Source organism: Corvus moneduloides, chromosome Z, assembly GCF_009650955.1.
Source record: "Corvus moneduloides isolate bCorMon1 chromosome Z, bCorMon1.pri, whole genome shotgun sequence".
NCBI classification, from domain to species: Eukaryota; Metazoa; Chordata; class Aves; order Passeriformes; family Corvidae; genus Corvus; species Corvus moneduloides.
Window position 1 is genome coordinate 45,306,521 of NC_045511.1, and position 60,948 is coordinate 45,367,468.

The 60,948-nt window shown below is 40.8% G+C and overlaps 1 protein-coding gene across 1 annotated transcript; it reads left to right on the forward strand.

Annotated features, from left to right (window-relative positions):
* The first annotated feature begins 21,862 nt into the window (after positions 1-21,862).
* UGCG (UDP-glucose ceramide glucosyltransferase) lies at positions 21,863-58,122 on the forward strand. Its single transcript, XM_032096105.1, has 9 exons — positions 21,863-22,046; positions 46,548-46,689; positions 50,179-50,281; positions 51,181-51,282; positions 51,674-51,786; positions 53,667-53,845; positions 54,275-54,361; positions 54,788-54,977; positions 55,675-58,122. Exons 1-9 carry the CDS (start codon positions 21,949-21,951, stop codon positions 55,843-55,845), a joined length of 1,185 nt encoding a protein of 394 aa, XP_031951996.1. The 5' UTR covers positions 21,863-21,948; the 3' UTR covers positions 55,846-58,122.
* The last annotated feature ends 2,826 nt before the right edge of the window (positions 58,123-60,948 follow it).

Sequence of the window (60,948 nt, forward strand, 5' to 3'; positions counted from 1 at the left end):
CACTTTCCTTAAGTGGTTCCATGATACTAGACAAAATTGTGTGGGCCTGTTTATAATTCTTATCCCCAGAGTCAGTCTGCTGTCATTTACTTGTTCTGTAACAGTTTACATGGTCACTTTAAGCAAAGACCCTTGAACAATCAATATTCAAGTGTGAAGCTCCACTTAAAGCTTGGGCTCAGGCAGCTCTTCAATAAGTTTTGCATTATTTACCCCATTGTTTCCATGGGAACCTCTGACTCTGCTGCTAGTAATTGAGAAAAGAAAGATTCGGAAAGTTCAGCTAAGCCAGTTCAAAAGAGTGGCTGCAAGCTGTTTATGTGGCCTAGATGAGACAGAACAAAGGGAGCTTTAGTAGGAGACAGGATGGGAGAAGACGTAGTCTTTAAAAAATAAATCTGTATACCACAAGAGACAAGTTATATATTTTTAGCATATTGGTCCCATCAGTCCATATAGGGCAAAATTCAGCTGAAAGTACATACCACTCTTACAAAATCTCCAGACAATATTGAAACTCCCATACTAAGGACAAAATTTACTTGACTGGGTTAATTGCAAGCAACACACAAACCACATGTGAAATCAAGAAGCAGCAATGCTTCTTTAGCTTCAGCCAGAGCACAAAGAAACTGAACCTGGCCACACTCATGGTTTTCCCTTGCAATATACTGTATTTCTTGGGCTCCAGAGTGCCAGGGGTGCCACCTATGTGCATTACACTTGTTTCTGCTCCTTTATTGCCACATTAGGAGTGTATCTTTTGCCCAATAGAAATGAAGGTTGGGGCAAAGCTTCCTGAGGCTCTGTTTGCCAGCAGGGCATTCAATCCTACTAAAATTGTTACTGAATAAGATAATGTTGCCTCTGAAGTACCAAAACCAATATATCACGACTTGTCAATAGACAAGGACAAATGTCACTTTAAAGGTATTTTAGTAATAGAAATACATATATAAATGAACAAAGAGATCCACTATTAAACTAAAAAAAGGAAATTTACTTTTTCTCAAAGGCAACTTGCTAGATTTGTACAGTTTATTTATTAAGACCACACAATTATAACCTATAATTTTATGAAGCATTAATTATAATATGAAAATTTGAAACCACTGTTCTTGATGCTGAGTTTGTTTGTGTAACATTCCTGAATTAATCCTACCAGGATTAAAGGAAACAATGCTAATTTTTGAGCAGAATCATGACAATTTTTTAGCAGACACTAGTTGCTTAGTTTTGGGGAATGATTTAATGGAAGTTCTCAACTTTGACAAGCTCAAAAAATATCCCATCTACTGTCTCTTTTAAAGCAGCACCTCAGTGAACTTCCGAAAGGAATATATTTGGCAAATGCAGCTTGATATTCTTGCTAGCACATGGAGTGATGACCATGCTGGTGTTCGTTGGTGATGGCTTGGCATGTTAGTGTTGTTTTGCCATGAAACCAAGGCAAGACATTGCAGTTCTACCCTACTCTATTGCTGATAAGATGGGAAGACAAAAACAGGAATGCAGAAGCTCAAGGATTTGGGGATTTATTCCTGTGTTGGATGGCTGGGTCATGTTACTACACTTGTGAGAAGAGTGAAGTTACTATCTTTAACTGCAAGATGAATCACTGTGCAAGTGCTCCTACTGCTCAGAGCCAGGGAGCTTTAGAAGTCCATTAGCAGGGCAAAAGGAGTGATAGAAGACAGGTTTAGACTGAGTGAAAGATTACTGATGGAAGACTTTTCACTTATACTACAAACCTGCTTTCAAAGTGATTTACAGTAAAGCTTGTGCAGAATGCTGCTGTTTAGTGTGGCTGTCACAGAGAAGGATGATGGTATTGGTTCTGGAGAGGGATAGATGAAAAGTTTCTTAAGTGAAATTTAACCAACTGCTGATCTCTCTGGCTGACATGAAGAAAAGTAATTTAGTCTGTAGCAATGAATCTCATTTACATCTGGGTGAAGTGGATTAATGCTTATGATATTCCTTTCTCTGAATTGTTCAAAAAAACTGTAAACAGAAATAAAACCTTAGTTTTTGTATCACCTTAAGGAGTCCATTGAACTTTGCATTCCAATTATCCTTTCAGCAAAATCGTGATAATTGTATCTACTTGCCTCTCTGAACAGTTGTGAGAATAAATTATTGTTCCTAAACAGCTTGCAGGCTGAAAAGGAATGAAAAGGGAACAGTTAATGTTAACATTTAGGAAAAGAAGAGCAGAGGGAAGAAAAGGTCACAGGTAAAATCCAGGTGTACTTTTTACTGTTTCCTTGCCCAGTATAGCAGTCACTTCAGGACAAAAGAGGCCAGGCACATGAAAACAATACTGAGACACTTCTGGCAGGATTTCCAGTGCAGGCCAGTACTGCAGCAGTATCTGCTCATGGCTCATCAGGATCATTTCTCAGCATATGGAAAAAGCACATGAGAGTGGGGGTTGTTGTACAAGCAAAGGAAGAGAAGGCTATTCATTCATTTGCTGTTGCTTAACATGGGCTCAGGCAGTATTCTTCCCAGGCCTTCTTGAACACACCCTGGTACCTGGGAACACTTTCATACGGAACAGTTATGAAATACTGTGGCTGATGTAGTTCTGATAAGAAGCTGTAGCAATAGTTATAAACTGCTGAGCTCTATAGATAGCAATACACTTGGTAACAGGAAATGGGACATGGTTGCTTCACCTGTGCAATTAGTGAAGCAAGTTTTTACATGTTCATATACCCTTATACAAGCAAGAAGTGGATAGAAAGATCCTACTGGCACTTAGGCTCATCAAAATGCCATGGAGACAGCAAAGTATCAGAATGCACTGGGCAAAATAAAAGGGCTTAGAATGCACTACCTTCTTACAGTGAAATTCTCTAATACCTGTACTGCTGTGTATATAACCACAGCGCTGACAATGCTTCACTGTTGGAATGAACGGTATTACAGATTATTCTCAAGTTGGGATTGCTTTCTGCATCCATGCAGAAAGGTTTTTGTTTTCTAAAATGTCTTTCAAACTAAGGAGCTCTATGCATGCTGGGCCTCTGCCTACAATCAAAACCAAATAAAGGCCAAATAATGTAAAATAATAGAGAGAAATTAAAATCTTAGTCACAGCATCTTGTGTCAACATTTTGCTCATGTCTCTCAGCAAAGAGTTGTCATTTAATTTTTCCCAAGCACTGAGTTAATCTGCTTATGAATAGCATTTTCCCAGCTCACTCTCCCCTCTGCCACATCCATTTGATTGGAATCAAAATCCATGGTCTCACTGGCCATAAACTTCAGGTCAATGTGGTCAGGTTTTGTTTAATCACTACCAAATTTCACACCATTTGAATTCATGTGATCTGACAGTAATTCAAATTAGCTTTTTTTCTAAGAGCTAATATTTCAAAATTTTTTGCATAAATACGATCATCTTACTTTTACGAAGGTTTGTGAGAAACCTATTGTGCATATAGAAGGGGAAGGTGGAGGGCTAGCACTAGAATATCCCTGACCATCTGCTGGGGGGGCTTAGCACACAGTAGAAAAGCAAGACTGGGCAAAAATTTGAAAAGTTTCTCAAATATTTAAAAGTGTGACTCTAAAGACACAGAGACCACATAATTCCAGGGCTTGTGGTTAATATTTGTAATGGGGAGAAGCTTCTGTGAGGTGGTAGCAAGTATGATCTTGATGATGGAAAACCACTGCCCTGACAACATGAATAGAAACAAAACCCTACTCCTCTCTGAACTGGCTGCAAATAAGTACAGCATTTTAGTCCTGTCTGTTGTGCAAAAAGGAGATTTTTCTAGATCTCAAATACCTAAAAAGTTTAGAATAAAAAATTAAAAAGCCATGTAAGTGGACATAAGCTGGAAGAAAAAGTTGGAAAAATATGTTGACCCTTGGTAAAGGAGGAAAAGGTTTGTTTTCTATCTTGTGTATTTGCTGGCATGGTTGGCACTGCGTGCATTGTAATCAAAGCCATTAGAGATACACAAGTGTTGCTGCAGATACTCTCAGTAAAGTTCTTAGCTAGTAATGACTTCTAGTGCTGCACTTCCTTACGTATCAGCAGAAATACATTGTTCTGTGGACCAAACATTCCTGCACATTGCTGTGCAAGCAGGCCACTAATTCATTTCAGTGACAAATACAACTTGTAAAACATGATCAGGGTGTCTGTGTTTGGTAAGTTGCACACACAGTGCTTATTGCAAGCCAGACACACACATGGGCTTTGATAGTGTGCTACAGAACCACATGGCACATGCGTATGTTTCCAAACACTCCTGACAGCTATTTTTCTGAACTACATCCTTAGAACATATTCTGGTGACTGTCAAGATTTTTGAAGGCCTGCACCTCTCTGACTTGATTCCCCTTCACTGTTGCCGACACAGGCTGAACAAAAAATGTTGGTATTTTTTGTATTTGTTTATTTGTTTAATAATAACCTCTGCTTTTTGTTTTGCTTTACCACAATATAATTTCATCCTCTTTTTTGTTATGGGATCTGTCTTCTCTTCTCAGCTATGTGAGATCTTTTCTCCTTTACAGCGGATTTTAAAGCAAAAATGATAATAAAAGGAAAACTCCTGTATCTATCCAGGAGAGATTTTTTTTCCATGCAGGCACTTCAGAAGACAGATCTCTGAGCCACAGACCTCCTTAGAAAGCCTGCCTTGCAGGAGATTAAGGCTGGGATGGAGAAGAAGCTGGAACAAGCAACATGTGCTGAGAAGGGTCTAAGGAGACTTGTAGCATGCAGAAGCATGCCAGAAGGCTTTCTGGACTTCAGCTAGTCCTCCAGGACTGAATACCTGGGGAGTTTACAGCTACCATAATCTTCTTTTTGCCTCGCCTACATCTATGGTAGACAATCTCAAACATGTATTTTAAGTATTACTTACCATGTACTTTATTTTACTGTCATTTGTATCACTAAGGCTGGAGTGCCTTAATTAGCTGTCTTTAGAAGTCAAGGGCCTGCAAAAGCATCTCAAATAGGAAGTAACAGAGATGAAGTTGGACTGAAATGAAGAAATTACTCATAAAACAAATTTTAGGCAGTGTAGGCTCTTGACTATTGAACACATACACAGCACAAAGCAACTGGAATGCTGGAAATTTTAGAATCAAGCTATAGCGAGTAGTGAGAGCACAAGAGTCTATGTGCTGTGTCAGTAAATGCACACATAAAGTTCTGAAAGTGAGCACTGGTGACAAGAGAAGTGCTTGGACAGCAGGGTCACTGAGAAGAGGTAGGTCTTGAGGTTCTTCAGCCTTTGAAGATCAAGATAACTCTTTGAACACCTGGCTCCTCATATCACTGTTCAAGGCATTTACAACAAACACAGCAAACAAATTATGCCAAGTCTCTTTTGGAGTACTCAGTGTCATGTTTTAAAGCAGACATCACCCTCCCTCTTACTTCAATCTCATTTCAGCCCATTTACCCAGGAATAGATCTCCATCAGCTGTAGAATGGGAGTGATATTCTGAAGGGAGAGAAAGAGGGGCAAATTCAGAGGAGGGTGTCCACTACAGCCTGTGTGGGGCAGCACAGGCAGTGTGCAGGGCAGAGGAAGGCCCTTTGAAGTCAGACAGGCTTTCCTTTTACACCCACATGTGAAAGGATGAGGTTCATGAAAAAGAGAAATACAGATTCGCTGATTCAATTAGGAGAAGTGCATAGCACACAAAAACGAGCAAAATATTCAGGGAGCATTTACTTTGCTCAGGGACATCTAGATGTTGAGTGTATGGAAGCCAAAAGCTGAATCCATAGATAGTAATCGATACATGGCACAGCAAAAAATGTGTGGCATTTGTGATATTAATGTCACGGGTCATATTACCTCTCTGCTTTGAAGATGTTCTTATGGTGCTCCGTTGCCACTGAATACGAGCCTCGTTTTTGGCTAGAAAGGGTTTTTAACATGTTGTTTCCTTTGTGGCTCCGAAGAGGATATGATGTGTCTCTGAATCTCTGTACAATAGATAGGTCTGGCGCTTTACAACAGTGGGAGAACTGGCTGCTAGAAAAGATTCCCATTCAGAGAAATGAGTGGATTAGAAAAATAAGAGAAAAGAAGAAAAGCTTTGGGACTAAAGGGGGAAAGTGTCTGAGATATGGGTATCAGAAAATAACTGTAGTATTTAGATACTAAACAAAGAAACAATATAATAGAAGAAAATTATTCTTCATGTTAGTGTCTTGAAAAAGAAGCCTCAGTTCTTTGGAGCCAGCAGATAGGAACCACTCTAATGTTATCAACTTTCTTAGAAAGTATAAAAAAGAGTCTCTTTCAATGAAAACATGTTGTAAAACACTTCAGTAACCTTCAGAATCACAAAACAGCTTAAGACTGTTGTAACAAATATTCAGTACTCCCCATGTCCTGAAACCATTTTTTGCTGTTTACAAAGCTCTGTAAAGTTGCTGGGGATCATTTCACTGTTCTACCAATGCATCCACTGAAACTGCCTTTACTTATAAGTTGGTAACAAACAGAATAACTCAGTAATGTGCCCAATGAAAATGGGCACAGAGGTTACTTTCTTAAGGAAAGCATGGTTTAAAATTAAGCCCTAATTTAGAGGCATCTTAGAAAATTACTCTGTACCTTAAATACAGAAATAATTTTGTGATTTTTGAATCATTTATATTTCTGGGTACATGGGAACTACTTTCATTCTTATTTGCCAAAATTACCATAGCAAAATTAATTCAGCTACTGTGCTTAAGTATGTGGTTTTTGCTCTAGTATTTTATATTTGTTACATTACTCTAGAAGGCCTATGAAATGGATTTCTAAACATGAAATGGACATATCTATACCCCACAATATTAAAACTAAATGTTTTAGCTGTAACCTTAATTTCCCTTATTTATTGCCCCATCTTTGTTTACTGCTTTTGTAGTATCATGGCTAAAATCTGACAGGAAGCTGCTTGAGGAACAGTCTGGTCTCTTCGTAGTACCACAGAGAATGCAACACAGAGTAGAAGTAAAATGAAATTATAATAAAAAATCTAGAACATTTTGCATGTAAGTAGCTATGTGAATGATGATGATTTTATCATAGTACACATTTTAAAATTGCATTAATTGGAAATTGTAGTGTTGGGAAAGATTTTCCTGGCCCTCAGAAATGTGGGTAAAAATTACAAACTATGTATAAGAATGTTTGTATTCACTGTATCAAAGGAAATACTCTGTTAGCAAACATTCAATTTTGTAAGTATAGGTAAAGTAGGAAAAGGTAAATATAAATTAATTCGGCATGATCAGATATGAAACACCATATATTTCAGATACTACAGTGAGATTCAGGAGAGCAGAATATGGTTTTGTTTTGTTTTCAGTCTTTGCAAAAGCAGGTACACTGAGGTTTCTTTAAAACCTCGGAACATTTCTGGGATAAATAATGAAAATTTCAATAATTTCTTGGACATGTAGTATGTACTTACTTTAATATCAGGAAGTGGGTCTTTTTAATGTTGGGCCAGGCTTTGGGCTGGTATAGTTGAATATAGTTCCACTGCAGTCAGGGTTAAATACTAGGATACCAACAAAAGCATCCTGGGCTCCATTCAGAAGAGCATTGCCAGCAAGTCACGGAAGGTGATCTTGTCCCTCTATCCAGTCCTGATGAGGCTTCACCTGGAATGCTGTGTCCAGTTCTGGGCTCCTCAGCAAAAGAGAGACATGGAGCTCCTGGAGCAGTTCCAGCAGAGGACTATGAGGATTAAGGGACTGGAGCATCTCTCTTAAGAGGAAAGATTGAGAGAGCTGGGCCTGTTCAGCCTCAAGAAGAGATGATGGAGAGGGGACCTCATCAAGTGACCTCAGCAAGTATCTGAAAGGAGGGTGTCAAGAAGCTGGATCCAGGTCCTTCTTGGTGGTGCCAAGCAATAAGACAAGGGGCAGTAGGAATGAATGAGGAATATGAGGAAGGACTTCTTTTCTGTGTGGGTGACTGAGCACTGGAACAGGTTGCCCAGAAATGTGGAGTCTCCCTCACTGGAGATACTCAAGAACCATCTGGACACAGTCCTGTGCCCTGTGCTTTAGGATGACCCTGCTTGAGCTGGAAGCTTAGAACAAATGACACACTGTGGTCCCTTCCAACCTGATGCATTTGGTGATTCTGTGAACTGTTGGTGCGTTGCATCAGTATGGAGTCACCTTTGGAGCACCAATTATGACAGTTGCTGACACGCTGCTTACTCTTTTGCTTTAGCAATACTTTGTCATGGACTACATATTTAATGTATAATAGCACGTATGAACATATAATAGTATCCTATCCACCCCTTAACCCAAGACATAGCTAACTGTGGTGATATCTATCCTTTAAATCAGAGGGGATTTACAAATGTGGTAAAACATAGCAAAGTAATTTATTTAGCATTTCCCAGAATTAGATAAATACTGTGGAAGTATTCATAACCATAATTTAACATTACTTAATTAATTTGCTTCATCTGCCACACCTTTTTCACACTTCCTTGATATTTAACTGTCTCCATACAAGGCAGAATACCTGTAGGCAACAGGTACAGAAGAATATTTGGGGGTACTTTTGCTGGAGCCTTAATGCTAACACAGCTAAAACCTTTAAGTATCTAAGTGTAGACTTGTACCAGTGTGCCAAACTCTGCTCTCACCCCTTTAAGTTTCCCCAAAGATTCTCAAAGAGGTTGCATTCAGACCTGGCTGACATGCCTGCTCCCCATGAAAGGTCTTAGACCTGCTCCTTATTCCCTAGAGACGGAGAGAAGCACTGCAGCCAATACATCCCAATATCTTTGGCCACATAGCCCTCTAATCAAAGAGTAATTTGCTATGTAAATGTCTGAATCAGCCAGAGGAGTTTTTCTTTTACGCTTTGGAAAAGCTGATTATTTCATGCCATGCATAGCTGCATTGCCCAATGAGAGTTTATCACAAGTAGGTAACTCTGAAAAGACTCAGTGGTGAATAAATTCCTGCTGGAAACAGTCTAGGGTTTCTTTCAGAGCCACACCTGTTCATGTGATACAAGCCTCTTAGGTGAGCTGCCTGCTCTCTCATGGCATTGAGAAACACAATGTCACAGCCCAATGAAAAGCAAGATAAGAGCACACAAACACATATGCAAGCAAAGAAATGGCTTTAGACTGCTAAGAAACATTGCCCATTTAACCATATCTAATGTTTGTACTCTCTCACACACACAAAACATTTGGTGCCTGAGTAATAATTCTATTTGCTTGAGAGGGAAAAAGAATGAAAGGGCAAAGGCAAGGTTACTAGAAGGGCATGCATAAAATGTTTCTTATTCAACTGTGATGAAGACAGCTGAAGACAAAATGCCTACTGATTTCTGCAAGTGCCCAGGACCCTACAGTAGTGATACACAGAAACAGAGAATAGCCTTTCCATATTCAAACTTACAACAATTACATGCCTGAAAAGAACCTTTAACTGTAATAAAAACCAGAACAAGTCACTAAGAAAAGGATGAGAAGATACAATCTTCTAATAGCCCCTTTTGGAGGATGCAGTAATTTGTATACTCTTGCTTCCTACTTGTCAAAATCAACTGTCACACCTTACACTGACACCATGGGCTTGGAATATGTGATGCAATGCAACGATGGCTCATGATGACAAGCATGCAGAATTAACCTGTCCCCTGTATTACAGCTGATCCACCCAGTTATGACTCACTGGTGAAGGACTGAACTTTTTGTCCTGAGGCAAAGGGCACAGCAGCTGTGTCTCCCAGACACAGTGCCAATGCTTTCATGACATCTCCAAGTGCACTCAAGATAATACTGATTGAAGAGAAGTTTTCTTCTAGCACAGGGATTTTTAGGACAGACAGACAAGTAGAAGGCTTGCAGACAAGCGAAACAGACAAACAAAAACCCTGTAGCTTTCACGCTCTGGGCTGAGGTCTCAAACTTAAATGAAATTGGGGGAAATTACTCAATCATTTGTTTGTTCACTTTTTTCAATATCTGAAACAGATCATGGTCCCGAACAAGGTGAAATTTTGATGGATCCTGCAGCTGTTCCCATTGTTTCATCCCTGATGTCCAGCTTGATATCACTAACATTAACACAACAGCAAACAGCTGCTTATACTTCTGTTCCTGGCAATACTCTGGTCTCACAAATGTAAGCAGGGCTGATGACAGATACTGGAGGTTGCTGAGAGCAGTTGATTCCAGAAGCAGGTGAGTTGATATTTAATTTCAGGGGCATCCTTTTGGAAAGCATTCTACTATTCATCCATACCAAATCACATTCATTCCTATCTGTAAGTCTTTATGTAACAGTCACTCTCTGGGACAACATGAAAATCGAACTGCATAGAGAGCTCCTGAGTAAAGCAGAAGTCACTACCAGAAAAGACCATGATGCTAAGAGCTCTATCCCCCCCATCTCTTCTACTGCTGAGCAGTGCCCAGCATGAAAACCAGTTCACATAACACCTAACAACTTAGTATTTACAACAAATTAAAACAGGTTCTGCTTAGAGAAAGGAAATTGTACATAGAATTTTGCTAATTCACTATTTAAAAAATCGAGTTCTTATTTCAGAGCTGGCTCCACTGTAAATAAATCAAAGTTCATCGTTCTCTCTCACCTGTTGTGCACCCAATTGTAAGAATATTCCTTTGCAAAGAAATTTAGAAGAACATTAAACTGTGGTGCTTTTGTAATGGGGTTAAATGGTAACTGAAACTTGATAATTTCCTCAGCAGTTTTCCCCACATTTTTAAGGAATAACTCCTGTCAAGGACAATGTAACAACACAACAAAGGATGATCTTTCATTTGCGAAGAACAGGAAAATGCTATGGAAATACTGAATGTTTTTAGAAACAGAAACTCAGATAGCATCATTTATATCGGTTAGCTAGAGAGAAACTGAAAACTCAGGTTTCAAACTGTGCCTGTCTAGACTCAATGTCTTCTGAGCCACTTAACAGCTGCTTCACTGTGAAAGTGGTAATTAAATAACCACAGCAGAAATACAAATGACCCACAATACAGGAAGTTTGGCAGCTCAGACATCTCAGGTCACCCTCACTGCTTCTAACTGGATGCACACCGCCGTGCAAAGCCCGAGTCTGCAACTGCTGCGGAAAATGTGCGTAGGTCAGAGTAGATGATCCCTATGAGCTGGGTAAGGAACCGGAGGCACCAATGGGAAACACCCTCCCTGCAGGACCCCCCACTGTTTCAGCTAGTTTCAGCTCACGACACCCTGTGCACCTCCCAGTCGTGCAGGAGTAGCTACCGAAGTTGTGACCTGTTAGCCCAGTTCAGCACACAACTGTGAAATGGCTCTGCTCGTGCAAGTCCTGCGCAAAACAGTTCTTTTGTTCTGGAAAAAAACATTTCTCTGTTTGAAATAGCAGGTCTGGACTATGCTATAAGCACATCACACAATTTGGAACAGCAGAGCTTCTCAGATACAGGGGCCTGTTACTTGCAACTCCTTTAAAGAAATGCAGGTACAGCCTTTGCAGGACATGCACCTGTACTAGACATGGTAAATAAGAGGTGTTCCCAAAAAGAGAGTTGGGAAAACTTGCTCAAGTGGTTGTGAAATATAGCTGCACAGCAGCTTTTATCATGTTCCTGTGACCTATATTATTGAGCTTAGTTTCACAAAATAAAGGAACTGGAATATCAGAAAGCATTGTGGTAAGATGGAGAAGCAGCAATAACAGCTAAACAAACAACTCTGGAATCATTCATATCTGATTGAAATACTTTGTTAACAACTATTTAGAAACAACTGTTTCTAAACCACTTCAGGAATAGCCACGAAAATAGCTTTTAAAACCAGTATTCTTAAAATGGCAGACAAATTTTCCTCTTAACAATTTTAGCTGTGTATTTTTGTCTTTAGGTTACACTGTCCTCAGGTTCTTTTAGCAGCACGCAGGTAGAATTTGAGCAAGTCAAGATGTCCCTTTCAATCAGTGCTATGAATCTGTGACTCTTTGTGACGAGAACCAAGCACATGGCTAGAATAGATGTCTCAGTGCATTCTGGCTACTTACACATAACCCTTCCGTCCATCCTCAGCCTGTACCTCCACTCATATTGTGGGAAACTGCATGCAAATACTCACAGATATCATAAAGGAGATCCCAGCACTCTATACAGGAGTGCAGAGTGATTCCTGGATGCTTGACAATTCTGTAGCGGTTGGGAAAGGTTCAAATAAAACTCGTATCTGCGCGGCCATGTGGGAAAGAGGCATTCCTTAGGGATGCCTCTGACGAAGCTAATGGCTCATGCTCTAATTCCAGCCCTTGAGACATGAGCAGGAAACCCTCTGAGATACTCTGGACTATAATAATCATGAGTTATCTTGTCGTCAGTGTGTTAACGTGGACTTCAGAAATTGCTGGGCCACTCTGCTTCAAGGCAGGGCTGAGCCTGATTTCTAAGACAGGTATCTTTCTAAAGCACTTATTCCCTCCACCCTCTAAGCTTTGATAAGTAATGACCAAAACATCTTTACAATTTTGCTCACCTATCTGGCCAAGGCGGTGTTGCTTCCAGGTTGTCATGGCTGTAGTAGAGAGAAAGGACTGTGAGCTTTCCAGCTGGTCCTGGATCTGCTTCTACAGAGCTAAGGAACCACTTCCTACCCTAGCCACCATTTTTGTACCATGGTGTCCAATGTTGGGGCCTAGGAGTTCCTTAAGGACTAATCTCAGTGTCAGTATCCATAGAGCCATTTAAATTTATTGTTTGTATCTGTATGTATTCTTGGAGCATCAAATACTTGTTCTTGGAAGCAACAAACATTACCTTTAGATCTAGCGTCCCATTCAGTCATGAAACGTGACTACTTAGTTCACTTCTGTTCCCTTGATTTCACCCTTTTCGGCTCTGACTTTTGGCTTACAAAAACATTCATGTTTTTGATCCTGTAGCCTAAGGGGCCTCTCTTGACCACAGTTTCTGTTTTGTTGCTCCCCAACCAAATTCTCTCCCCCAATTCAAGCCCTTGGTGTATGCCTTTGGTTCCTAAGTCCCCAAACAACTTGTCCTTCATTGAATCCACTAAGACTTTGGAACGTGCTCTTGGCTATCCTTGCTTGCATTAACAAGAATGTAACAGTTGTGCAGTAAAAAGGGTTAGAGAGATGCAAAGAACCCTGAGGGTTGGCTTGGGTCTAGCAGGTGGGAAAAGAAACTTGATTACATGTTTCTAATAGTAGTATAACTTGCACTTTGCAATTTTCAAGAAGGTTTGCACTGATGAAAACTCAGAAACCCTACTGTAGCATGAAGTTTACTCTTCTGAAAATCATGAAATATGTAGCTATCTAATCAATTTGCAATTTTCCCTGATTTTTTTCCTTATCTTTACAAAACTGAAATATCCATAGAAGACATTGGCCATTACGAGGTGATGTCAATGGCCAATTGAGTTCCATGAATAAAACAATGAATTATAGTCCAAGTGAAAAGTCCATGCATAGTGTGTATCCAACTGCACAATTAACAATTAGTATTTTTTAAAGATACTTGTGAAAAAAATCCAAGTTTATTTTCCAAACTATTAATGAAAAACGTAAATTTTAAACATTATCTAAACAGATAAAAATGTAAATGTAAAGGACCTTCTTCTTCCCTCTCTATGCTTCTACTCAATATTTCTCTAATGTGTTTCTTGGTTAAAAAGAGCAATTATATTTTGATATATATTCTGCTCAGCATGTGAAATTCTATGTACATGCTGTTGTCAGATGAAGAACTATTTGCTCAGCTGGTGGGAAAATACAGTGTTTATGCTCAAAACTAGTAGCCAATGGAACCACACAATGCTTACTGTACAGGATTGTGTTAAGCACTAACCAAGAAGAGGCGCAAAATAATGAAGTTACTTCCATATTTGGGAAGTAACACCAGTTTATCCAGCAGTCAGCTACAACTTTGGGGTTTACGACCACCAGAGGGAACCCCGGGATATAAGAACACATGTGCAAAGGGGATGGAACATTTAATAATAATAATTTCAGGGAAATAATTATGTGTGTTTATTCCAGGAAAATCAATTAATATTATGTAAAATACAGTATAAAAGTGGGAGCTTTTCTACGCTTAACTCCACTGATGGAGATATCCCCTGTGAATCCAGTGCCATAATAAAGAATGCCTGCTTCTTAATGCTACATTCATGTTAAGGAGCTTTATTTTACTGAGTTTTGGTAATAATACCTGCTACAGATTTAGTTTTTAAAAGGAAGCTGTTTGCTTAAGGTTCCTTAGAGATGTGACTTTTAAAACAGAGAGATTATTTTTGAAGCAAAGCTAGCCCCCAAAAAACCACCCAAACAACTTGGAGCCTATATATATATATATATATATATATGTATATGTATATATGTATATGAAAACAAGGCTGGTGAAGGGTCTGAAACACAAGTCCTGAGGGACTCGGGATATTTAGCCTGGAAAAACAGAGGCTCAGGGAAGACTTTATCACTCTCTACAACCTCTACAACAGCCAGGTGGGGGTCGGTCTCCTCTCCCAGGCAGCCAGTGACAGGATGAGAGGACAACAGTCTCTTAAACTGTGCCAGGGGAGGTTTAGGCTGGACAGTAGGAACAAGTTCTTCCCAGAAACAGTGGTTGGGCATTGGAATGAACTGCCCAGGGAGGTGGTGGAGTCACTTTACCAGAGGCGTCTAAGAAAAGACTGGATGTGGCACTCAGTGCCATGGTGTAGTTGACAGGGCGGTGTTAGATCAGAGGTTGGAGCTGATGATCTCAAAGGTTTTTTACAACCTAGTTGATTCTGTGATTCTGTGAAATATATATAGATATAGATTATATAGATATAGATACACTGTTTCCTTTTGTACTTCAGACGTGAAAAATATCATAACTATCATACTGTTTCAATCAGATGCTCTCACCCCTGATCACCACACTCTTTTTCTCATACCACCACACAGGGAGAGATTCCTGGCCATCTTCCTTGGCCTGTGGCTCTGCAATAATCAAAATACCGCGGCCAGATGGCTTTATTTTCCAGGAGGTGAGGATAGCATGATATGCCTCACAGGGAGCATGTAATTTTTTATAGGACATTTTTTAAAAATTAAAATGCTGATGTATAGATATGACAGTTTTGTGACAGTCTGTATATTGAAAAAGAATGTCTTTTCATCTCAGAAGATGAAACAAGGATAATCCTTGTTCTGAAAATTTCAAAATAAAAATGGATACAAGAGGAGGTGAAGGAATAAAAAGGGAGCAGATGAAAATTGAAAAAATGACCTGTTGACACGTACTTATAACAAAGCCCCATTGTTCTTGCTCATTGATAATTGGAAATTAAAAGGAGAAATTCTGGAGTAGGTAACAGAGGACAAGACAGAGCAAACATTTGGAGGTGGGACTTGGAGAACAAACCCTTATGAAATGTGGCTGCCGAAGTGAAAAGTAAGAACTTTGCAGGAGAGTCAGGAAAAAGCAGTAAAGAAATGGAAGGTATTCAGAGCATATAAACGAAAAAGGTTGAAAAGGCCTGCATGAATAAGCAAGGTCTCCTTATCAAAATCAAATATAAAATGGAACCTTACAAGAGGTGGGAGCAGGACAGGCAGCTCAGAAGGAATACAGACACACTTTCTGAGCACATAGGGAAAGCCACAGTCCATCTGGAGTTGAATCTGATGAAGGATGTGAAGGATGCTGAAATACCCTATAGCAAAAGGAAGATCATAGAAAGTGTAGGAGACTGCTCAAGCAGGGAGGATACCTGGTGCTAAAGGACATGGATAAGACTGAATTACTCAGTGCCTACCTTCAGTGCAGGAGGATCAGGTTAGGGAACATCGAATGGTACTGGACACACAGGGGATCATTCCATCCGATGGATGCACATGAGTGCTGAGGCAGTGAGCCTCTTCTGATTGTCTTTGACACATCAGCAGAACATGGGAGGTTCCTGAGGACCAGGGGAAAGAAAATTTCCCTCCTGTTTTCCAGAAGGGCCACAAGTTACAGCCAGAAAACTACAGGCTGATTAGCCTCACCTCAATCCCTGGGAAGGTGATGGATCAACTATCCTGGAAACCACTTCTAAACAAACCAAGAACAAGAAAGTGACTGGGAATAGTTGGCATGGACCTATGCAGTGCAAACCAACCTTCTATGTAGCCTTCTATGTCCAGATGACTAGTTTGGTGAATAAGGGGTGGCAACTGGAAATTGTGAATCTGAGCTTCAGAAGGGCTTTTACCACTGTCTCCCACAATATCTTCATAGACAAAATGACAAGGATAAACCAGATAAGGGTATGGTGAAGTAAACTGAAAGCTGGCTTGGGCAGCCAGGCTCCAAGCCTTGTGATCAGTGGCAAGAAGTCCAGCTGGAGGCCAGTCACTATTGGAATGCATCAAGAGTCAGTAGTGGGGGCAGTGCTGTTTGAACCTTCTGACAGTTTGTAAAAGATACAAAACTGGGAGGTGTGGCTGATAACATACACGGGTGGATTGCAATTCAGAGGGATTTTGACAGTCTGGAGAGATGGGCTGACAAGAACTACATGAAATTCAAGAAAGAACATTCCAAGTCCTGCATCTGGGGAGGAAAAATCCAAAGCAGCAGCACACACAGAGGGCAAACTGTCTGGAAGGCAGCTTTGCAGAGAAGGACCTGGGGGTGCTGGTGGACACAAAGCTGACCGTAAGCAGCAATGTATCCTTCAGACAAAGAAGGCCAACATCATCCTGGCTTTCATTGTTATGTGCATTGCCACTACTTAGAGTAGCATGGAAACAGACCAGCTGAGGGTCACAAGGATGACAGAGTCTGGAGCATCTGACATATGAGGAGTGACAAAAGAGGTGGATTGTTCAACCTGCAGAAGGCTCGGGGAAATGTTACCAACATGCACAAATGCCCCATCAGGGGGAGTAATGAAGACGGAGACTGACTCCAAACTCAGGAAATTACTCTCGATGACCTGCTGAAGCAGTAAGCTGGAATAAAGGATCTGCAGAGGTCTATTCCAAACTCAGCTATCCTGTGACTGTGAAATTATGTACCTTGGCTTTCTAAATGTAATTATTCTCCAAGTATTCCACAATTTAATGCTGAGTGCATAAGCATAATTATTTCCAACAGCAATACTTGGGAGGTTTATAGGTTAATCAGCCTGGATCAATTTGTCAAGAAAAATACATGTACCTGAAGCATTATTGTTTGATATTTAAAAAAAACCCTGCTTTTATGTTCTATTACAAAATGATTTCTGAAGACCAAAAATACTGAGGCTTTATTCCTTCTGGATTTGTACTTTGAGGTTTCACTGCAGCCTGTAGCATTAACTTTTTCAATCCTTGGGCATAAGAGCTCTGGTGTCTAATTTTTCTGGGGTTCAGTTTTTTGAGATGAGAGAAAGACTGTGTTATGGCTAGCCTAGAACTACATTTCTTAAACCTCACAGGCCACTTCACATATGCTGATCAGATAGCTTGTTGCTGCCAGATAAAGAGGATACTGGCAGAACTGTCTCTTACTGGTCTCTCTCTCTTGCCCCTACTAGACAGACTTTTATAATTACAAGTGCTCTAGGACTTAAATAAAGTTCTGAACTCACTTAGGCATGGAGGCTAACAAGCAGGGAGCAATTGCATAGATTTCTGTATCAAATCCAACTGCATTCTTGTTTCATAATCTAAACATTTAAACAAGAGGAAGATGAAAGACAGAGTATTTATATAATAACAAACATGCAGAGCTGTAATACAGAGATTTCTTCAATTTAATTTAAAATAAGGAACAAAAGTGGATTTTTAATAAAAGAAGTCAAACATTTCAGAGTTTAAAGTACTAAAACCATGTTTCAAAGACACACAATCCTTACCAGCTCATATTCCTTTATAATAAGGTATTTTATGAAGCGGTTTCAGAGTACAGATGCATTGATGGATCTAATCACACAAAGAGAGAACTTCCACTCTGTCCCCTTATTTTTATATTTTCATAAAGAGGATGGCACATAAGCAAGAGAAAGCAAATTTGTCCTTGCCTTCTATTTGCCCAGAACCTCAGTGATACCATTCTAAACAGCAGCAGTAATAGTAAAGTGAACTGGAGAATATGTACTTGGAAACACTAATACAAATTCTGAAACAGCATTTCAGCAGATTTTAAATACAATTTTAATTGCAATCCAGGTGACGAACTGTCTTGCCATCTGAGGATGGATACTTAGATCAGTTTTCTCTCTATAAAGCTTATGTAAGCAATGGTTTTCAACAGAAACTGATGGTTGAGAAGAAAACTGGGAGGTTTGTATATGGTTAAAAGCTTTCTCAGATACACTAGTAAGAGAAACTTTTGTGGTTTTGTTTTTCACAGCCTTCTCAGCATTAATACCAGTATCACTACAGGTTAATCCACTATTGTTCCTTTGTTAACTATCTAATTATATTTATCCTGTTCTATCAGTTCAAAATTACATGAGTGTTTATATTGCATCACCTTTGCCATTTGGAACAAGTCTCATATCTAGGCCACTTAGGGCCTTTATGAAGGAGATTTCTATTAAATGAATCTTTTTCAGTCTGCAACAAACTACACTCAAACACTGTTAATCAATATTTTGGCAAAATGATGAATGAACAAAGAACTGCAGCTTTATAGCACATGGGAGGGCTAATTTTGTTTTTAATTTAAGCATAGTACACATTTGCATTAAGTCCCAAGCACTTGATTAAAACACCAGGGTGTATCATGCCCCAAGGCATAATGAGGCACCTTTGAGGAGGCAGATTGGCACTACCTAAAGAACACTGCTCTCTGTGAATTGTTGCACTCCACACTAACAGACAGGAGACCAAGTGTAATGTCCCTGCTACTGAACTGTCACAACTCCAGGTGGCCCCATGCTTCAGGGAACCTTCACTCTTTGCTCCCCCACTAACCTTAATATACCCGCTGAAAGAATCCATGTGGCAGTAGGTTTGATTAGAGAAGTTGCTCAGGCTGAAGGCCTTACCATACTTGATTTTCCTCCATTGCAATCCTGAAAGTACATTGAAGCTTCTGCTTTTAAACCAGGTATCAACTTGAACGCTGAGTGCTGCAGCTTTTTACCTTAAACACCTCATGAGAGAGTTCTCCCTCCCCATACAACCAGAGTGCAAAATGACATCCCAGAGGGGATGGCAGAAAGGTGGATCCTTTTCTAAACAAAGTTATTTATGCTAGCTTAGTGTTTTCCCATGTAACATTGCTTGAGGACTGCTCATTCATCTGCATGGTTTGCTGAAGTATTGGAATCAGTACCTTTACTTGTTTTATTTATGAAGAAGCCTCAACAAAGTTTGTTTGCATGGAACCATTAACCCTACCTATTGCACAATAAGCAGCCATTCAATCTAATCTCCCAGGCAAACACCTTCTAGGACAAAGAATAAGCTTTACTGCTTCAGTTTAATAAACTGTGATTATTTGCTTTACAGACTACTGGAGACAGGCCCTCAATCTTCCTCAATTCCCTGTACTGCCATATTTTAAGTCAAGATACTCTTTTGCATAGGCTGTTTCTCCCTTGGAAGAGACACACAAGCCAACCAAGTAAGGGTTATATGAGCTCTATTCCAACAATTCATATGTATCAGCTCATAATTCTCTGGCTGAACTGGTATTGTGACTGTGCCAATATTGAGCATGGCAATTCAAATCATGGCTAAAAAATGCCTACAAAGCTCATTGAGGCAATCTTAAATCAATATAAATGTGATCATTAAACTCTAAATGCAGGAACGAATAGAAAAAAACCTGCCACTTTCAGTTACAAATGACATACAAACACAATAGGGGAAGTTGAAAATTAAGGTAATTTGTTTTACTTGAAAAGTTATTTTTAAGGAAGTTATAATGAAATCACTGAAGCCAGTGAAAAGGCATGTTGCTGGCCTCATGATTTATGTGGAAACTAACATTAACCAGGAACTAACAGACTACCCAGGCAGTGTTGGCTCTAGAATGGACTGACACGTCACCTGTTATTACCAGTTATTAGTAGCTTTTCACTTTTAGTTTTAAATTATACTTTTAATTTGGTCAAATCCTCACCAGGTGAGATCCCATCTTTTCTGACAGTAAGCTGCCTTTAAATTGTTACCTCCTAACTTCTCATATACAGCTAGAGCTACCTTGAAAACCAAGCTTTCTACAGTTATTGTGGTGACTAGAATACTTTTCAAAACCACAACTGAGTTTGTAGCAGTTTACCTCCTTTACCTACATTAATAAGAGAGAGCTGTGGAGGAAAAAACCTATTAGAAAACATGCATATACTGCAATATTCAGCTTGTGTTATTGGTCAAGAATCCTGAGAAAAAGTAGACCTTCTCATGTACAGGTAAACATAGTCTCTTATGTATGGCTATGCTTCTTCTGGCAAGCTCAGTATGCAGGCACAGCTGGTCAAGTCATTTTATCCTCCCACAGCATACCCCAGATTAATGGGGTTGAATTTAAAACAGTTAATGCAATGCATGTTTGCCTACTACACAATAAGCAAAGAAAGATAAAATTGGCATTTCTGACCCCAGATCTAAAATGCTGAACTGTAAAAGAGAGCAGAAGTCATGGGAGGTTTCTTCACATGAACCCCCTCAAAAAGAAAGCCACATCACAGTAATAGGAATTGCCATAAACCCTGTAACGAAATAAAGGCAAGAATAGTTGGCTCAGAGGATTAGTAATGAGCAACTGACTCTTTCATTAACTGGGCACTAACCCAAACGTAGCCAAGGCTAGTAGCCACCAGGTTGCTTTAGCACTGCTGGGCCTCCACAGACAGCAGTATGACTGCTCGAATTGCCCCAGTCCTTGGAGCAGCTGCTCTGACTCACAGAGGTCAGCACTGCCAGCAACTCACAGGTGCACACCTATGCTAGAAATAGCAATCCCATCCTGCAGCATTCAACATCACCAAGAAAATGTTCAGACTCAAAAGCAATACAGAAAAATACCAAAGGCCATGCAGCCCTATGTCAGCCCCCCCGTACTAGATCTGAGAATCACAAAGCAGTTAGTGTTGGACGAGACCTGTGGAGATCATCCCGTCCAACCCCCCTGCCAGGGCAGGGTCACCTAGAACAGGTGAACCAGGAACACGTGCAGGTGGGTTTGGAATGGCTCGGGACAGGGAGACTCCACGACCTCCTTGGGTAGCCTGTGCCAGTGCTCTGCCTGTGTAAAGAAGTTCTTTCTCACTTTGCGGGGAACTTCTTGGTGAAACTTCTGATTTAGTTTATGGCCGTTGTTCCGTGTCCTGTTGCTGGGCCTCGCTGAAAAGATTCTGGCACCTTGGTCTTGCCATCCACCTTTGAGGTATTTATATGTATTAATGAGATCCACTCTCAGTCTTCTCTTTTCCAGACTGAACGGGCCCAGCTCCCGCAGTCTCTTCTCAGAGATGCTCGGCAACAACGGCAATATCCGGCTACCCCCGATCCCCACCTCTGTGGATAAGGGGCTGCGCTCTCCTCAGCGGCCAACACCAAAGTTGGACGACACGGAGCCAGCCCTCTGCCGCGCCCACACCCCTCCCCGGCGGCCGGACCGGGCGGGCGGGCAGCACCGCTCTCGCCTGCCGCCGCAGCCCCACGCCTCCCTCGGCGGCCGAGGGGGCTGGACCCAAGGTCAGGCGGCGGCGGCGGCGGCGGGCGGGGGCCGGGCCGGTAACGGATGTGCCCGCCCGCCCCGCCTCCTGCGCTGACAGAAAGGCGGCGGCGGCTCTCGGTGCGCAGCGGCTGCCGCGCGCAGGCCGGTGCGGAGCAGCAGCGGCGCCTCCAGAGCCGCCCCAGAGCCCGCCCGCGGCAACCGCCGCCCTCGGGCCGCCCGTGCCCCCGCCTCGCTCCGCTCCGCCGCCGGCTCCTGCTCGGGCCGCCGCGCCCCCCGGGGATGGCGGTGCTGGCCCTGGCCTCGGAGGGGCTCGCCATCTTCGGGCTCATCCTCTTCGTCGTGCTCTGGCTCATGCACTTCATGTCCATCATCTACACGTAAGCGCCGGGGTGCGGGGGGATGGCGCCGGCGTTGTTCCGTCACCCACCCGCCATCGCGCCCGGGGCAGCGGGCCCCGTCCGCCGCGCCGCCTCCGCCCCGGGCCGGCGGCTCCTCTGCCCCTGGGTGTCAGCCCGGGGGTCCGCCTGCCTCCCTCCGGTGTGCCTCCCGCAGACCCACCCCGGACACCTGGGGTTCGGACTGGCCGTGCTCAGGGCACAGCTGTGTCCCTGCCGTCGGTCTTCGGGTAAAAACTGCCCTCTGGGTTTCTGCCTTCTGCTCTGTGCCGTGATCTTTGCTCCTTTGCCTTTAGTGCTGCTGGGGTAGGCTTGGGGTTTGTTGTGTGCCTGTATACACCTGTAAAGCGTGGCTTTCCCGGTGGTTGTGAGAGACCAGAGTACACAGGACTTACAAAATGTGTAATGTTTGACTCTGCAACCGCTGTACGGCTGAACAACTGTAAGAACACAGTACTCTGTGCCAGCCATAAGCACACTTCTTTTTTGTATTGAGAAATAATGACAGTACTAGTAAAACAAGTATATATAGTGAGTCAGATCCTTCTTGGATAAGTCCAAGTAAAAATACCTTTAGAGTTTGTGAGCAGTGTTTGCATTTTAGTGACTGACAAGGCAGATAGAACCTGGCAGAGGAATTTTCTGTGGGTATGTGGGGAAAGGATTAAGAATGCATCTCTTTGTAGATAGTCGTTTTGCTCCCTTAAGTAAAAGGCCCTCTTGCGTCACTACTAGGATTAGAAATACCTGATTTTCTGTTTGCTTTCCTTGTGCTTATCTATTCTCCTTTCTTGCTGCTCTACTGCATCTGATAGGTACCTGTGATAAAGCTCACAGAATGGGTCAGGTTGGAAAGGACCACAGTAGATGACCTGGTCCATCCATCCCTGTTCATCCTAAAGCACATGGCAGAGGACTGTCCAGAGGGTTCCTGAATATCTCCAGTGAGGGAGACTCCGCAACCTCTCTGGGCAGTCTGTTCCAGTGCTCAGTCACCTGCACAGTAAAGAAGTCCTTCCTCGTGTTCAGGTGGAACCTCTGTGCATCAGTTTCTGCCTTTTGTCCTATTTCTGGGCATCACGGAGAAGAGCCTGGCTCCATTCTCTTGACACCTCCCTTCAGATACTCATAGACACTGATGGGGTCCCCTCTCAGTCGTCTCTTCTCAAGGCTGAACAGGCCCAGCTCCCTCAGCCTTTCCTCATATGAAAGATGCTCCAGTCCCTTAATCATCTTCATAGTTCTCTGCTGGACATTCTCTTTTGTCTCTCTTTTACTGGGGAGCCCAGAACTGGACACAGCACTGCAGGTGAGGCTCACCGGGCTGATTAGAGGAGCAGGATCACCTCTCTTGCCCTGCTGGCAATGCTCCTCTTAACGCAGCCCAGGATGTCACTGGCCTTCTTGGCCACCAGGGCACACTGCTGGCTCATGGAGAGCTTGTTGTCCACCAGCACCCGCAGCTCCTCCACTGAGCTGCTTTCCAGCAGGTCACCCCCAGCCTGTGCTGGTGCCTGGGCTTGTTCCTCCCCAGGTGCAGGATCCTGCATTTGCCTTTGCTGAATTTCAGAAAGTTCCTCCCTGCCCATCTCTCCAGCCTGTCAAGGTCCTTTTGAAGGGCTGCACAGTACCCTGGGGTATTGGCCAGTCATCCCAGCTTTACAGTGTCAGTGACACTGCTGAGGAGGCCTCTGCCCCTTCATCCAAGTCATTGATGGATAAGTTAAACAAGACTGGGCCCAGTACTGAACCTTGGGAGACACCGCTAGAACAGGCTTCCAACTGGACCCTGATTATGACCTTTGGGATCCGCTGTTCAGCCAGTTCTCAATCCACCACTCTTCACTCATGCCGTCCACACTTCCTGAGTTGAATTCATGCATACTGAAGATTTGCTTCTTCTTCTCTTGTTTTTATTTTTTATGTTTGTTTAAAATGTGAAATCACTTATAAGCTCTAATGGTTTTATTCTCTTCTACTGTAGTTCAGTTACCCTTAGATCTTATATTCACTTGGATAATTAACTTCTTGAAAACTACCTGTGTGGGTTATCTTGGACACAAATGGCAGGATTTCAGTACAGGGGGACAGAAAGGGTGCTTAGTGGGGGAAGAGACTACTTTGGTCATGGCTGATTTTGGTCAGCTTTAAAGCTGATTAAAACAGTCTATTGCATGCTTAAATCTCAGCCTGTCAAGTGAGTGTGTGTGGTGCTACTGCTCATAAATCTTTCAAGAATAAGTGACAACTGTAATGGGCAGGAGACACAAATGGGGAAGACGTGCAAGAGGACGAACAGGAGGAAGAAGGATGAGATATGCGAAGAGATGTGAGAAGAAAGAACAGGGAGGAGATAGAGGGAAGAGTACACTTTTGGGCAGCCAGTGCCACGAGAGCTATCCCCTCAAAGGGACGGCCTGCTGTGAAGGCAACAGTAGGACAGGGGCACTCCTGAGTGCACTCTGAGCTGCAGGTAAGGCACCATTGAAGGGACCTGTGGGCAACCTGTGCTGGGGTAGAGACTCCCTGAGGGGCTGCAGTCCCATGGTTGACTCTTTCCTGAGGAGCCTGCAGCCTATGGCAGGCCCATATTGGGGCACAGACTCTGCCGAAGGGATTGCAACCTGTACATAAGTCACTCCTGAGCAATTACACCTGCTAGAGCAGAGTAGCAGTTTAAGGCACAACGAGCAGTGGAGGAAAATGAGTAAGAAGTAAGGCATGGCAGAAAAAGCATTATGTGCTGAACCTTGCCTCCTGTGTCATCTTGCTGAAGGGCTGGGGAGGGACCGGGTGTAAGGAGCAAAGCAAATGAGTAATTCAAATAGGAGGGTGAGGGGGAAAATGTTTCTTTCTGAAGCAGAGCCTGGGGAAGGAGGGCAAAAGGCCCTTCCCTGAAGGTTAGGTTGTTTCTCTTTTTTGCCTCAATACCCAAATGGATAATTAGTTGCCTGATAATTGCCAATAATTTAAATAGAATTGCCTGAGTTGAGGCAATTTTGCCTGTGACAGTAATTGGAGGGGAATGCAGGCAACAGCTGGACCTGGTATGGCCTGCATCTAGAGTGTTTGCAGTGGTGTGAAATCTGGAAGGAGTTGTATTTTTTGTAAATGGGAATTTGTGTTACAAGTATATGTAAAAATTGTGTGTTAACAGGCAGAAAACTTGGGGGGGGGGGCGGGGGGGGGGGTGAGAACTGGAGTGATCCAGTCTCAGCCTCTGAGGCTCCTGAAGAAAAGTCTGCTTCCAGCAGGGTTCTGGAATCGCCAACTCAGCAGGGCCAGAGTTGGGAGCTGTCTTTGACAGAGTAATGGGCTGATGGCAACAGGGGTGTTTAGTGTTCAGTGCAAAACAGTGGCCCATGGTTGGAGGTGAGCAGATGGTAGCACTGAGGTGACCAAATTGCAAATTGTTCTGGGTTCACAGGCTGTTGTGATAGAGGTGCCCTGGTTACAGTGATTCGGCAGATCTGAGGAGGAAGGATCGCAGCTCCCCATAGTGTGACCGCACAGCTGCTCTTTGAAGTGAAAATAAAGAAATGATGGACACTAAAGCAGCCATCCCAGGGAACTGTCCTTGCAGTGACTGTGGTGGTGCTGGAAAACTGTAGCTGATGGGATGTAGCTGATGGCTAGAGAGGGCAGTGTGCCGGTGAGTTTGGAGCCTGTGCCACGTGTTAGCATTGCCCTGTGCAAGGGAGGAGGGCTGGGGGGTTGTCTAATGGAGTTGTATGTGGAGGAGTGGCCTGGTCCTGCAAGCAGGATAGTGGAGGAGGTGATCAACTGTATTTGCTTTGAATGCTGGAGCATGTTTACGGGGAAAGGACCCCAGATAAAAGATGACTGTTAGTGTTATGCCCTGAGAACTCTGGTGGCTGGGCACTGTTACTAGTGCCCTTTGTCTCACAGAGACTAGTTTTATCCTGGATGGCAAACACAGCACACTGCACCCTTTCCTAGACTCCTGAGGTATGAAGGGGTCTTCACTTATGGGCAGAAACTGCTTTTTTATGTCAGTGGGGGGATGCAGTAATAGAATAGAATTAGGTGATACTTGGCATATACTGAATAATACATTGGTCCTGTTACAGGAAATAAGAAAGATGAAACTAATTAGTCTTCCTGTTTTCTCTTTACAGACAGTATTGTTAGTTTAACTTTTTAAAAGTCGTTGAGGTACTGCTTGTACTCAGTCTGCACTGTGTCTAGCCATGCTCTATTGCTGAACTGTAAGGTCTCCTCTGTGCCACTAGAGTACTAAGATAATGTTGTGACATATCAGTAAAGCTGTTGTGGACTAGACAGTCATCCTTCTGTGGTTTTCTATTGATATTTAAAAAGTTTGATTTAGCAAAAGACTTAGAATGTGTGAATTAAGTAGGCAAAGGGAGTTATTCAAGAAAGTAAGTTTTTTTGTCTTGAAATGCTTTCAGCAGTTGTTAAGATTAAGGTCCAGACAATATTTCTTTTGCATTGGTTCATGCTGTGATTGCTTTCAAAGTTGTAGTAGTTGTAGCTCAAAGCTAAGGTACTGTTCTTCCATACTGCATTTGCAAAATCTGGTTCTTGACACTTCTTCCCTCTAATTTCAGTGGGTTTGAAACATTTTGGTTGGAAACATTTAGGTTGGAAAAGACCTCCAAGATCATTGATTCCAACCTTTGACTGATCACCATCTTATCAATTAAGCCTTAGCACCAAGTGCTATGTCCAGTCGTTTCTTGAATACCCCTGGGGAAGGTGACTCCACAGCCTCCCTGGGCAGTCCATTCCAATGCTTGACAACCCCTTCTGTGAAGAAATTCTTCCTGATACCCAGCCTGAACTTCCCCTGACAGAGCTTGAAGCCATGTCCACTTGTTCTGTCAGTAGTTGCCTAGAAGGAGACACTGACCCCCACCTGGCTACACCCTCCTTTCAGGGAGTTGTAGAGAGTGATAAGGACTCTCCCCTGAGCCTCCTTTTTTCCAGGCTGAACAACCCCATTTTCTTCAGCTGCTTCTCACAGGACTTACTCTCTAGACCTTTCTTCAGCTTCATTGCCCTTCTCTAGACATGCTCCAGCACCTCAATGTCTTCCTTGTTGTGAGGGGCCCAAAACTGAATACAGGATTCACTGGTGTGGCCACCAGTGCCAAGTGAAGAGGGACAATCACTGCCCTGGTCCTGCTGGCCACACTGTTGCTGATATAAGCCAGGATTCCATTGGCTTTCTTGGCCTCCTGGACTCATGGCTGGCTCATGTTCAGGCAGGTGTTGATCAGGACTTCCAGGTCCTTTTCTACTGGGCAGCTTTCCAGCTACTCTGCCCCCAGCTTGTAGCACTGGATGGGGTTGTTGTGGCCAAAGTGCAGGACCCAGCAGCTCACCTTGTTGAGCCGCTGTCATGGCTTAAATGCAGATAGCAATTAAGACCCACAGCAGCTCACTCACACCCCCCCATCACCTCCACCCTAGTGGAACACCACTTAACAACTGGTCCTGGCCTATCGATCCAGATCCTTCTCCAGAGTCTTCCTACCCTCCAGCAAATCAGTATTCCTGGCCAATTTAGTGTCATTATGAATGTACTGTGCACTTGATCCTGTTGTCTGGGTCCCCAATAAAGATATTAAAGACATTAGATAATGTTTGGTAACTCTTTTAAGCTATTTATTTGTCTTTCCATTTGTATCTATCTGGTCAAAAAACCTGAACTCATGTGAAGTCATGTTCTGGCTTTGTGTCTTCATTGTTCTTGTCCCAGTTGTCAGTGGCAATTCTAATTATAGCACTTAATGGAAATCACTTTAAGGCAGCCACAGTAAGTTGATATTGAGGTTGCTCATTGTCTTGGTTCCCAGGTGTAAGTGGGAAGGGTACTGCGTGTCACTTAATTGATAAACATACTGCTGTTTTTAGACAAATTCTTTTTAAAAGCTTTTAGTTACAGTAGTCAATGAAGAAATAATGAATTCTGCATTTATGTGGCATTTGGGTGTAACTGGGCCTTGTCTGCTGAGTGAAAATCAAGACTTTTCATAAACGTATACATGTAATAAAAAACCCAGATGAAACTAGAAGTAATTAATAGCCTTATTGTAGTGTTTGTGGGCACAAGGAGGAAATCCAGTTTGCACAGATGCATTAAACTCAAGTTTCCAGAGGTACTTCTGCAACACTGAAGAACTTCTTAAACATGGCTTCTAAACCTAAACAAAAACTTCCACTTATATGATGCTTAACTTCTGCCTTTTTTATGTGAAGTAATTTTGATATTTTGGTTAATAATCTCTTATTGCATAGTAATTGTGACACTGAATTCTTAAGAAAATAACAGTTTTATGTCTCTTTATTTCTCTGTTTGTCTCGTCAACCCTTTTTTTTTTCCTCATTGACCCTCTCTTGCTGCTCAGTCTTTAATTTGTGTCCAGGTTTATCCTGCTCTAATCTCTCTGTTTCTCACTGTCATCTCATTTTTACCTTTTTGTTTGTTGGTGGGACTCTCTCCTTTTTTGGACTTTCTTAGGTTTTCCAGTGTCTGGCAATAGCTTGGGTAGGGTACCTGTTAAGAGCAGCAGTAGTTACTCAATTAGCCATCATCAAGTTGCATTTTTTTTGTTTTGTGGAACTGCTGCAGACACATCCTGTTGCAGATAGGAGCCAGGTAGATTGTAGTGTATACTAATTTAAAAGGCAATGTTTAGAGAACTCTCCTGTTACTATCAAGTGTTACCAAGCATAAGTGAACAAACATTTTGGTAGACTCTGATGGAGATAATCCAATTACTCCTTTATGAGATGAGAGATACCCTTGCCTCCTGTTGATAACCAAACCTGGAGAACTGCAAAGTGTGATTGTAGTAGAGCTTCTCTAGGAAGTGGTGGGAAGATGTCTAGCACATGCAGAATGCCGTGTCTGTTCTTGGATATGTGACTTAAAGGAACCTTTATTCAACTTGAACAACTTACACTTAAATGTTTTATGCAGGTTGTCTACCTCAAGGTAAATAGTTTTTCCAGTTACGTAGCTGATGACAAGGATGATGTAAAGTGTTGGTGACTAACAACAGATTGTTGTCTGTGATCTTGAATGCGTGCAACAGGGAACAGAGCAAATTCACGATCTGATTAGCAGCGTCTTTTTGCAAAAGTTCTTCAAGGGTTAAAAGCAAGCAAAAGAAATACTTAGGTGTTTGATCATAAACTGGGACATTGGAGAGGCATGAAAAGTTGGAAAGTTATCTGAGGCTTCTGTTTGGTCTGACATGACGTTTAATCTTCCTGCTTTTTCCCTCAGTAACCCTGTCTCCCATAATCTGTGCGTTGATGATAGGCCCTACTTTATGCAGAAACCCGAAGGTGTTTGCCACAAGTGTTACATGCGTACAACTTTATGTTGTATGGGTTGTATGGTTTCAGTAAATGGAGAACAACATTGTAGCAGAGGCAAATCTGAAAGAGAGCAAGGCAAAGATTGGAAGTCAAGTGGTTACTGGGGAGGAAGGCAGGAAAATGATAGGGTGTGGGAATGCAGAGGTCAGAATAAACAGAATATCCTGAGCTGGAGGGGACCCACAAGGATCATAGAAGTCCAGCTCCTGTTCCTGCACAGGACATCCCCAAGAGTCACACCATGTGCCTGAGAGTGTTGTCCAAACACTTCCTTAACTCTGGCAGACTTCATGCTTTGACTGCTTCCTTGTGGGAGAACGTTTTTCTAGTATCCAGCCTGTGTTCCTTGACCTTCACGCCATTGCCTTGGGCCCTGTTACTGCTCACCACAGAGGTGAGATCAGTGCCTGCCCTTTCTCTTCCCTCGTGAGGAAGTTGTAATTTTAATGAGGTCTCCCCTCAGTCTCCTCCGGGCTGAACAGACCAAGTGACCTCAGCAGCTCCTCATAAGGCTTCCCTACAGAATCGTCACCATCCTGGTGGCCCTCCTTTAGACAATCTCTAGTAGCTTTGTATCTTTTTTTTTTCTATATGCTTGTGCCCAAAACTGCAGACAGTACTTGAGGGGAGGCTGAACCAGTGCAGAGCAGAGTGGGACAATCTCCTCTAACAACCTGGAGTCAGAGGTGAAAGCCATTTTTTTCAACACTGTGAAGGAAATTGGAGTGCTTTAGGCTGGAAATGCCAGTTGAGGGTTCAGTTCCATCCCCTGCTTGAAGGTGAAACAAATTTTCACAGTTTGCTGTATGTGCACAGTGCATTGATATGATAATATTAGTTTGTGATAGAAGATGGAAAGTATTGAAGGAATGCTAAGTTTGAGATGCACAAAATCATCAGGTATTAATAATTTCTGGGACCAGTTGTGTTTGACATCTTATTAATGACATGGAGTATATGACATTATAAGCAAGTTTGCTGATGGTACAGAACAGGAGAGAGTGGCTAATAGACCAGATAAGTTCAGAGGGACCCAGACAAGCTGGAGAGATGGTCTGACAAGAAGCATATGAAGCTCAACCCAGGAAAATCCCGTGTCCTGCACCTGGCAGAAATAACTCTGTGCATCAGTACAGGCTAGAGACTGACAGGCTTGACAGCAGCTTGGCAGGAAGAGACCTGTGAGTGCTGATTGGTGCCAATCAGCCAATTAAACATCACTTTGATTATGAACAGCAGCGTGCTTTTGGCAGAGAAAGCCATTGCTGCATTGTTAGCAGGTTGAGGAAGGTGATCCTTTTGTTGTACACAGCACCAGAAGGGCTGTGTCTGGAGTGCAGAGCACAGTTTTGGTCTCTCCAGTATGAGTCATGGGTATGCTGGCACAAGTCTGGTTTAGGGCTACAGAGGTGATGGTGGGACTGCAGCATCTGACACACGAGGAGGGGCTGAGAGCTGGAACTCTGCCTGGAGAACGCTTGGAGGGATCCTGTTAATGTGTGTGAATACCTGATTGTTTGGAGGAGTGAAGGATGTGAGGTCCAAGACTCATCTCAGTGGTGCCTAGTGACAAGATTAAAAGCAACAAGGGCAAATTCAAGTGAAAGACTGTTATTTCAAAGCAAAGGAGACACTCATTGCTGAGCATTGAAACAGGCGTTCCAGAGAGTTTGTGGAGGCTCCGTCCTTGAAAACAGGAAAAACTGGCTGGTCCTTAGCAACCTAATCTAGTTACCCCAGTTAGAGCCAGGCACTTGGATTAGCTGACCTCCAGAGGTGCCTTCCAACCTCTGCTGTATGGTGATTTTTTTGTGAAAGATGACATTGAGGCAGCTATCCTGGACTGTTATGGAGCAGTAGACTAAGAAGGAGGTTGTGTGGAGGCCGTAAGTTTTGTGTGTTGCTTATTTTAAACAAGTAGAAGTTTACCTGACACCAAGTAATAATAAGGCTTAAATTTAGGTAATCCTTAGGGGAAGACATATCTGAAAAAAAACAGGAGTTAGTTTTTCATATACTGAAATTGTGAGTAAGTTTCTGTATTACAAGCATGATAAACAGGGAAAGCTAAACAGTGCAGGACTAGAAATCTGAGAGTGGTAACAATGTGGGAGAAAACCAATAATGTTGAAGGCAATTAGGGCATGCCAATTTTTTAGTAATGAGAGTCAGGAGGATAAGACACAGACTATAAACTTTGGGGTAGACATTATGGTAGTAGTGGCCCTGAATGATTTATCAGAATGCAAGAAACCTAAGCCTAGATTAAAGACTCTCTAGTGTTCGTTTAAAGGAGAGGAATTATGGCAGTCTGGATGGTGTTTGTTCTCAACTTATGTTGTGAAGAGGGAAGATAGTACAATAGACATGTTTTGATTTTAAAGCCCACTTGTCACATCTCTTGGGAGTGGTTTGTATGGAAGGGGAAGATAGAAGGCTGTAAGATTTGGAGTATGTAGTATGGAAATGAAATGGGTTGGGTTAGTGGAGCTGTTACAGGGCAAAAAAGCATCCAGCTTTGTATGTGAGCTGGAGTGGAAGAAGCTGAATAGTGGGATGAGGAAAAATATAATCTTTCTGTCAGCATTTGTCAGGATATGAAGATTTTGAAGAAGTTTTAAGAAGTTGATGCTTTACATGAACTGTTTCCATAAAAGCATGGCTTTTGATTATGGTGGATGAGTAGAATGGTAGATGATAAATTACTCTAAAAACTGGAATCTGAAATTTCTGAGTTATATGCTGAGCATATTACTAGTTTTACTGTTTTACCAGAGCACCTTTCAGTATGTGTGTCCATCACTCATGAGAATTGCGTAATGCTAAATAGTGGTGTCAGAGTTCACTAGGATTTTTAAATAGTTTTTTAACTGAAATAAAATACTGTAGTTTTGACACATTTAATATTGGTTTTACATTTACTGAAGACTGTGGTTTAAAAGAAAGTATTAATTACTTTATTGTGAGATATCTTTTCCTAGAGACTAAGAAAAGATTTTTATTTTGCTAATTGCAAGGTGACTAATTTTGTATTTTCTTAAATACATTACTTTTAATAGTGGGTGATGAGGACCTATGCAAGACTATATCTTCTCATAATTGGCCTGGGTGAATTCATACCCTGAATCAATTTATTCTAGTTTCAGCATGTATAAAGTAAGTCTTACACCGTCCTTTGGACAACTAGGGTAAAAAGCATTCTTACAAGCGTAAACAAAGATAGAAAATTGAAGGGGTGCATTGTACTAAGTGAAAGATTAGGACTGTCTTGCCAGCGCTACTTGCAACACTTTGCTGAGGATTTGTTTTATTTCTTGCAGCTGTTTTTTGAACAGCTGGTGGGTGCTTCTAGTGGACCAATCTTTTTTCATTAAACCAGCAGGATAACTAACAACTGGTATCTTTGCCAGTTTGTGCTGCTAGCTGGTTTGGTCTGGTTTAGACCACTTGAGCTCCGCTCTTTAGAAATAACTGTTTGTAAACCAAAGACTGTTTTGTTTTCTTCCCTCTCTCTTGGTAGGGCTCATCTTGGATTTGTTAACAATTGGAGATTCTTTTGTGTGGTTTGTGTTGTGGTGAGGGCAGTATTTTTTTGACAGTATGAACCAAGTATTGTGGGTTTTTGTAGACATAAGGTAAAATTTGATAAGTTGGTTTTTCTGGTTCTTATTTGTTGGAAATGTAAAAAAAAATTTAAAATTGCTCTTCTGAAATGCAGTCAAGCATGATGTTGAGTGTAGAAGTGTTAAATTTTAACTTAGCATTTTCTTTCAAAGCGGTTTTGTTTTTATATAATTGCTTCCGTCAGTTTCTGGTGTTTCATAAAGGAGACTTATTCAAGCTTTCCAAGGTATTTGCAGCATGAGAGCAGTGACCCTCTTACTGACAATTGTGTAGTCCAGACAAGGTTTACAGCTTTTTTATTACCCCAGCTGTGGGTAATATGGCCCCAGACTGTGTGTTCAAACTTGTGTGAATTGGTGTTGGAGTGTCTTTTTCAGTACAAAACAGTATGCTGTTTTGTACTCTGGAAACACTTGTTCCTGAATTAATGGAATATAAATCAGCCTGTCATACACTGAAAATAAAGAAAAAATGTTGGCATGTGTGGTTTGTTAATATAGTTTCTGATTAGCCATTAACATAATTCTGTTACTGGCAGTTAACTGTTTTGAAAGTTTTAAGGGAGAAGAAACTGGAAAAAGCTGCACAGGAGGAGCAGCCTGGAGTCTGTAGGATGCACATTATGTAATGTTTAGCAAATAATGTTGTCATTTAAACTTGTGCCTTATGAAATAATTGAGGCTGAGCTAGTTTAATCTTAACAGATTTTCAAAAAAAAGTCAGAAAACTGAATGGAATAGTCTCACAATAAAATTGTTCAGAAGTTTTGTGTTTTAGAAGCTCCCACACTTAATATTGATGGGTTGATCCTGTACTAAAAGCTCTCTGCTGTGGTTGGTTTATCTGGCCCAGAGTTATGGCCATCCCCTGGAGATGCTTTCATAAACAAAACGCATATTATGGTGGACGCAGCAGTTCTCTAAAGTTGCATAATGTTTGTTGCAAGGAGTACCAAAAACATTTCTGTTTCTATGCCTCAGTGAATCTTGATTTGATGCTCAGGGGGATAATCCAAATCCCCTCCTACTGCTATGCCTTTCTAAACATTTCTGCCATTCTAATATGCCTTTAGTGAGCATGTGGCTATTTGGTGACTCAGATCAGCAAGCGATTTTTTTCTGTGGAGTAGTTCCCTGTTTGATCAGCAGGCTGATCCAATTTGTCTTGTGGTGCTGACTGTTTTATAGCCACAAGTGCGCTGAGGGTGTGGGAAAGCAGAAACAGGGAATAAATTGCTATTTTGATGGCAGACTGCAGATAGACTACAAGGAAAAACGTGTTTATTTTAATTCTTAGTGCGATGCAGCAATGGATGTGTTGTAGGCGACTTGCTGTGTCTCTGTTAAGTCCACTTCATTTCAGCTTGCTGAATTGTAAACTGTCAAAGACTTCCTCAGTAAAAGGGTTCCTGTTGCTTCAGGTTCAGCCACAGCCTATTGTATGGAAGCCTGTTTGTTTCTTCTTTTGTCCTGGGGGAGTGGGAGGGGAGTAGGAGAGAACATGTTTGCTGGCTTAAAGTTGAGGTGTCTAGTGTTTGCTCTTTCTTATTCCTGAAAGATAAGGTCGGGAGTTTTTTTCTACTTAAAACTGTAAAAAGTATTTGAAAGCATTTTTAGTTCCCCTTGTCTCTCCCCCATTGCCCCGTTTTAGAAAAGACTGTATCAAGTTATGGATTGCATCTGCTGAACATGACTTCATGGTAATACTTGGAAAATGCTGGTTGAAGAATTTCAGTAGTGCATGGAGTTTTTAAATTTGAATTGGCAAGTAGCCCTAGATGGGACATTTACTGTTCTACATGATATGATTTTTTTTTTTTTGGCCTTATTCTTAGCCACTGGTTGGACTATGCCTTTCCAAAACTGCATAAGCAAATTGGTGTTTGGTGTTCTTTTGTTTTGTTTTTTGGTTGTTTTGGGGTTTTTTTTTAAGTTTTGACTTTTGGTGCTTTTGAGCTTGTTTTAGGTTTACTGGGGTTTTTTTTATCACTTCTCTTCTCCACTACCCATTGTGATTTCAGTGCATTACACTGACAGGTCCTTTTCATTTTGTCTGTGGAGGTATGGGAAGTATAGGGAGAAAATATGTACACTCAGCTGGCATGTGATGAAGCACAATTGTAGCATGCTTTTCAACATAAACTCCTAGTATGCAAAAAAGCAGCGTTGCATTTCTTGTTTTCGGTGGTTTTGAGGCATGCACAAACCTGTGACCGTTCCTCTGCTGGCAGACAGCCGAGAAGTCTCTCCTACAAAGTGCACACCTGGATCATACCTACCATGTTCTTCTTTCAAACTCATCTACTTCCTCCTGTCTCTGAACATTTTATCAAGGCCAAGTGACATGTTAAATGTTTTTAATTATGTTAGGGTTTCCCCTTGAGTCCTTTCCTGTTGTCCACAGCTGTGTATTTCTGCTCCTCCCTATTGTTGGATCTGACAGTTGTGTAACTATTACGTTGGTGAGTGTGTGGTTGGACTTGCCATGTGTCCATATGGCTGTTGAATTGGATGTGAGCAGGTGACAGAAGTGGAGGATGGGAAAGAATGCCTCTCTGAGAGCAATGACTGACTGCTGCAATGGGTTGATCAGGCCAGCAGCTAAGCAAGGGTGCCTGGCACTAGCCTATTTTTATAGGCTGATGTCTTCCTTTCAGTCAAGAGAGGTAGAAGAGTGGTGTGCCTTAAGTATTACTTCAAGAGTCTCTTGTGAGCACCGGCAGTGTTTTCTCTTACTAATTAACTCAAGTTAGCTGTTTCTGGCAGATAAGGAGCAACCTATAAGGGAGTGAATGCTGTGAAGGAAAAGTGTGATGTAGAGTTGGTTGTGCAGTAGCTTTTAGGCACCTGACCCAAATCAATGGTCAGCTCATCTCAGCTCTTCTGGAAGCCCACTGAAGCATAGAGGGAAGGAGACCCTATTCCTACTCTTCTCCTGTGGCCTTGGCAGCACATTCAGAGCCTTCTTGAACATGCTCTGGAGTTCTGTGCAGCCTTCCATAAGATGCCTGAAATCTAATTTGGCAGAAGACAATCTGATGTGGAAGAAAACAAAAGGCAGATTTAACTTTCAGTTGAGTGAGTGATTTGAAGGAGGATTGTATGGACATCAATACTGGCATGATGTCTTGTTTGGTTGGTATTGATGGCAGCACAGGAGGAGGATTACTGGGGGACCTTTGCTGCCTGTGAAGCTGCATGATCATCTTGCTGCATCCTTTCAAGCTTACTAGGTTAAAGTGATGAAATTCTAACATTACATGTTGAGTAATAGTTATGTGGTGGTTTATGTATCTCAGCTAGTTCACTGTGGGATCAGACAAATCCCAGCACAGGACATCCCAGAAAGAGAGGAGGAAAGGGGGAGTGCCTCTGAGCAGTAGCAGCCTGCAGTTAAACTGCTTCAGCTACATTATAAAACTCCTCTCAAGGGGAAGAAAGGTTGAAAACAAGATCAAGGTATTTAATTCTTGCTTTAAGAAAAATTCTCTCAATTTGCTAGGAGACCAGTGGCCACAGGTCATTCCTGGTTTTCTGTTTGATTTGTCTTTCAGTTTTCAAATCTCTCTGACATCTAGGAGGTCCCTAAAAAGGAGTAATAGTGTAGTAGACCTCCACAGTAATACAACAGCAGTATTACGGTGTGCTTAAATCTGGGCAGAGAAGTAGAAGAAACAAGTACTTGATAATAGTGTGTTGTTTACCTTTACTTGTATCATTGCAGAGTCTTCTTGTGTTTTTCTGCCTCCATGTTTTGCTTCCTGATGGTGTCTACTAGAGCTGTGGCAATGATTTCTTGTACATACCCCATCCCTCCCACCGTCGCATGCAGACAAAAACCTGCACATACATATTTATTATAAAAAAAGTAATTATATTTGTAAATATTTATTATATAATATTATATATAGAAAAAATCTTAGTCACATAGGAAAATACAGAATTGTACACTAGTTTAGGTTGGAAAAGCTCTCAAGGATCATCAAGTCCAACTGTCAACTGAACACTGAACCATGTCCGTAAGAACCACATCTACACATCTTTTAACTATCTCCACGTTTGGTGACTCCACCACTTCCTTGGACAGCCCATTCCAATGCTTGCTAAGCCTTTTGGTGGAGAATTTTTTTCTAATATTCAACCTAAACTTCCCTGGTGCTGCAACTTGAGGCCCTTCTTGTCTTGCCACTTGTTATTGGGACTGGAGACTGACCCCTGCCCCACCACAGTCTCTTTTCAGGGAGTTGTGGAGTGTGATAAGGTCACCTCTAAACCTCTTTTTCTCCAGGATGAGCACCCTCAGCTCCCTCAGTCTCTTCTCATCAGACTTGTGTTCCAAACCCTTCTGTAGCTCTGTTGCCCTTCTCTGGACACACTCCAGCACTTCAGCATTCTTGTAGTGAGGGGCCCAAAACTGAACACAGGACTCGAGGTGTGGCCTCAACAGTGCCCAGTACAGGGCAGTGGTCATTGTCCTGGTCTGCTGGCCACACTATTGCTGATACAGGCCAGGATGCCATTGGCTCCCTTGGACACATGGCTGGCTCATGTTCAGCCGCTCCCAGGTCCTTTACCTCTGGGCTGATTTCCAGCCACTCCTTCCCCAGTCTGCAGCTCTGGACGGGGTTGCTGGGACCCAAGTGCAGGATCTGGCCCCTGGCCTTATTTAACCTCACACAAGTGGCCTTGGCCCATGGATCCAGGCTGTCCAGATCCCTCTGCAGAGCCTTCCTGCCCTCCAGCAGATCAACTTGGTGCCATCTGCAAACTGACAGTGCACTTGGTCTTGTGACCATTGATAAAGGTATTAAGCAGGACTGGACCCAGTACTGACCCCTGGAGAATGCCGCTGCTGACTGGACACTAATTGGATTTAACTCCATTCCCCGTCACTCTCTGGGTCCAGCCAGCCAGTTCTTAACCCAGCGAAGACTGCAGCTGTCCAAGACATGGGGAGCCAGTTTCTTCAGGAGAACACCATGGGAAATGGTGTCAAAGGCTTTATTGAAGTCCAGGTAGACAACACCTGTAGCCCTTCCATCATCTACCATCTGGGTCACCTTGTCATAGAAGGTGATCAGGTTGGTCAAGCAGTACCTGCCTTTCCTAAACCCATGCTAATCCCCAGGTTGTCCTGTACATGCCATATGATGACACTCAAGATGATCTGCATCAGGACCTTCCCCAACACCAAGGTCAGGCTGTTAGGCCTGTAGTTAGTTCCCCAGACCCTCCTTCCAACCCTTCTTGCAGATGGCTGTCATGCTGGCTAGCCTCCAGTGAGCTGGGACTTCCCTCATTAGCCAGGACTGCTGGTAAGTGGTTGAAAGAGGCTTGCTGAGCACTTCTGTGAGCTCCCTCAGTAGCCTTGTGTGGATCCTGTCCAGCCCCAGACATTCGTTAGTAAATTTGCAGATGACACTAAGCTAGGAGCGTGTGTCAATCTGTTGGAAGGTGGGAGGGCTCTGAAAAGAAACCTGGAATGGTTGGATAGATGGGCAGAGTCCAATAAGATGAAGTTTAACAAGTCCAAATGCCAAGTCCTGCATTTTGGCCACAATAGCCTCCTGCAATGCTATAGGCTGGGGACGGTGTGGCTGGACAGTAGCCAGGCGGAAAGGGACCTGGGGGTACTGGTTGACAGCTGACTGAACGTGAGCCAGCAGTGTGCCCTGGTGGCCAAGAAGGCCAATGGCCTGTATCAGGAATAGTGTGGCCAGCAGAAGCAGGGAGGTCATTCTTCCCCCGTACTTGGCACTGGTGAGGCCACACCTTGAGCATTGTGTCCAGTTCTGGGCCCCTCAGTTCAGGAAGGACGTTGAGGCACTTGAATCCATCCAGAGGAGGTCAACAAGCCTGGTGAGGGGCTTGGAACACAAGCCCTATGAGGAACGACTGAGGGAGCTGGGGTTGTTTAGCCTGGAGAAAAGGAGACTCAGAGGTGACCTTATTGATCTCTACAACTTCCTACAGGATTGTTGTAGTCAGGTGGGGGTTGATCTCTTTCACCAGGTGGCAGCTGACAGAACGAGAGGGCACAGTCTCAAGCTGCACCAAGGGAAGTATAGGTTGGATATTAGGAAAAAGTTTTTTACTGAAAGAGTGATAAAGTGATGGAATGGACTGCCTGGGGAGGTGGTGGAGTCACCATCCCTGGATGTGCTTAAAAAAAGCACATGCCATGATCTAGTTGGGGTGCTAGGGCGTGGGTTGGACTCGATCTTGAAGGTCTCTTCCAACCCAGACATTCTGTGAATTTGTATATCTAAGTGGTGTAGCAGGTCACACATCATTTTGTCCCAGGTTATGGCGCCTTCATTCTGCTGTGTGTTTTTTTCTTCCCACTCAGGGGCCTTGTTACCTGGAGAACAACTGGTCTTACTGTTAGAAACTGAAACAAGTAAGACAGTATCTCAGGCTTTCCATATAATTTCTATGTTTCCCTCTGCATCCAATAAAGGATGGAGGTTCTCCTTAGCTCTCCTCTTGTTGCGAATGTACTTAGGTATACATTTTTATTGTCTTCAATGGCAGTAGCAAGATCAAGTTCTTCAAGTTGTGTTTTGGCCCATCTACTTTTCTCCCTCCATAACTTCATGACACCAGAGCTGCCTGCATCTTCTCTCAAAGGTCATAAACTCTCCTTTTCATTCTGAGTTCCGGCCAAAACTCTTTCTTTAGCCAGGTCACTCATCTTCCCTGCCTTGTCTTTTGGCACATGGGGATGGCCTGCTGGCTGTGCCTTTAGGATTTCCTTCTTGAAAAATGTCAGGGTAACCTCCCAAGGGTACTTTGTCAAACAGTCTCCTAAACAGGCCAAAGTCTGCCCTCGGGAAGTCCTAGGTGGCAGTTCTGATGACCTTTCCTACTTTTCCAAGAATTGGAGTCTCCATTATCTTGTGATTGCTAAGTCCCAGACAGCCTCCAACCATCCCATCACCCACCAGTCCTCAGATAACAAACAAAAGGTCCAGTGGGTGCCCCCCCTAATGGGCTCACTCAGCCTCCTGATACAATCAGTATCTTCCACACACTCCAGGAACCTCCTAGACTGCTTCTTCTCTGCTGTATTGTATTTCTAGCAGACATCTGTTAAATTGAAGTCCCCTGTGAGAAAAAGGGCTAATGATTATGAGACTTCTCCCAGCTGCTTGCAGAATACTTCATCTGTCTCTTTTTCCTGGTTGTGTGGTCTATAACTAACTCCCACCAGGGTTTCTGCCCTTTTGGCCTATTACCCTGATTCCTGCCCATAAACACTTAACCCTATCATCACCATCATTAAACTCTAGACAACCAAAATAGTCCCTAACATGCTGGCTACCCCACCATCTCTCTTTCCCTGCTTATCCCTTTTGAAGAGTTTATAGCCATCCATTGTAGCACTTGAGTTGTGCCAGTCATCCCACCCTGCTTCCATGGTGATAGCTAATCATAGTTTTCAAGCTACACAATGGCTCCCAGCTCCTGCTGTTTGTGGCCTATACTGCATACATTGTTGTAGATGCACTTCAGCTGGGCAATTAATCCTGCCACCTTTTTTTGGAGTGAGATTTTCCTATGTGACAGTTTTCAAACACTCCTGTAGTTTCTAGGACATCAGTAACCCTTGTGTCTTTGCTGCAACATAGATCTCAATCCCCTGCCTCCACTGAGATGGCAGACTGAAGGACCTCACTAGCACACTTCCTTAAATACTGACAGGCTGTCCCCAAGCTAATTTCTAGCATGTCTGATTTTTATCCCTTCCCCTTTAAACCTAGTTCAAAGCTGTTACAATGGGCCCTGCTAACACCTATGCAAAAATCCTTTCCCCCCTCTTTGAGACAGGTATACCCCATCAGTTGCCAGCAGGCCATGGTGTCAAGAAACCCAAAACTCTGCTGGTGACACCAGTTATGGAGCCAGGTATTATATTCTGCTTGGTCTTCTTTGTTACAGTGGGGATTCTGTAACACGCATATCAAACAACGAGGCCCATGGAAAAGAAATATATATGGACAGATTCTTGATAGATGTTTCAGAGATGTTTATTTCTCCAGCCGCTTGGCTGGGGCTCTGCCGAGGAACTGCGGCAATCCCGGGACCCGAGGGTCCTTGCCCGCGCAGGGGAACACAAACCAACCAATGGGGAACGAGGCTGACCAGGGGCAGGAAAACCCCATATCCTCCCCCCAGGACCCCTCTCCCAGGACCACATGGCAGGGGGAGGGCCTCAACACTTCTTGGTGCTGTTTTTTCTCTCATCCTTCTTTGCAGCTGGAAGGATAGAGGAGAAACTATTTGTGTTCTGATCCCATAACCAGTTGTCTCAAGGATGTTATTGTGCACACATTATTTTATGTATAGAAGTGCTATCTCTGTATAAAAAGTATTCTTGGTTACTTAATTTTAAAATGATCAGATGGCTGTATAAAAAGTAACTGCTATGAGATGCTGAAACATTTGTTTGCTATGTATGCCTTCTTATGTGGAACATTAAGGGTGGTAAGATTTTATATCTGCTAATATTAGTATTGGTGAAACAATTATGCTGCTACCACTTTAATGAATTTAGGGGCTGTCTGTAATACTTTTTGAAATCCTCCAGTCTTTTTCAATTGTATTTAGTACACTGACCAGTGTGGTATACCAGTAGCAAATTTCATTTTTTTTCTTCTTGTGGATAAAAGTACCAAACTTTTGGGAGAGTTTTAACTATATACATGCAGTTAAATATATAGTTATATAGATAGATATTTCATTATGTAAAGTAAAGAAGATACGAGGAGCTCATCCTTTTATTCTCCTTTTGGTAACAGAAAGGTTAATCTTGCATTTTCTTATACCTCTTCAGGATGAGACCTCATGTCCTGTATTCCATAGCAGACCCACACTCCACAAAGACCTGTGTGAGATGCTTCAGATCACTAAAAATTCAGAAGTAGAAGCGAAAACAAGTCCCTTTCAGAAGTAATGATCTGCTACCTTATCTTGATGGCCTGTGAAACCACAGTTTTCAAGGAGCCTCATCAGGGCTTTCTGCATCTTGTTTTGCTGTCTTGCAGCATTTAAGTATCTATTAAAAGTTGTCATCAAGATTTACTTACCTCCCTCTAACAGGATAGTTCTTTAATTAAAAAGTAGCTGCTGTGGGAAGGTGGACATGAGTGAAAGGACTGTTGTTGCAGAGGAGACCCCAACAGACTGTTGAGGTTTTTTCAGCTGCATTTACAAAGGTGTATCTCTGAGAGACCCAGCAGCCTGTCTACTGTAGCAAGGTTTTTGGTTTTGCTAAAAGAGAGATGGAGAGGGATTACAAGGTCATGTTGTGAGAAGAGAAGGGGGAGTGGCTTCAAACTGACAGAGTAGGTTAGATACTGGGAAGAAATTCTTGGCTGTGAAGGTGGTAAGGCACTGGAACAGGTTGCCCAGAGAAGCTGTGGATGTCCCATCCCTGGAAATGTTCAAGGCCAGGTTGAACAGGGTGGTGGGCCACCTAATCTAGTGGAAGATGTCACTGCCCATGACAGGACATTGGAACTAGATAGTCTAAGGTCCCTTCCAACCCAAATCATTCTATGATAATACTCTTCTGCCCCGATGAGGTGGGGAGAGGAGGTGTTGTCTTGGCCTTTTTTTTGTTGTTGTTGTTGCATAATTTGGTACAGATTAGCAAGAATTCATCCAACAGTGAGAACTTGTTGGGATTTTCTTTGGAGACATTTTTTGTCCTCTGCTTAGAGGAAATCTAGGGTACAGGTGCTTCTGTGCGTTAATTATTATTGTGATAAGCAATAAAGTTACAGAAAATTTTGTAGGTGCTCTTTTGATGATGCTGGATAGTGGAACTACAGCTCTTGACACCATTACCATATGGCTCTTTTTCTTTTTGCCTTTCCCCATCTATGTATACCAGTACCAGACTGTATAAAAAAAAAATTCAGTTACACTACCTAGGGACTGCAGGCTGATTAATTTAATAAATGTGGGTGCCGAAGTCCTTGAATATAACCTGGCTACTTTTACACACATTGTCTGAAAGTGCCAACAAACACTGCTCTGCCAGCATCTGTTTCAGAGTTCAAAGGTCATTAGTGGTTTTGACTGCTTTGGACTAATTTCAATGCAAAATAACATATATTATCCTATACATGATATGAACCTTGAGGAAGGATTACTTAGCTTTATAATTTTGAACTGTACATGTTATATATGCAGAGTAATGTAGAAATTAAGACCTTTGTGATCACAACATATGTCTGAGAGAACTGAACCAGTGTAAGCACAAGTTAGTGCCCAAAAATACCAGCTTCATCTTACCTCTGCTTTGGAAACTTTGGTACATATACTGTGGCAGATTCACGTAGAATGTACTTGCATCAGCAGTGTTAATGTTCCTTAAATTTAGTCTATTATTTTGACTTCCATGTTAAATGTTAGCCTGAATTTCAATACTGTGACTTTTTGAATGGTTGGCCTGTTTCTCTGGTAGGTTTTCAATTGTAACTTTAATTCTTCGTCAGAATATGCCACTTCACAAATAATCCTTGGTGTAAAATGATCTGGTTTACTGTTTATTTCCTGTTTGATATGTGGACTCTTAACAGAGCACTGCAATTACTTTAGTGTCACAATACCTCAGTGCTTTCAGAAGGGCAGGGTGCCACTTTCGTGCAGTGTTATGAATAGCACATGAACTGGAGTCTTACTTAAGAGAGAATTTTAGGGACAGTCTTGCCACTTGCTGTCAAAACTGTACGGTGCTTCATAGCTGAATAGATTGTGATAATGCTGCATGTCTTATTTGTGTGTTTTGCCAGGTTTCTCTCTCTTGCACAGTCTGTAGGCTTCTCTTTCTGTAATTCAATCACCCACATAATACTGTGGTGGCATGGTTTGTAATACTGATGCACTTTATTACAGTCCTGCCTCAGAGCTGTCTTCCCAGCTTATTACTCTGGCACTTCCTTCTAGTGTTTCCTGTTTATTATGGCTTTTATTGCTCTACAAAACTCTCTGCTACGCTTCCTTTTTTTTCCTCCCTTGCATTATCTACTCTTTGACCCTCCTGGTCAAAGTTTCATTCTTGAGACTCTTCCTTTTTGTTGGCACTAAAGGCCTTATTTCCTGTTACATTTGTGAACATTGCTAAGAAAATTTCTGTCTGGGATAGCTGTCTGAATTACTGTTCTTTTTGCTTTGGTCTGACCATCTCTTGGCGGTTAAATGCTCAGCAAGTCTATTTCCATTTACCTCTGCAGAGCCCAGGCCTGGACTCAAAAACAGCACTAGGACACAATCTGCTTTGTTCTTTTGTCTTTTTGGTCAAACCATTGTTTATTCTCTGTAACATTATGGCCATGATATCTAGCTGCTAACCTGCCTAAAAGGAAAACATGCTGGCAGGGCCTGATTAGGTATCAAATGCTGCTGTCCCACTTCAGGGAAAAAAATTCTAGAGATCTCCTGGAATCTCTTCTCTTACTGGAGCTCCTTCATAGTTCAGTAATTTTACTTGGTGAAAGTTTAAGCTGAAAATTGACATCATTAGGTACACATTGCAAGAAAATAGTCTTTCAGTGTGACTATTATTCATGGTAGAGAACTGCAGTATGTGGTATATACATGAATTTGCAAATTTTGTTTCTGCAGATACTTGTCCTTTAGTTACTTGTGCATATGTATTTACTTGATGCAAATTATATTGTATACTGGCCCATTGTTATGAACCGGTTTAACACAGAAGACCGAAGGAAACTATGTCTCTGCGAAAAAAACTGATTGGACCCAGAAAGGTTTGAAATATACCCAAAAAAACGTGATAAAAACCAAACTAGGTTAGATGTTGGTGCCAAAAAATTGATATATTTTATTTAATAAAAGAGGCAAAGAGAAAGAAAGAAAGAGAAAATAAATAAATAGAAAATGAAGGGGGGAGGGGGAAACAGGGAGAGGTGACATGGGTCAGGTGGAAGCATATCACCCTTCTGGGGGTCCCAATGACATCTCATTGCTCCCCTCTGTCTGGTCTGCTGGTGGTGAGGATCCCCCACTGCTGCTGCCACGCTGAAAAGTGTAGAATCCAGTGGATTAATACACATTTGGGCCAGGTGGAAATGGCCAGCTGCCTCCCTCGCAGGGGGATAGTTTGACACTGTCCCTTGCAACACTGAGGGTCTGTTGCATCATCTCTGGGGCTCTGGTGCAGGGTCTGGGGACCCCTGGGGGGGGGCCTTTGATGGGTCTTGACACCCCCTTCTGCTGTGGATAAGCTTTTCCCGGGGTGAAGGGGCCCCTCAGCTGGGCTCTGCACAGCGGAGGATGGGCGGTCACTGCGCCTCTCTCCAGAGGCTTTTCCAACACACGTCCAAAGCCTGTCTTCCCCCTACTTCGGTGCGAGGTCTGTGCGAGCCTGGCAGCTGATAGCCATGGGGCTGTGGTCTCCACTCCAAAGGTGTTAAGCTTGATCCCTTTGAATGCATTCTTCTCTCCCCAGACCTGAGTTTACTCTATCTTACCTCCATCAGCGAGCAGTTCAGAGCCCCAGTCAGAAGGCCTGTTCAGGGTGTGGTGTCTTCTCTACAGCTTTTTTAATACAGTTTTGCTATAAAAAACAAAAGTCCTTCATGAAGAGGTTTAAGCCATAGATTATAACATTCAGTCTCTGACTCCCATTAAGCTTTTGTAATTGAATTTTGTATTCATTTACACAGGAGTGTACGATTAAGCATTGATTTTAGTGAGTTGTGACATTATTGCCAACACATTCTGTATATTTGGTGTGGCAGTTAGAGACGTGGTTTAGTTGTGGGCTTGGTATTGCTGTGTTAATAGTGTGACTTGATGATCTTAAAAGTCTTTTTCAAAACCTAAACAATTCTGATGCTTTGCTGAAATACCAGTAACTGTCTGGTATTGTGTGTAAAAGTTTATCTATGGTTCTGACCTAGCCTGCTGTCAGGATTTTTATACTACTGTTAATTGATTCTTAATCTTTTCTTGGAGTTATCAGTGGGATAAACTGTTTCCCCTGTGCTTTCAGTTTGCTCTAAATGGTGAAGAACTTGAAGCAGGAAAAAACACCTGAGCCTTTTGCTTTTTTGCCTTGTTTACAGTAAATTGTTTTCTATGATGATTTTGTTATAATGCTATGAGTTTTAATGCTGTGGAGGAAGAAAAACCTTGTCTCTACTGCAGTTTGAAAAAAGGTTATATTCCTGTTGCTCAAAATGCATTAATCTTGAAATATCTAATGAGTTAAATAAAGCTGAATGTAACCTACATGTCATGCTAAGGTTTTTTTTAGGTATTGCCGTTGACATCAGCTGTTGACATCAACTTTGCCATCAACTATTGGATAGAAATATAGCTGTTTTTCAACAACTAGAATTATTTCTTTTTCCAGCAAATTTAACTCCCAAGCTTTCTTAGTTCTGACTGTATTTTGAATGGCTTTCTTTAGCATATTTTCTTAAGTGGAGTTCTACGCTATTTTTCATTACAGACGCCTCCACCTCAATAAGAAAGCCACGGACAAACAGCCATATAGCAAGCTTCCTGGTGTTTCACTTCTAAAGCCGTTAAAAGGCGTGGATCCTAACCTGATCAACAACCTAGAAACCTTCTTTGAGCTGGATTATCCAAAAGTATGTATATTATTTAGTGTCTTTTTTCCCTCCTATGCCTCAAAAAGTCATATGAGAAGCTTGGATGGGAACTATGCTGCTTGATTGTGTCGGATTGTTCTTCCTTCTGCAGAAAATGTATAATCACATATTTTACATGTTGCAAACAAAACTTACTCCTTTTTGGAAAGCTGTCTGTTGAGGAACACATCCAAGGCTTAGGGATGAAATATACTCTACACTCCACTAATATTTGCTTAATCATTATTCCTGTGTTGTGGTGTTTATAGATTAAAATGTTTCATACTGCTGTAAAAGATCACTTGAGAGGCAAGAAGTCCTCCTCAGTTGGCTACTTCTCTGTAAGAGATCCTCCAAAAGAGAGCACTTAAGTGACAGCCTGAAACTTTTTGATGGTTCTTACTGATGGTTCATCCAATGATGAGTTGCTCAATGATGAAGTAGTGTACCTCACCGGTTGTTGGTAGATAGGGTGGTCTCTAAGCCATGGTTGGTGTTGGGAAGCAAATAGTTTAAAAAAGCTCACACTTGCTGTTAAACGCTGTTTGAATTTGTAATATAAGTGATAAACAGTATAATTGATACATGTGTCAGATGCTCTTCTTGCTCCAAAGAGCTTAAAAGAAGTCTGCAAATGTTCGCTATATCATTCAGTATTTGAAGTATCCTCCTGTGGATGGGAAAAGGAATACATTTTTTACTGTATTTGTATCTGCTGAATTCTGAAACTTGAAATTTAGCTTTAATAAAAAAACTCTTTTCTCAATTCTTCTCAAAACTGCATTTGACACTACTGTTTCAATTGTAAAAGATCAAAGGTTTGTGTAAGCTGTACACCTAAGTGGATAGGGTAAAACAAATAAAAATCCCTAGCATTTGGAGCTAATTAGAAGTTGAAAATTTTTTCTGTAGTGAAGCTTTGGGCCTTTTGAAAAGCTTCAGACATGAACATATGAGTCCTTTCAACTCAACAGAGTGCAATAAAGTGTGGCCAAGCACATTTTAAAGCATACTTTAGGCGTGCTGTGTATGCCAATATTGCAAACAGTGCAAAGGATCTTCAGCAATATCTTAAGGTGTTACATGACCTATAATGAACACTAAAACATTATGCAGCTGAAACATTTGAGTACAAATAAAACTTGTTTAATAATTCAAAAAAACAGTTGTGCTGGATCTAGCTTTACAAGAGGTAGTCTTGATCCTTGGTTGTGAAAACACATGGGTAATAATCTTAAAATGTTGCTATTCCACACAAATCTGAGTTTCAGATAGTAGTAGATAATCATACTTTTCCTAAGGAGAGTGAAAATGCATATCTGAATGCTTCAGTTTACAGCAGCACAGATTAGACAGTACAAGCAGGGTCCTCAAACTGTCTGAAAAAACTTTTTTATAGTTATTGTATAGAACTACCTTAAAAGATTGACCACAAAAGTTAGAACAACAGTATTGCCTGGTATTCAAAGTTCAGCTGTGCAGTGAAAAATTATTCTGAAAGATTAATCTGAAACCTTTCCCACTGAAGCTGAATTCAACCTACAGTGCTAACGATTCTCTTCTGTGATCCTCCATGTATGAAATAGTCTTCTCTTGAATAGAATCCAGTTATGCTGTCTCAAAACTGCAGGACTTACACATAATATTTTTATCAGTGAACAGTTCTCACCTACTGTGCATATTGTAATTTTGCAAAAGTTTTTCTGTTTGTGTTAAATCCAAATGAACCTGATGGTAATGTTTGTGTAGATAAGCATGTTTGTTCTGCTTTCATCATACATTTTCTAGTTTTTTACTTTGCTACTGCATACAAAGACCATTTATTTTGAATTTTTCTCTTTTCAAATATTGGAGTCTGAAATATCTGTTTTACTTCTTGTTGAATTTCTTGGAGAATATGGATAAAGACATGTCATTGCTACTGTGGATTGAAGAGTCATTATATAATGACTAGGAAAATTAATTTTATTTTAAAAATTTCATTTAATGTTCAGTAAAAACCTAATTTCTTCAGTTGTTTGTTTCTATGGTGTTCATGCTGTCAAGATTCTGTTGTGATGAGAGGACCTGCCTGCTTAATGAGACAACTCTTCCATCTTTTTAAATCCATTTTCCATGATATAAGATGGTAGAAATCAAACACTGCTTGCTCCTTAGCCAAATTGACTTTGAGTCTGCATTCTGAGAGGTAGAGGTATTTGCCGATAGTTTGTAGTGCTAGAACAAATCTTAATTCCCATTTAACACTTAATGATTTTAAATTTCCACAATATTCTGAATGCAGTTGGAGTAGTTCAGGCTTTTGTGTATGACAATGCCTTTTTTTATTGGAAGTATGTATATATTTAATTTAGTATCTAATGTTGTATGTATACCCCTTACTGAACAAGAACATCCGAATTTGTCATCATAGAGCCAATAGGCAGCTTTCAAAATTCAGATTATTTTCACTAAACTGTGTAAGCAAAAACTAAGTTTGGTGAGGTGATAAAATAGTATAAGGGAGAATAACAACTGTTTTGATTTCTAGTTGGGACTCTTATTTACAGCAGCTACTGTAAATGTGGTCCAAGAAAATTGCTTCTTTTGACTGAATTTTTCAGTCTTGGACTGTAAAAATGGCTTCTGGGTATCTTGATCAGAAATTTGCATTTTCTGTATTTTAGTCTTTGTATTGGAGCTCTAATACCTCTAATTTTAACAGGGTAAAAAGAAGGTTATATCAAGTAAGAAGTATTTAAGGGATTTGCTGTTACTGCAAAAGCAGAAATACCTTTATCAAAGCTTTCAAAGCTGCCTCAATGTTTAGTGATTTTTAAAATGCTATTTCTTCACCCACTATCACTAGCTTGTGTAAGCATGTAGCAGCTACAGTTTTCCCATACTACTTGTTTTTTCAACTATTACTCAATTAATGCAGAAAATACAGATGTGTTACATATGCATATTCCTGAGCTTTGTTGTACGATTAGGTGTACATATGTATGTACATTGGTCTCTGTGGGTTGTCTTCCAACTCTATTCTGCATAGGTATCTACAAAGTAAAGGAATGGAAGATGTAGTTCAGAGGTATGCAGTCATAATGTATCATTCTTTAATGTTTCAGGTGCTGTCATTTCATGGAATATAATACTGGATTTAAGATTCATATGTGAACAAAAATGAAAGTGGAAAAAAATTTTACCTTGTACACCAGAACATCTTATTTTATGATTAATAGAAACCCTTCAATAACAGCAGAAGTAATGTTCGTCAGTACAAGAATTTACTGAGATACAGCCTTAGTACTTTCTTTGCAAGTACTTGGCTGTGCATTAAAATACTAGACTCATTTAGCTGTAAAACAACTCCTTTGTTTTTAATACTATAACAGCACTCTTTATTTTTTTAGCTTACTATGCTATTAAGCTTTATTTCGTAGACTTTGTGGATATTAGCCGTATGTATGTAAATATATATGTGAGTGTATACATTTTTATTTTTACTAGTATGAAGTACTGCTCTGTGTACAAGATCATGATGATCCAGCTATTGATGTGTGCAAAAAGCTCCTTGGCAAATACCCAAATGTTGATGCTAGACTGTTTATAGGTAAGCAGTGCAACTTGAAGGTGGGGCTCTTACTTGTAAAATGATAGGTCTTCAACTCCATATAGAATACTCTATATGGAGTTGAAGACTCCATATGTATGTGGACTGGAAGAAATAAATAGTTGTCTTGTTCAGCCTATGTTGCTTCTGTAGCTTAATCTCCAGTTTGCACTAAAAAGTGAGTTTGTAGTAAGTCTGTGCCATCAGTTCAAGAAAACTTTAGGAAGAACAATTTGGGTAACCCCCTGCAATTTTTCCTCCTAATTTTAAAACAACGGTTTAAATCCTGTCTTTGCACTGAACTAAGTGTGCAGGAAGTGACTCAGAGTGGTGGCTGTATTTGAGCTTGAGGTCCTGCAACAATCCTTTTTCATCTGCTTAGACTGTAGGGCTCTTTCTTCACTTTATATTTGAATTAGTGGAGGAGAGGGATATTAGAACAAGGTAGTAAAATGTAGTTGTTTTTTTTTTTTTCTCTGATATGAAATAAACTTGACCATGTCTGTAAGCTAGATGTAAAAGAGTGTGTCTCACTTTATTCTGCTCCTTTTTTATTTTTCTGCTGAAATTACTGTAGAATATAATCTTCATAATCATAGTCTTAAGAGATAAAGAATGTTTCCCTTACAATAATGTAGTAATAAGCTTCTTTAGTTAATCTTGTTACCCTGCCATTTTAAGGAAGCATTTGAATATTTTTTCCTTTTCTTTTTCTAATTATAAAATATAGGATTGAAGGTATACTTAAAACATAAATCTCTTGCATAAAAGTGGACTTTAAGAATTGGTGGGTAAACATTCACTCTTCTTCAGTTCATGTATTTAAATATGTTGGTTATTGAATCTGAATTCCAAAAAAACCCCATACATTATTTCTGAATGATGTTTGTATTTTTTAGGTGGCAAGAAAGTTGGCATCAACCCCAAGATTAATAACTTAATGCCTGGCTATGAAGTTGCCAAATATGATCTCATATGGATTTGTGATAGTGGAATCAGAGGTAGGTGTGTATGTGCTGACTGTGAAACTGTCCTCACCATAAGTAAGCAGGTTTTGGAGACTGTTTTAACTGAGAATACAAGCAGAAGTTAAAGTTAAAAGTCTGAAAAAAATGTTTTTGTGGAATAAAAGTTTAACCTCTAATTAAAGGAGAAAATACCTTTAAAAACACTCAAAATAAGTATTTGAACCGTTTCCATTTTATTCGTTGTTGCTCATAATAATTGTTAATCACTAATACTATTTTTCTGAAACTGTTCTTATAAGATACTATGCATCAAAGCACATGTACTCTTGATACTGGTAATACAGTGAGAATTAGTGTCTCTCTGCAGGAGTCTTCTAATGACAGAATTGTTCCATGAAGTGTTGTTTTTTCGTTTGTCACTTAGTAACGCCAGACACACTGACAGATATGGCCAATCAAATGACTGAAAAAGTGGGCTTGGTCCATGGGCTTCCCTATGTTGCAGACAGGCAGGGTTTTGCTGCTACTCTTGAACAGGTGAGTGTTGTGGGGGTATTTTGTTTTATTCTGTTTTTGCTTGCAAAACCTTGTTGAGTGAAAGCCATATTGTGCTTCTTGCACTTCTTGACTGAGGAAATGTTTATTCTCAGCTGCAGTTGCACTTCAAACTAAGGGTAAGTAGGATAACTTCTAAATGCTTCAGAGTTCCTCTGGGATGCTCTCTATTGATTCAATATTTAAGTTTACAATATAAACAATAAAGATTACAGGATACACATTTTGGATTTTATGTTTAAAATTAGTAAAAAACTGAATAACTTAACTGAAGAATGCTTTCTAGTGCTTAGTCAGAAAGGACTAATTAATTCTATTTTGCTGTCTGAAGAGGCACACAAAAATGGCCATGACAAGTCAAAGCTAAGTCCAGCTCACACAGTATCTTATTTCCAGCAGTATTTACAAGCAGAGCCTTTGAGGAAAGTAGAACAAAAGCAAGGCTTATATCCTGTTTTCCTGTAATACTGCCCAAATGTTCTGCAATTTTCAGCTGAGAGACTTCTAAGCAGAAAGCAGACTTGTATATTTACTAATCTTTAATAGTATTTTAGTAAGAACAGATTTCTTACATGAACTTTTCCATTCATTTTTGAGTTTGTATAAATTTTTAAGATCTATAACTTTCTTTACCAGGAAGTTCCATCTGTTGCAGGATCCAAATCTGGTTTATTCTGACCCTTGTTCTTCTGTAGTGCTATTTCATGTCTCATAATAATTTTAGTGAAAGAGAAAGTGAAAAGTTGATTCTTATCCACCATCTTCATACCACTTACTCTGTCCTATTCTCCCCCCTCCTCTTTCTTAGTAAGCTCTCTTTGGTAGAATGAAGAGGTTGAGTTTGCTTTTTTGTTCCTTGTGTCTCAAGGCATGTAGCTTAATCAATTTTTATTTGGAGCTGGCATGTGTAAGGCACTTTGGCCCCAAGGCTAACTGATAGGGATGAAAGAAATGTGAGAGATGAAAATGTGGTAAATTCAGTACTCCATCATTGCTCTGAGTGAGGGATGCTTTTGTGATGATTTTTTTTTCTTTCTTTTTTTTTCTTTGTATGATACAAAGTCTGAATTTCCTTTTACAAGAGAAAAGCAGAGAGCTATAGCACAAATTTCCTAGTACTGCTACTTGTTAAAGCAAAAATTACAACTCCTGCTTCTGTATTCCTGGAAGAGCTTTTTGCCTGCTGATCCAGTATACTGCAAGATGAGCATGCCTTTTCTTGAACGGGTTATGGTACCCGTGTGAAGGCAGTCTACACTAAATAATAGCGAGAGGCACTAGCACTCGTTCCCTCTGTTGTTTTGTAGGTCATTCCTAGTTCTAAGTTGCTGAATCTTGTATAAAAGTTTGCTCGCAGTCTGAATTTTTTCTTCACTGTCTTTGTTTGCAAATGTAAGTAAACAAATTTCCCATGCTTCTGTAGAGCCATATAGTAAGTTTCTAAGAACATGTATGCATGAATGCAGTTAATTTGCACAAGAGAAAAGAGAGAACATGTCTGTTAGTTATCACCACGTAATATATTAATCCTAGTGATTAGTCTGTTACTTAATAGACTTTTAGTACGTATATTCCCTGAGAAAAACCTCAATAAATTAGAAATGAAATACAAAATGAAGTGCAGTAGTTCAGTATGTGGATTTAAAACCTGCTTATAGATTTGCAAAAACACAACCAATATCACCAATAGATTTCTCAGATTGGGTGATACACTAGATTTCTTAGAATGGTACTAAGGGTCTTTCCAAATACACCATGATAATTAGCCACGTCTAGTGTTTTTTACCTTGCATATGTTTTCAGAGGAAAACCAGTCAGTGTAGTACTTACAGAGCTTTAAATGCCTTTTCTTCTTTTCGCAGGTCTATTTTGGAACTTCACATCCAAGGTCATATATTTCAGCCAACTTAACTGGCTTTAAGTGCGTAACAGGAATGTCATGCTTGATGAGGAAGGACGTCTTGGACCAAGCTGGAGGACTGATAGCTTTTGCACAGTATATTGCTGAAGATTACTTTATGGCCAAAGCTATAGCTGACCGGTAAGATGACTCTGAAGTAAGCTTATTTCCTTAAGTGTAGTTTAAATCTTTCTTTTTGTTTGCTTTTTGGATTTTTCAAAACACGTGGCACATACTGTAAGTATACATGTTTGTGTCAGCTTCACATATATGTAGCAAACATGTTAATGCCATGTGCTTTGTCCTATCAGTATAGTTCTTCAGAAATAATTAAGCCATGTCATTGTCAATTCCGTTAGAGAAAAGTTTCAGAACTTGGTTTAAGTATTTGGTTTTTTCCAAAGAAGAGTCTTGATAAAATACTTTTCTTTTTTTGCCTACACCCATTGTAATATGCCACATGTGCCAAAGAAACTTCTCAAGCCTAATAAAATTCTGGTGTGCTTGTTATCTAGTTGGTTTTTGCATCTGTTATTTCCACATTTTTATAGTAACAAATTCCTTTTTCAGGGGCTGGAAATTTGCGATGGCCACGCAAGTTGCAATGCAAAACTCTGGTTCATATTCTATTTCTCAGTTTCAGTCCAGAATGATCAGGTAAGATTTTGATCTTTACTTCCTCTCCCACCCATCCCTGCCCCCTTCTTCTGATGGGGACGACCTGATAATGAAAGGCAATACATTTTCTGAGCTAAGTTGATCTAATGCCCAGTGTGCTAAAGTTCAGTGCACAGCTTGATGCATGCTTCTTTGTTAGTGCTGGGAGAGAGGTGTTGATTTTCTGCAGAAGAATGACTGATACAGGTATTAAAAAAAAAAATTTAAAACACCTCGTCCTCAGTACTTTTTAAATGCTATCCGTAGCATCTTTGAAAGGGAGGGTTTTTTCAGTATTATATTTGGAGGTGTGAATTAAATGAGATTAACATTTTAGAAAATACCATGATGGCTCATTTGGTGAGGTGGGAGAGGAGGATGTAATGAATAATGCAAAGTCAAAACTGATTTGTTTGTCTTTTCTAGGTGGGCCAAACTACGAATTAATATGTTGCCTGCCACAATAATTTGTGAGCCAATCTCAGAGTGCTTTGTTGCCAGTCTAGTTATTGGATGGGCAGCTCATCATGTGTTTAGATGGGATATAATGGTATTTTTCATGTGTCACTGCTTGGCATGGTTTATATTTGACTACATTCAACTAAAAGGTGTTCAGGTATGTAATTTTGTTTTCCAGGAGGTTACTAAAGTTTTTTGTCATTGACTTCAGCAAAAAGCTAAGCGTAATTACAACCATATAATAATTCTCTTGACATGAAGGAAATAATCCTGTTACTTCTCAGTCTTCCAACTTCAGTTATAGTAGCATGAAAAGGAGTAAGTGGTAATTTTGTATCCTACATGCACTTGCCTCCGACTAGGCTCTGGAAGTTTAGCTCTCCCCTTAATTAATAATTATGTTTCAAATCTGCTCTGCCGGGGCATATGCAGAAATGTTAAGCTCTTTTGACAGTACAAGAACAGAAGCTTTGTGGGATTTTATTTTAGTTGTCTCTTTGTCTTATATTTATTGAGGTGTATGTGTACTCATATGTACATTATTCACTTAATTTTGTTAATAATGGACAAGGAGAACAGCTGTAACCTACTTCCAAGGCCTCAAAAAACTTTTAATATAGAAAACTGTCACAAATGAGAGCAGCATTTGTTCTCCTGGTGCTGTAGAAAATATTAAATATGGGTAATTGTATCTTGAACAAGAAAATATTCTTGGCTTTTAATGAAGGATGCTATTGATATGTAAACCTACCTAGTAAGCTTTATAAGATTTAGTTGCAAAAAAGATTTTGATTTACTTTAAAATTTCTTGAATTATCAGTATGATTAAATACCTTGCTTTTTATTATTTCTAGGGTGGTGCTCTGTGTTTTTCAAAACTTGATTATGCAGTAGCTTGGTTCATCAGAGAATCCATGACAATTTATATTTTCCTATCTGCTTTGTGGGACCCCACTATTAGCTGGAGGACAGGACGGTACCGATTACGTTGTGGAGGCACTGCAGAAGAAATTATTGATGTATAGCCACACATTTGTAACTGTGAATGTCAAAAAGAGAAGGGGGAAAGAAAAGTACTAGAAGTTGTTTATATACTTTCAAGAAAATCTACCTTCACTAGTTTTATTAATTGTATGTTTGGTATCTGTTCTTTAATTTATTTTTGCATGGCACTTGCATCTGTGAAAATACATCTCGTAGTCTTGGCCAAATGGTACCTTCCTCCTATATACCAATAAAAATAGGGAGAATTGGTCCTGACATCTACTTTCTATTTAAATGCTCTGCAGTAGACTTTTTTTTTAAAACAAATATCCTCCGGGATATGAACAGCTTCTTACTCCTTGGTGTGCAAGGCTAGCGAATCTAGCGTTCACATAACTATTTTCCAGCTGGATTGCACAAGGCTGCACCTATTAAAATCACAGAGGTACAGCTGATTTTTGTTTTATCCCACTAAATAGAGCTAGTAATGGGACCTTGGGAAAGAAGCTCTGAAATGTTTTATGCCTACCTCTTGTAGTTGCTGCAGAACAATATGAATAGAAAGTAAACAGCTTTGCAAAAACAAACTAAAGTAAACCTGGAGTCTTGTGTTTATGTGTATATAGGGAATATTTTAATCATTGCAGTAACCAAAAGTGGACTGAGTTTGATAGGAATGAGTTGGAAGGATTTACTGGTCAAGCATGTATTGTGGGCATCTTTTGGCCAAGTCTGATCTGGTTCTGTCTTGAACCTTGTTAAGCACTGTGCTGTAACTAGCCAAGGTGATCCCCTCAGTACTTCCATCCTTTTTTAAGGGGCATTTGTTTTTCTGTGTGAGTGAATGCTTTCACGCTGGGGGGTGGGGGGTGTTGTGTGTGTGGGGGACATAGTAGGGGGTAGAAGGGAGCAGAAATACATTTCAGAAACATTTCACACATGAGCTATTTTCTTACACAGTGTCTTAAGAATGTAATTTCATGATGCAGGTATTTAATATCTTTTTAAAGTGAACATACATACCTATACTAGTCATAATTAAGTATTCAATTGCAGTAGATATTGTGAATATATTAAAGGGCCGGGTGAATTTGCTGTTACTGATTAAAACTGTAGTCTTAATTTAGATATCAAACTAAGTTTACTCTTGGCTGTTTGCCTGTTAGTCTAGCCTTTAAATTGGACTTCTGTATTCCAGTGGTATGACTAAAAGGACTAGATTATAATGCATGCCATGGTTTTCCCCCCTCTGTTCCCTGTTGCTCGGTTTTCAACCTCATTGTGAAACTTCCTAATTTGTGGTGAACTGGACTTGTTTTCTTTGAACACTCTTTAATTAAAAAAAAAAACCACAGCAAAGATAGAGAAGACTGTTGCATAAGCCTTTTGTTTTCATAATTGTATTTATGCTGCTTTACTTCTCTTCATATGGAATAGCAAATTGTCACCATGAACGTGAGCTGCTAATTACAAGGTTATGTCAACGAAGCAGCTTTAAAAGTTGGATGATGATGTGTAGCATATTAGCAATAATGACATGTATTTATAAAAATGGACTTACTGAGCCAATCCCTTACCCATCATATGCTACACAAGTGTAGTGTGTATGTATTTGTTGTAAAACATAACTCTGGGCCAAGATGCTTCATCCACCTTAATATCTCTTTTGCCTTATGGTAACATGAAACTTTTTTAATGGGCATTTCTATATGAACAAAGGCTTGTGATACATGCTTCATTCTTTTCATGTGAATCAGGAAGAAACACTTTTCCTGAGGAAAGTTTTACACTGAAACATAGTCTAGTTGTGACCCACAAAAGCATCTTTTTTTAGTATTATTTTTGACATAGTTGACTTTTACTGACAATGTTTGTATCTTCATTTGTTTCATGAAGTTTGATGCCGTTCATTGCACTGCTAAAGTGGAGCTTAGCTTGCTACTTAGCTTTATGCTGATTTCTATGCAGGCAATGGAACAGAACCAAAAAAAAAAAAAAAGGCTGAACAGACTTCCGTTTAAAAAACTAGGTGGGGATAATTGTTTAACAGGTGCTTTGGTATTAGTAGAGCCATTTTTTGGCTGTGAAAAATAAAGCTTCACTTAAGCAAATGGTTTCATTTGGATATTGTTTGGTTGATGATAAAATGGAAACCAACAGTGTCAAATGTCGTAGACAATGCTGCAACAGAACTTTAAAAAGTTATAAACAGGTAATGTAAAGTTATGTTGATCTACAGCTGTGTATAATATACCGTGTTTATTTAAAATAATTGTCTTGTTTATTCCTTTATTTAAAAATAAATTTTGAATACAATCTGTTTGGAGTACTTTATTCCTTTCTTCAATGATGCTGTAATGTGACAGCTTTAAGTGTTTATGGCAGTTTTGTTAGATTATATTTCTAATTAGTCTTCACAGCAGTAAAGGGATGTGCCTTTCTTTTGAGTTTTTTACAACTGCACCATCTCTTTTGGATTTTATATTTGACTGAAATTAACTCACATGTGCTAAATTGATTTTTAGTTATCCTTAATTTTTTAGAACAACTTCAGTGTACAAAAATTTTACAAGTGAGCAGCGTAGTTCCCTATTTATTGTAACTAGGCTAGATTCTGATTTTAGAGATTATATCTTTGCCACAAAACATGTTGACATCGAGATGTCGTATTGATCCTTTGCTTTCAGGTACACTGACTAGAAAGCATTCTGAACTTGCTCTGCCATCTAACTTGGCTTTTTTTGTCTCTTCCCTACCATTTTTGAAGATCATGTGAAGCTTAGTAAGAGACTGTGCTTATGAAAGAATTGTTGTAGTCCTGGATGCATGGCTTAAACAAACACCCCTGGAATCACTTGAAAACCATTTATAGATACTTAAGTGGTCCTGGTATTTTGTGCTTGGTACATTTGCAGCCACACAGCGCAATACTTAAATCCTCTTTCTTCAGTGCTTTTATTACTTTCCTGCCTACTGTTAAATAATGTTGTCATTTTATTCTGTACTTGCAGGTGAAGTCTCTCACTTGAATTCCTTTTGCTGCTCTCCTGTTTCCTGCTGGGTGCTGACTACCTGTGTTTCCTCTCAAGTCTGTTCTGACAGCTAGAAAAGCTTGTCTCTAACCACCTGTTTTCACAAATCACTTCTGGACTCTGTTTCATTCACTTTAAAAGCTTTTAAGCCTCAAACCTAATTTATGATCATCTAATTTTGAGGTGGGCTTGAGCTCTAGCTGTTCTTGGGTTGAACTGGTTCCCCAACAGCTCTGATGCTGATGATGGCTCTTGAGGCTAAGGAAGCCTAAAATTTTTTATGGCAATAGATACACTTTTAATAATTTACAAAATACAAAATTATTTCAGCTTATATAGTGTCTTTGCTTGTACGAATAACACTTAGAATGAGAGAATGGCACTGTATAGAATGGCAAGAATTTAAAACTTAATCCATCTTTTGGATCAGAGAATGTGTTGGTTTTGAACTAATGGTCAGATTATACTGAATGGTTTAGTATTTGGATACTCAGAGTGACTGCACAGGTTTACATAAGGTTTTTTTCTTGCCTCTTAAACTAAAATCTGTGTCACAGGCAGTACTTAGTGTTGTGATGCAGTTGTCTGGGCAGATGAGAACTTACCTCTGCAAAGTCATCTCTGCTGTTATGTTGGCCTTGGAGAATATGTTCAAGGTTCTTATGTTAGTGTAGGACTGCACTGAAATTGAAATAATCAAAATTGAATTGAAATCAGGGTCCTGGGACATGGCTTTTAACAAATAAACCATAAAAACAAACCAACCCAAAACACAACAAACAAAAAAAAGTAAATGGAAAAACCACCACAACCAAAGAAACCATCCACCACAGAACCAAAACCTTGCTGACTTTGTGTGTCCTGTAGATCCTGAGCCTTCAGAGCTGGACTGCTTGAAAGGTTTGACCTCTTCTGCACTGCACAAACCAATTTCAATTGCCAGCTATACACAATTAAGAATAAGTGATAATTCTTATGGTTAAATTCACCACATTCTGCTTTTGCTTATTTGGCAGGTCCCTAGAGCTTGAACCTTTCAATAAGCAGTTTAATGAAGTGCTTCAAGCCAGTTCAGCCACTACCAGGTTGTGAAGACCAGTTTACCTGTTTCATGTGGAAATTTGCTGGTGACTATGTTGCAAACCTTTGCTGAAAATGTTTCTTTGTAGCAGTTTCTAGTGCTAGGTGGCTCTGTTTTCAATTTCAAGTCCTACCTGGAGTCTGTCCAGTTCTCCCTACAAATCCAACATTAAGTGTAAGTACACCAGCCAGTCTTGTGGATCCCAGGGCTTTGCTGATGTTCAGCTGTAGCCTTGCTAAGTTGTGTCCAGTTTCCTTTTCAAAGGCAGTTCGAGGGTAGTGTCCTGAAGCCGTGCAGAGTGTACTTGAAAGGACAAGTGTCTAACAACACTTTTAAGTGGAAGATGTTTTTGCTGCTGTATCTTCACACTTAGCTGAGGTGGAAATAACTAACCAGCTTAATCCTGTAACCTAAGAGACTGTAAAAAGTAAAGTATTTCCAATGCTTTCCAACACAGCTTTTGAAATGCCTTATTTCTTGAATTCTCATCAGATCAAGACTGGACCACTGCTTACATGCGGTTTGTGCTTCTGGAGAGAATATGCTGCTTCTTCTTGATTTGAATCAGGTCTAATGATTTTTGCCTAATGTTGGTGTGACTGCAGATGCTCAATTAAGAAGTGCAGACCAGGGAGCCCTGCACTAGAATTTTATGGATTGCTGCTTCTTTCTGTCTCATCCCTCCACACATTCCCCCAACACTTTTTCTCAGTTCCAGACAGGAAGGAAGGGCCTCAGCCAAACCCAGGTGCCAGCTGGAATTAATGGCCATTTTTTATGTAGCCAGTTTGTGGGTGGATGGGAGAGGTCAGGCTCATGTGCCTGTGCAGGAAGCCAGTAAGCTTAATGGGAGCACAAAGCAGGAGCTGTCAAAAGAAATCTCTTCACTGGGCTTTGAGATGAAGTGAATTATTATTCTTGACTTTGTCTTTGCATCCTCTGGGCCTGTGTTAAAGTTAGATCTGCTCACAGGGTGGAAGTGAGCTCAAGCCAATTTAAAGCTCTGCTAGCCCTCCCCCTTGCCTTTACTG

Bases quoted from the DNA above. Each gene is read 5' to 3' on its own strand.
- UGCG (XM_032096105.1), top strand. From the start codon at position 21,949: ATGGCGGTGCTGGCCCTGGCCTCGGAGGGGCTCGCCATCTTCGGGCTC. The intron at 46,690-50,178 runs GTATGTATATTA...TATTTTTACTAG, and splicing joins TTGAGCTGGATTATCCAAAA to TATGAAGTACTGCTCTGTGT. The intron at 53,846-54,274 runs GTAAGATGACTC...TTCCTTTTTCAG, and splicing joins GCCAAAGCTATAGCTGACCG to GGGCTGGAAATTTGCGATGG.